A 72,089-nucleotide genomic window follows, 5' to 3' on the forward strand; every position below is an offset into this window, starting at 1 on the left:
CTTTTCCCCATGAAGCTTTAAGCTTTATTCCATCTAGACTCTTCCTGTCATTTTTCACCATTGACATGGGTTACTGCAGTCTTCTCTCACCTCACTTTCTAGCACTGGTGCAAAGGCTTTCAGCTATTGGAGTCCTGAGCCATGGGCGCCCATTCCCTCCACTGTGTCCCTCTAATTTTGGTAGAGTTTCCTCTGCCCTGATACCATACCATCTCCACTTTTTAAAAAATATCTTCTCCTGGCTGGCACCATGGTTCACTAGGCTAATCCACCTCCTTGTGGTGCCGGCACACCGGGTTTTAGTCCCGGTCAGGGCGCCGGATTCTGTCCCGGTTGTCCCTCTTCCAGCCCAGCTCTCTGCTGTGGCCCGGGAGTGCAGTGGAGGATGGCCCAAGTGTTGGGCCCTGCACCCCATGGGAGACCAGGAGAAGTACCTGGCTCCTGCCATCGGATCAGCGTGGCACACTGGCCACAGCATGCTGGCCCTGGCGGCCATTGGAGGGTGAACCAATGGCAAAAGGAAGACCTTTCTCTCTGTCTCTCTCTCTCACTGTCCACTCTGCCTGACAAAAAATAAAAAAAAGTCTTCTCCTGGACTAGAGCAGTAAGCTCCCTCCCTATTCAGCCATCTTGGAACCCAACATTCTTTTGAAATGTATCCTTGGACATTAAAATCCCTTTACCCCAGAGCTTATTCTTTAAAAACAGATTTATTTATTTATTTATTTTTAAAAGGTAGAGTTACATAGAGAAAGGGAGAGATAGAGACAGATACTTCATCTGCTGGTTCACTCCCCAAGTGGATCAATGCCCAGGGCTTAGCCAGTCCATAGCCGGGATCTAGGAGATTATTCTTTGTCTCACATGTGGGCACTGGGGTCCAATCATTTGGGCCATCTTTCACTGATTTTGCAGGTGTATTAGCAGGAAGCTGGATTGCATATGGAGCAGTTGGGACAGGAACAAGTGCCCATATGGGATGCTGGCATTGCAGATGGCAACTTAACCTGCTATGCCACAGCACCAGCCTTGAAACCCAGAGATTAAATTAAAAAATGCCTAATACTTTTGCATCAGAAAACTGGCCTTTGGAGGGGAATGTTAACTACAATACCATCTCTGTTGTGCATGATGATCCCAAATTTCAGTGAAAATAGAAAGGACTAATGATATCCTTCAATGACATCTGAGGAAGCTACCTCAGAAGAATCATCTTCCTCAGTAAATCTGCAGCTGATAGCAAAAATTCACATTAAAACTACTTCCTTCAGATTTAGGCCTAAGCTCTTTAAAGAAGTGATATGGTAAAACTTTTCTCGCTAATGGTCTAATACAGAGCAAATCATTAATTTTGTTAAATTTGTAGTCAAATTGGCTATGTTCCAATAAACTCTTTTGCAATTGCCTGAAAAACTGCTTAGAACTTTCGAAGGCTGAAATTCAATCCTGGAGACTTGGTGTTAATAAAAGTCCGCTTTAGCCACTTTTCTTCTCTCTCTGAATCCTGGAAGGTCCCTTTCATGATATCTATCCATTCCTTCTGCAGTAAATGTCCTAGGCCATGATGGCTGGACCCATAACACTAGAGTATAAGTCTGGATCTCTTGTCATTTATTTTTTCAGGCAGAGTGGACAGTGAGAGAGAGAGACAGAGAGAAAGGTCTTCCTTTTGCCGTTGGACCCATAACACTAGAGTATAAGTCTGGATCTCTTGTCATTTATTTTTTCAGGCAGAGTGGACAGTGAGAGAGAGAGACAGAGAGAAAGGTCTTCCTTTTGCCGTTGGTTCACCCTCCAATGGCCGCCAGGGCCAGCATGCTGTGGCCAGTGTGCCACGCTGATCCGATGGCAGGAGCCAGGTACTTATCCTGGTCTCCCATGGGGTGCAGGACCCAAGTACTTGGGCCATCCTCCACTGCACTTCCTGGCCACAGCAGAGAGCTGGGCTGGAAGAGGGGCAACCGGGACAGAATCTGGTGCCCCAACCAGGACTAGAACCGGCAGCACAGCAAGGCAGAGGATTAGCCTACTGAGCTGTGGCGCTGGCCAGAAAACCTTTTTTTAAAAACTTTTATTTAATAAATATAAATTTCCAAAGTACAACTTTTGGATTATAGTGGCTTTCCCCCCCATAACCTCCCTCCCACCTGTAACCTTCCCATCTACCACTTCCTCTCTCATCCCATTCTTCCTGCAGATTCATTTTCAATTATCTTTTTTTTTTTTTTTTTTTTACAGGCAGAGTGGACAGTGAGAGAGAGAGACAGAGAGAAAGGTCTTCCTTTGCCGTTGGTTCACCCTCCAATGGCCGCTGCGGCCAGCACGCTGCGGCCGGCGCACCGCGCCGATCCGATGGCAGGAGCCAGGAGCCAGGTGCTTTTCCTGGTCTCCCATGGGGTGCAGGGCCCAAGCACCTAGGCCATCCTCCACTGCACTCCCTGGCCACAGCAGAGGGCTGGCCTGGAAGAGGGACAACCGGGACAGAATCCGGCGCCCCGACCGGGACTAGAACCCGGTGTGCCGGCGCCGCTAGGTGGAGGATTAGCCTAGTGAGCCGCGGCGCCGGCAAAAGCTGTGTTTTCAAGGCTCATATCATGGTCACGAAAAAGAGTGTCAGTGTTCAAGATCCAGAGCTCCATGTCTCAGCAGAGATGGATCTTGGATCCGTCACTTACAGGCAGGAAGTGCTGGGAAGGCTGTCACTCTGAGCAGTAGGCTCAAAGTTACCAGGTGGATGGCCAGGCGAGAAGTTGAGAGGTCCACAGTGAGAGACCTGGTCCAGCTCTGTGGTCAACTCTGGCAGCAGGCTGATAAGGACTCCAGGCAATGCAGTGAGGCAGCATCTCAGCTGGTCAGGCACAGTGGCAGGGTGGCAATGCAGCAGCTCCACAGGCCTTTTGATCCTGTTGTCACCTTGTACTGTGTAGCAAAAGCTAGTGAGCTGGCTCTTCAGTTCCAAGTGCAAGGAGATCCAGAGGTTCACATGCACTGGGCCCATGCACACACACACTCACACACAGGCAGTGGAGTTACAGGTCAGGGACAGCTCTCCAGGTCAGCTTGTGCCGCTTCCTGCTCCATGCAGAGTAGCGGGCTGCCTCTTCAGCTCCAGATGTATGGAGATCCAGAGATTCACACACACTGGGCCATGATCCCCAAGAGGATGGAGAGTGGTGCAAGGACTCCCCTTTTTATCCTCATTTTCCAGCAGTCCTCTAGCTTGCCATCCTCCGACTTGTTGTCCAATCAATGCTCTTTCCTCCTTGCTTGCAGTTGAACGGTCCAGTCAATGCTGTTCCTGCCTTACTTATGTTTGAACTGTCCAGTCAGAGTGGGTAGGAGGGTATTGTCCATAGAACACTATTATATGACTGACCAGAGGGAAAAAAAAAAAAAAAAAAGCACCTGGCTCCTGGCTCCTGCCATCGGATCAGCACGGTGCGCCGGCTGCAGCGGCGGCCATTGGAGGGTGAACCAACGGCAAAAGGAAGACCTTTCTCTCTGTCTCTCTCTCTCACTGTCCACTCTGCCTGTCAAAAAAAAAAAAAAAAGAAAAAAGAAAACACAGCTTTTACAAATAATGTTAGTTATGTGTAATATAATATAACTATGCTTTGACCCTATGTGTTGACCCTATGCAAGGTATCTGCAAATAATGCTGGAGACCTCGGTGCACATATAATATTGTAATTGAATAGCCCTCAAAATTACTTTAACATTGTATACTGTGATCTGTGGATTAATGAATAAGTTCAAGTTGTATTATTGATATCGATATTAATGGTATTGATTCCAGTAGCCCTCTAGTCATTAAGGAAATAGTGTTACCCTGATAGTTAAGTATTATAGTAAGTAAGTTAAGTAGAAGATAAGTAGTTATGTAAGCTAAGTAGTTACATTAAGCTAAGTAGCTAAGTTAAGTGGTTAAGTCATGGTTAAGTAGTGGTGTCAAGTTTATTGATAAGTACATTAAATAGTATAGATGCATAAGTATATTAATACTGATAAGTATATTGACCTCCATGAGCATGCTGGTGAGTAGTGTGATTAAAAAAAAAACCCTGGTGTGTAAGCAATAAAATCTCTCATTGGAAAGACAGTCTTGTGTCCTGGTATTCCTTTCTTCCCCATGACTGACAAGTCATGCATCACACTTGCTACTGTTGAGCAGTGTGACAGTAGGTGCTCGTGACATGCACCACAAGGACACACAAAGTACAGAGTACTGTTTTGGTAGTAGTTTTACTGTTAATTTTTGTAGTACAACACATTAAGGAAAGAGGTCCTACATGGGGAGCAGGTGCACAGTGACTCCCGTTGTTGATTTAACAATTAACATTCTTATTTATGATGTCAGTAATCACCCAAAGTTCTTGTCGTGAGCTGCCAAGGCTATGGAAGCCTCTTGAGTTCACAAACTCCAAACTTGTTTGGACAAGGCCATATTCAAAGTGGAAGTTCTTTCCTTACCAGGAAACCTAAAGTTCTACTCTCAGAGGAATGCCCTTTGCCATCTTAGCTCTGCGCTTTTTGCTATCAGAAAGCTGCAAACAGTCATTCCCCATCCTTCTGAGGAGAGATTGTGAACAGTTAGATGGGTAGTTAAATAAGCAGTTAAATCAGCCCCCTGGTCAAACGAGAAAAGACACTAAGTCCCTTTACTAGTTGACCAAGCGCTTTCTTTTTCCCCCAAAGGCCACTTACATAAACAGTTTTATTTATTTTATTTTTTTTATTTTATTATTTTTTATTTTTTATTTTTTTTGACAGGCAGAGTGGACAGTGAGAGAGAGACAGAGAGAAAGGTCTTCCTTTTTGCCGTTGGTTCACCCTCCAATGGCCGCCGTGGCCGGCACGCTGCGGCCGGCGCACTGCGCTGATCCGATGGCAGGAGCCAGGATCCAGGTGCTTTTCCTGGTCTCCCATGGGGTGCAGGGCCCAAGCACCTGGGCCATCCTCCACTGCACTCCCTGGCCACAGCAGAGGGCTGGCCTGGAAGAGGGGCAACCGGGACAGAATCCGGCGCCCCGACCGGGACTAGAACCCGGCGTGCCGGCGCTGCTAGGCGGAGGATTAGCCTAGTGAGCCATGGCGCCGGCCCATAAACAGTTTTATTATGAGAACATGCTAGACTGGATTGCCAATTTCAGCTTTCTGATGGGTGATTACCTGCATCATGATTGGTTATAATTCTATCCCTCTGACTGTTGTTACCTGTTATTTTGATCCTTTACTGATTGTTAAATCCACGTTGCCAATTCTGCTATAAAGGAATAGAACACAAAGTAACTTCTTCCATGCAGCCCTGCTCCTAACTACTGGTGCAAGAAGTTTCTCAATTCAATAACACATTGCTCACTATCTCTGGCCACATAGAAATTCTTCTATGTGAGATGAGAACAGAGATTGCCTTCATCATCCCATAATAATTTTACAATTATCATGAGAGCCATTCTCCCATGCATGCATTTTCCATAAAATATTTTAACTGATATAATAATTTGATTCTGTTCTTTCCCAAAATAATGACATGGGTGAAACATTTTTCTAATTATACTGTCAATATTTGTTAGGAATATCCACTTCAATTGTAAGACAATGCAGCAATTTAATCTCATTTTCACTAACTAAAATAGCTATGTAAATGTATGCAGTAAAAAAAATACTATGAAAATATCAAATTCAATTTACTGAGTCATCCTTTAGGAAAAATTACATTTGGATAATTCAAAGTATATTTACATGATGATTAAAATATGCTACTTTTTGCCATGCCGGCTTTCTGGGGAGTGAACCAATTAAAGAAAGACCTTTCTCTCTGTCTCTCTCTCTCATTGTCCATAACTCTACCTGTCAAATAAAAGAGTAACTTAAATTTTTATTTGGAGGTAAAAGGAGATATGTTCCATGTTAGAAATATACATCAGTGAGATGGCTTTTGTCTTCTTTTTAAAAGAGTTACATATTTACATATTTTAAGTAATGAAAAAAATGGCCATTAAGTTTCAGATTTTGAAACACCATTCATTTCTAATGCTATTGAATCTTGATTTAATATAATTATCAGGATTATCACATAAAACCTGCTATTAAAACAAGAGTTAAAAGAATAATTAGATCAGAATATGTGTGATGGCATCAGCCAACTTCTTCTAGGCCAAAAAAAAGGAAACATAGAAGTGAAATCCTTACTTAAATCTGAATAAGAATTTACTTTTAAATAACTCATTTCTTGTCATAGCATTACCTAGTGGTAGCACATAAACAAAGGAGACACTCACTTAAAGAGAGAAACTGAATCTAGGAGATTCCAAGATAGTGGAATAAGGAGGAACCTTACTGCTATAGGCTAGGGGGTGACAGTAAGAAAGTATGTAGGAGTGCATTCTCAAGGAAGTTAGAAAACTGCAGTGGAAATTCTATGAAACAGAGAAGTTATGGAAATATATGAGATTTCAGACATGCAGCATGAGCATGGGCAAAACACAGGAACCCAACAGCCAAGAACATTATAGAGTGCCAATTTTGAAGAGTGAGGTGGGATCATAACGCAGCAGCCCATTACAATTGAGATATAGCCAGAGGGAGAGCCTGATGTGAGTCAAGCCTGGAGCCCTGTGAGGGACAGAGTACCTCCTAATCTAGAAAAAAAATGGAGGTATATTTTTCTCTCCACATACTCCACAATGATGTCCAGCAACCAGCTGACAGAGGGCAGGTGCCATTTTGGACATACATAGAAAGCTGTATCAGCTGTTGTGTGCACACCAAGGAACTGGCTGAGAAAAGATGCCATTTATCAGCAATCACTGTGGAAGCAGCCCAGGTGTGTGTACCTGGCAACCAGTTGGAAGAAAGCATCACTGTGAAGTGAGAAGGGTGGTGGCTGATGGCTCTTTGGCACACAATTGATCCAAGGATATTATCAGAGGGAAAAAAAATCCATGTTATCCATTGACTTTTATTCTGGCTGGGAGGGTTAATAGACTTCTGGGACCCACATCCAATTATGAAGTGATTCCAGTCTCTCAACATACCACAGACTCTGGGGCTGATCAAAAGGCAGTTCATAAAGCAGGGTGAATGAATACTGCACCCACTGTGGGCTAACACTCAGACATTGATCACCTGGAAAGAGAGGATGTTAGTATGCAATTATGCCAACAGAGCTGGATATAGCTTCCTTTCTGATAAAAAGAGATCTTCCATGCCAACTGGGTTGTCATGCTGGACCTTCACCTCACTTTGGAGCACTGATCAGAGCTCCCTGGCCACACTAAACACACATCTCTGTATATTCACTAAAACGGCAAGCATGACAATAAGATACAGAGGCATAGTGCAAAGATAAACACCATCAGAGGAAAAAGACCAACAAGTATCTCCGTAAGTGTCTAAAAATAAATGCAAAAATTCAAGAAACAAGACTATGGAAGACAGCATGACCCCACAAAGGAACACACCAACACTTCAATATTAGAATGTGAAAATGAAGAGATTGATGAAATGCCTGAAATGGAATTCAAAAGATTAACCAGAGGATTACTAAGAAGCTATAAGAGGCAAATTCATGAATTGAAGAAACCCAAAATGACATGGAAGAAAAATACTCTCATGAAATTGAGATTTTTTAAAAGAGAACTCCAAATGAAATATTATAATTGAAGAATTCAGAATATCAAACAAGAAATATAGTGAAAAGCATTACCAGCAGACTTGGTGAGACAGAAGAAAGAATATCCAAACTAGAAGACAAATCTTTGGATAATCAGAGGAAAATAAACAAGAAATCAGAAAAATTAAAACCATTGGAGAAATATGGGATACTAACAAATGACCCAAAATATAGGTATTAGGAATTCCTAAAGGTGTGGTAAGGGATAATTGATTAAAAAGCCTATTCAGTGATATAATTACAGAAAACTTCCCAAATTGGAGACAGAAAGGGACCTTCATGTACAGGAAACACTTATAACTCTTAATAGACATGGCCAGAAAAGATCTACATGATTACATATTGTAGTCAGACTTTCAACGGTAAAGCATAAAGAAAAGATTCTAAAATATGCATGAGAGAAATTTCTGATTACTTTCACATGATCTCCTATAAGACTTATACCTGAGTTCTCATCAGAAGCTATAAGAATAGAAAATAGAGGGGCCGGCCTGTGCTGCAGCTCACTTGGCTAATCCTCCACCTGTGGTGCTGGCACCCCGGGTTCTAGTCCTAGTTAGGGTGCTGGATTCTGTCCCGGTTGCTCCTCTTCCAGTCCAGCTCTCTGCTGTGGCCCAGGAGTGCAGTGGAGGATGGCCCAGGTGCTTGGGCTCTGCACCCGCATGGGAGACCAGGAGGAAGCACCTGATTCCTGTCTTCAGATCAGTGCAGCACACCAGCTGTAGCAGCCATTTAGGGGGGGTGAACCAATGGAAAGAAGACCTTTCTCTCTGTCTTTCTCTAACTCTACCTGTTAAAAAAAGAGAAAGAAAATAGAGGGGCTGAGCTGTGGTGAAGTGGGTTACCGCCCTGCCCTGAAGTGCCAGCATCCCATATGGGCACTGGTTCTAGTTCCAGCTTCTCTACTTCTGATCCAGCTCTCTGCTATGGCCTGGGGTAGCAATAGAAGATGGGCCAAGTCCTTGGGCCTCTGCACCTCCTTGGGAGATCTGGAAGAAGCTCCTGGCACCTGGCTTTGGATCAACACAAGTCCAGCCATTGCAGCCATCTGCAGAGTGAACCAGCCAATGGAAGACCTCTCTCCCTGTCTCTACCTCTCTCTGTAACTCTGTCTTTCAAATAAATAAAATAAATCTTCTTGAAAAAGGAATAGAAAATAGAGACATAGTGCAGATTTTAAGTAAAGAAAACTGTCAACCTAGAATACTGTGCCCTGCAAAGTTCTCACTGATGAATGGAAGTGAAATAAGGCCATTCCATACCAAAAAGAAACTGAAAGAATTGGTCATCAATACTGCCTTTCAAAAGATGCTTAAGGATAAGCTATACAAAAACACAGATACTCATCATAATGAAAGAATGTTAAGGCAGAAAATCTACAAGTAAAAGTACAAAGGAAACTCAAATTAAACAATAGGAATATTCAAGAAAATGACAGAGCTAAGTCATTACTTATCAATAGTAACCTGAAAGTGAATCACCTAACTCTCCAATTAAAAGATACAGGCTGACTGAATGGATTAAAAAACAAGACCCATCCATTAGCTGCAAGCCAGATATAAGTCTCACCAACAAAAGGCAGACTGAAAATGAAAGTATGAAAAATATTTTCCATACTAATGGAAGCAAGTAAGAGCAGGTATAGGCATCCTAACATAATAAAAATAGAATTTAACACAAAACTACTAAAAAAGACAAAGAAGGGTACTATGTAATGATTAACAGATGAATTCAATGGGGAAGATGTAACCAGAATAAATGCATGTGCACCAGCTACAAATATTCCTGGCTGTTTTAATCAAAATTGATTGATGTAAAGTGAGACATAGACCCCAAAACTACTACTAGGGGACTTCAACACCGTATTTGCAGCAATGGACTGAAAATAAACAAAGAAACACAGGGTAATCTACATTAGGGAACAAATCTCCACTAGGGACATAAATGACATCTACAAAATCTTTCATCCTACAGTTGCTGAATACACATTCTTTTCATCAGTATCTGGAACTTTTTCTAGGATAAACCATATGCTAGGCAAAAAATCAAGTCTCAGCAAATTCAAAAAAATTGAAATCATACTACACATTTTATGGACCACAATGGAATTAAGCTAGAAACAAACAATTCAAAGTCTTTACAAAATATGCAAACACATGAAGACTGAACAACATACTCCTGATTGAGCAATGAGTCATAAAAGAAATCAAACACTTTTGGAAATAAATAAGGATGACAATACAATACAATATATCAAAACAAATGGGGTGGCCAGTACCATGGCTCAATAGGCTGATCCTCCATCTTGTGGCACCGGCATACCAGGATCTAGTCCTGGTGGGGGTGCCGGATTCTGTCCCGGTTGCCCCTCTTCCAGGCCAGCTCTCTGCTGTGGTCCGGGAGTGCAGCAGAGGATGGCCCAAGTACTTGGACCCTGTGCCCCATGGGAGACCAGGAGAAGCACCTGGCTCCTGGCTTCAGATGGGCGTGGTGCGCCGGCCGCAGCATGCTGGCCACAGCAGCCATTGGAGGGTGAACTAATGGCAAAAGGAAAACCTTTCTCTCTGTCTCTCTCTCTCACTGTCCACTCTGCCTGTCAAAAAAAAAAAAATGGGATACAGCAGAAGCAGTAATAAGAGGGAAGTTAATAGCAATTGGTGGCCAGTGCCATGGCTCACTAGGCTAATCCTCCACCTACGGTGCTGGCACACCAGTTTCTAGTCCCAGTCAGGGCACCGGATTCTGTTCCAGTTGCTCTTCCTCTAGTCTAGCTCTCTGCTGTGGCCTGGGAAGGCAGTGGAGGATGGCCCAAGTGCTTGGGCCCTGCACCCACATGGGAGACCAGGAGGAAGAACCTGGCTCCAGGCTTCAGATCAGTGCAGCGTGCCAGCCATAGCAGCCATTTGGGGGGTGAACCAACAGAAGGAAGACCTTTCTCTCTGTGTCTCTCTCTCACTGTATAACTCCACTTGTCAAAAAAAAAAAATGGCAATTGGTGCCAGGGCTGGTGCTATGGCACAGTGAGTTAACACCCTGGCCTGAAGCACCAGCATCACATTTTGACACCAGTTCCAGACCTGGCTGCTCTACTTCCAATCCAGCTCTCTACTGTGGCCTGGGAAAGCAGTGGCACAAGTCCTTGGGCCCCTGCAACCATGTGAGAAACCCAGAGGAAGCTCCTGGCTCCTGGCTTCAGATCAGCACAGCTCCGGCTGTTGTGGCCAATTGGGGAGTGAACCAATGGATGGAAGACCTCTCTCTCTCTCTCTCTCTCTCTCTCTTTCTCTCTGCCTCTTCTCTCTCTGTGTAAGTCTGACTTTCAAATAAATAAATAAATCTTTTTAAAAATAGCAATTTATGCCTACATCAAGGGATTGGAAAGGCATCAAATAAATGGCAGGTTAAATAGCTATCATGCATCTCAATGACCTAGAAAAATAACAACAAACCCAGCCCAATTTTAGCCAGAGTAATGAAATAATTAAAATTAGAAAATAAACAAAATTGAGGCAAAAACAATACTAAAGATCAGGGAAACAAGTAGCTGGTTTTTTGAAAAAATAAAATATACAACATTGGAGAAAAAAAAACTGTGGGAGATTGTCAAATCAAAAGAATCAAGGGTAAAAAAGAAATATAACAACAGATATTAGAGAAATAAAAAATAATCATCAGGAGTTATACCAAGAGCCATATTCTAACAGTTGGAAAATCTAGAAGACATGTCTGGGCAATCTAGCAAATTTGAGCCATGCAGACACAGAAAACCTAAACAGACAAATAATAAAGACACTGGTTGAAAATTAGTAAAGATCATTCCAACAAAGAAAAGCCCAGGGCTGGAAGGTTTCACTGCCGAATTCTACAGACATTTAAAGAAGAAGTTATTCTAATCCTACTCAAGCTATTCAAAGCAGTTGAAAAAGAGAAAATCCTCCCAAACTCCTTCTATGAAGCCTTCATCACCTTAATTCCTAAACCAGAAAAGACCTATATCCCTTGTTGAGGTTGATTTGTTCTGAGAGGAGGAGTGTGGTGGAGGCAAGAGGTGCAGAGTCACCACACAGACCCCGGGAGTTGGGTGAAAGCAAGTTAGAGGCGAGAAGCCCTCAGACTCATTTATTTCAGTTGGTACATCAGCCTAAATAGCCAAGGCAGCCAATCCAGTCAAGGGGCAGTTTATGCCCTAAACAATCACAGCCTATTGCCAGGCAGTATCCAAAGCCATCCAATCACAGCCTGTTGCCAGGTGGTTTTCCAGGGAGTTTATGAAACCACTCCTGAGTAACTGACGCTTGCTTTCCAGTGGCCTTCTTGGCATGGCCTTCTCATTCCACCACATTTCTCATTCCACCACAATCCCTGATTAACATAGACACAAAAATCCTTTTAAAATAGTATCCAATTGAATCCAACAACACATCAGGAAGATCATTCACTCAGACCAAGTGGTACTTATACCTAGGATGTGTCAATGTTTGCCAATGAATAAATGTGATACATCACCTTAACAAGCTGAAGAACAAAAACCATATGATTATTTCAATAGATGAAAATAACACATTTAATAAAATGTAACATCCTTTTGATACTGGCTAGCTTTGTTAGTAATTTTTTTTATTTTTATTTTTATTTTTTATTTGTTTGACAGGCAGAGTGGACAGTGAGAGAGAGAGACAGAGAGAAAGGTCTTCCTTTGCCGTTGGTTCACCCTCCAATGGCCGCCGTGGCCAACGCGCTGCGGCCGGCAAACCGCGCTGATCCGATGGCAGGAGCCAGGAGCCAGGTGCTTTTCCTGGTCTCCCATGGGGTGCAGGGCCCAAGCACCTGGGCCATCCTCCACTGCACTCCCTGGCCACAGCAGAGAGCTGGGCTGGAAGAGGGGCAACCGGGACCAGAGGATGCAAAGGAGAGAGAGCACATGGTCAGGAGATCACATGGGCTGCATGAGTGAGCAAGAATCAGGGAGGCTCAAAAGACCTCCCACTCCAAGAGGCATGGGAATGAACAAGAGAGAGGTTCCAAGTACTCCACATATCTGCTTCCAAAAAAAGGAGTCATTATATACAGTTAAGTTCAAGTTGAAACATGAGGTCATATAGGGAGAATGGTGGAGGTTGTGGTCTACCAGCTCATGAGTCTAACTGATTTAATCCTATCTGCCTGCCTGTCACTTCTACAATGAAAACCTTAAGCAAATTGGGTATTGAAGAAACATTCCTCAACTCAATGAAGCAATTTATGACAAACCCACAGTCAATATCTTATGAATGGGAAAAGTTGGAAGCATTCCTCCTAAGATCCACAGACAAGATGCTCACTTTCTCATTGCTATTCAGGGTAGTGTTGAAAGTTTTAGCCAGAGCCCTTAGGCAAGAAAAAAACCAAAGGGGTACAAATTGGGAAAGAGAAAGTGAAACTATCCCTGTTTGAAGATGATAAGATTCTATATTTATAGAGGAACAAAAAGACCCCACTAAGAGATTACTGGAACTCATAAAAGAGTTTGGTAAAATGACAGGGCATAAAATTCATACACAAAAATCAATAGCCTTTGTACATACAGATATAATGGCATGGCATTCACAATAGTTACCCAAAAATAGCTTAGAATAAATTTAATGAATCATATCTTTTTATTTTATTTTTTATTTATTAGACAGGCAGAGTTAGACAATAAGAGAGAGAAAGAGAGAGAAAAAGGTCTTTCTTCCATTGGTCCACACCCAAATGGCTGCTATGACAGGCCCATTGCACTGATCTGAAGCCAGGAGCCAGGTGCTTCTTCCTGGTATTCCATGTGGGCGCAGAGACCCAAGCACTTGGGCCATCCTCCATTGCCTTCCTGGGCCACAGCAGAGAGCTGGATTGGAAGAGGAGCAACCTGGACAAAAACCTGGTGTCTATATGGGATGTTGGCACCACAGGCAGAGGATTAACCTAGTGAGCCATGGCGCTGGCCCCTAATAAATCATATCAAAGATCTGTATTATGAAAATCAGAAAAGATTTAATAAAGGTGACAGAAAACATGAAAAAATTGTCATGTTCTTGGATTGGAGGAATAAATACCATCAAAATTTCCATACTATTGAAATCAGTTTGTAAATTCAGTGTGATCCCAATAAAATAACAATAACATTCTTCCAGGTCTAGCAAAATAACATTAAAATTCCAGTGGAAACATAATAGATCTTGAGAAGCTAAAGCAATCTTATATGACAACAACTTATAAAACAATCTTATACAAGCTAGGGCATCACAATACCAAGTTTCAAGAAAAACTGCAAGGCTGTTATATTCAAAACAACCTGCTACTGACAAAAAATATACACTTATACCAATGGAACAGAGTATAAAGTTCAGAATCAATGCATCCACATACAACTTATTTGAAGAAATAAAATAAAATCAATCCCTGGATAAAGTGATTAGAGCCTACATCAAGACATTGGAAAGACACCAAATAAATAAGCCATCAATGCATCTCAAGGACATAGAAAAACAACAGCAAATCGAATCCAAAACTCATAGTAGAAAAAAATTAAAATCAGAGAATTTAGTAAACCAAAACAAAAAAATTACAAGTGATCAGTGAAACAAAGAGCTGGTTTTTTGAAGATATACACAAAATTGACACACTATTGGTACAACTACTTAAAAAAGAGGGTGAAGCCCCAAATTAATAAAGTTAGAAGTGAAAAAGGAAATGTAACAAGCACCATTAAAATTAAAAAATCATCAGAAATTACTACAAAGAGTTATATGCAAAAAAAAAAAAAGAAAAACCTAGAAATGGACAGGTTCTAGGACACATCAACATGCCTAAATTGAGCCTTGAAGACATAGAAAACCTAAACAGATATAAAACCAAGAGGGAAATTGAATTAGTAATAAATGCCATCCCAATAAAGAAAACTCCAGCACTAGATGGCTTCAAACTGAATTCTACCAGACTTTTAAAGAAGAACTAATCTCAGTTCTTTTCAAGCTATTCAATACATCAGAAATGGAGGGAATCCTCCCAAATTATTCCTATGAATCCAGCAACACCTTAATTCCTAAGCCAGAAAATAGAACTACAGACCAATTTCCCTGATGAATAGAGATGCAAAAATATTGAACAAAATACTAGCAAATCAAATCCAACATCACAAAAATTTTTCATTCGGGCAAAGTGGGATTTATCAATAATTCAAAGGGATGGATTGGCATTCCTAAATCAATCAATGTGATACATCCCATTAACAAATTCAAGAATAAAAATCATATGATTATCTCAGCAGATGCAGAGAAAGCCTTTGACAAATACAACACCCTTTTATGAAGAAAACTTATGCAAATTGGGTATTGAATGAACTCTCCTCAACACAATCAAGGCAATTTATGACAAACCCATGGCCAGCATCCAATTGAATGGGGAAAAGTTGGAAACATTCCCACTGAGATCTCAAACCAGACAAGGATGAACACTCTCACCATTGCTTTTCAATATTGTACTGGAAGTTTGAGCCAGAGCCATCAGTCAAGAAAAAGAAATCAAAGGGATACAAATTGGGAAGGAGGAAGTCCTCATTTGCCGATGACATGATTCTGTATATCAGGGATCCAAAAGACTCCACCAAGAGGCTATTGGAACTCATAGAATAGTTTGGAAAATATCAGGATATAAGTTCAATGCACAAAAACCAACAGCCTTTATATACACAGACAATGAAACAGCCCAGAAGAGCTACTAAGACCAATCCCATTCACAATAGCCACAAAAAAGCAAATACCTTGGAGTAAATTTAACCAAGGATGTCAAAGATCCCTATTACAAAACTTTAAAGAAAGAAGTAGAAGAATATATAAAAGAATGGAAAAGTCATCCATGTTCATGAATTGCAAGAATCAATATCAAAATGTCCACACTACCAAAAAAATCTGCATATTCAATGCAACACCACTCAAAATACCAAGGACATTCTTCTCAGATATTGATAAAAATAATACTGAAATTCATATGGAATCACATGAGACCCAAATAGATACAGCAATCTGATACAACAAAAACAAAGCTGGATGCATCACAATACCAGATTTACAGACATACTGCTGTACAGTTATAATCAATACAGCCTGGTGCAAAAATAGATGGGTAAACCAATAAAACAGAATAGAAATGCCAGGAATCAATCCAAGCATCTACAATCAACTTTCTTTGACAAAGGAACTAAAGTCAATCCCTGGAGCAAGGACAGTCTCTTAAACCGAATTTTCACATGCAGAAGGATGAAGCAAGAACCCTACATTACATCTTTCACTAAAATCCACTCAAAAATGACTAAAGACCTAAATCTAACTTAACACCATCAAATTATTAGTGAATATTGTGGAAATTCTAAAAGATATTGGCATAGACAAAGGGTTTTTGGAAAAGACCCCAGAGGCACAGGAAATCTAAAGCAAAATTGGCAAATGGGATTACATCAAATTGAGAAGTTCTGTACTGCAAAAGAAATAATAAGCAAAGTGAAGAGGCAACTAATTGAATGAGACAAAATATTTGCAAACAATACAATGCTTAAAGAATTAATAACCAGTATAGAGGGTTCCAAGATGGTGGAACAGGGAGTGAGCTCACTGATGGCCCAGGAAATATATAGTTTAAAAAAAGTAGAGAGAGTGTAGTCTCAGTGAGGAGTTAGGGAAAAAACAGCAGCAGAGGAAACTCTTCTGGAATTAGAGGGACATGGTGGATGTACATGGAGGGCTAGGTGCCCATGGCTCAGAAGTCCAGCTGCCGAGAGTTCAGCACCAGTGCCAGAAAGAGAGCTGAGGCAAAGACACAGTAGCCCAAGCCTTTGGCGGAAGGGCAGCAGGAAGAGCCTAAAGGCAACGAGGCTTGAAGCCCCATGGGGGAAAGTACACCAGCCTAACTAGAAGGGAGAAAAAATAAAAGTGGTGGTATGGACAAGATTCGCTCTCTCCACTCACCTTACAAAGCTGTGCAATAAATAGAGCAGGCATCATTTTGGACATACATAAGAGCTGTGCCAGCTTGGGGTTGCGCCTGCCCTCAACCAAGCAGAAAAACCTGACTCTGGTGGGGAATAATAACAGGAGACTAACACCTAGTCAATATGTGGAGCTTATGAACCAGGACTGTGAAAAAAAATTGAGGGTGTGTGGCTGAGATGTGAGTAGTCTCGGTGAGAGATGCCAAAGCTCATGTGGTCCTGGTTACCCAGTGGGAGACATTTCAGGGGAATCTGAGCTTACACTGAGGACTGCATAGATCCTTTGCATGGTCCTTGGGACAGAGAAGATGAATATTATACCCACTGGGGCTAGTGCTCAGGCACTGATCGCCATTGAGGAGAAGAGCTCTGCTTTGCAGATTTACTTCCCTTCTGAATAAAAGAGAGAGAGAGATTTACCACACCAAACTTGGGTGTCTCACCTTAGGCACACCCTTAACCCTGAAGAACTGAACAGAGCTCTCTGGCGACACCCACCTCAAGCCTCTAGAGATTCACCAAAAGAAGGAGGTCCACTTAATCTAGAATCATAGTATAACAGAGAAGCCACAACAATGAAAAAAAAAAAAAGAAGGCCGGCGCCACGGCTCACTTGGCTAATCCTCCGCCTAGCGGCGCCGGCACACCGGGTTCTAGTCCCGGTCGGGGCGCCAGATTCTGTCCCGGTTGCCCCTCTTCCAGCCCAGCTCTCTGCTGTGGTCAGGGAGTGCAGTGGAGGATGGCCCAGGTGCTTGGGCCCTGCACCCCATGGGAGACCAGGAAAAGCACCTGGCTCCTGGCTCCTGCCATCGGATCAGCGCGGTGTGCCGGCCGCAGCGCGCCGGCCGTGGCGGCCATTGGAGGGTGAACCAACGGCAAAGGAAGACCTTTCTCTCTGTCTCTCTCTCTCACTGTCCACTCTGCCTGTCAAAAATAAATAAATAAATAAATAAATAAGAAGAAACCAAAGAATATCTCCACAATGCCAAACAACAATTGCAAAAACCAAGGAAACAAAAACAGGGAAGACAACATCATGCTCCCAAAAGAACATGACAGTCTAATACAAGATTATGAAGGCAATCAGACAGATGATATGCAAGAAATGGAACTCAAAAATTTATGAATATTTAGAAGTAATCTTAAAGAAATGCATGAACTACTGAAATGCATGAAGGATATGACAGAAAATCTCTCATGAAAATGAAATCTTAAGGAGGAATCAAAGTGAAATGAGGAATGTAGTAAAACATGAAATTGAGATATTGAAGAGAAATCATAACGAAAAGAAGAATTCAGCTGGTGCCACGGCTCACTAGGCTAATCCTCCACCTTGCGGTGCCGGCACACCAGGTTCTAGTCCTGGTTGGGGTGCTGGATTCTGTCCTGGTTGTCCCTCTTCCAGGCCAGCTCTCTGCTGTGGCCCAGGAGTGTAGTGGAGGATGACCCAAGTGCTTGGGCCCTGCACCCCATGGGAGACCAGGAGAAGCACCTGGCTCCTGCCATTGGATCAGCGCGGTGCACCGGCCGCAGCACGCCAGCCGCAGCGACCATTAGAGGGTGAACCAATGGCAAAGGAAGACCTTTCTCTCTCTCTCTCTCACTGTCCACTCTGCCTGTCAAAAAAAAGAAAAAAAAAGAAAAGAAGAATTCATAGAACAAATAAAAAACACATATGAGGACCTTAACAACAGAATCAGTGAAGTAGAAGAGAGAATATTGAACTTAGAAGACAGAGCACAGGAAAGTATATAGTCAAACCAAAGAAAAGAAGAGAAAACTAGGAATCTAAAAAATATTGTTGGGAATCTACAGGATACTATTAAAAAACTGAACATTCAGTTTCTAGGAGTTCCTGAAGGCATGGAGAAAGGGAAAGGATTAGAAGGCCTTTTTAGTGAGCTACTATCAGAAAAGTTCCCGAGTTTGTAGAAAGAAGGAGACATTCAAGTGCAGGAAGCACACAGAACTCCCAATAAACATGACCAGAAGAGATCCTCACCACGACACATTGTCATTAACCTCACCACAGTGAAACAGAAATAGAATATTTAAAAATGTCTAAGAAGGGTGGAACTAAGATGGCAGAATAGTGAGTGTGCGTACCGATAGTCCGGGAAAAGATAGTTTAATAAAAGTTGAATTACTGTAGCCTCAGGAAAAAGCTCAGGAAAAAATTGCAGAGGAAACTCTTCTGGATCTAGTGGATGTGACACAGAAGACCTACAGGGAGAACAAGGTCGCCCACGGTGTGGAAGCTGAGCTGCAGACTCTGCGCACCAGCACTGGAAGGGGAGGTGAGACAAAAACCTCAGTAACCCGAGACATTGGCAGAGAAAGGCAGAAAGAGCCTAGAGGGAACGAGGCCTGAAGCCCCACTGGGGAAAGTTCACCAGGCTGACTGGAGGAGAGAAAAAAACGAATAAATAAGGGGAGTTGGCACAGACATTAGCCTCTCTCTCCACTCACCTTAGAAAGCCAAGCAAGACAAAGATCAGGTGCCATTTTATGTAAGTAAAGCCGCGCCCGCCATTAACCAGGCAGAAAAACCTGACTCTGGTAGGAAGAAATAACAGGAGGTTAGGACCTAGTGAAAGTGTGGAGCTAATGAACTGAGACTGTGAAAATATGAGGGGGGCGAGAGAACTCACCGAGTACACAAACTCAGTAATCTTGGCAACCCGGTGAGAGACTAGAGAAATTTGAGACCACATTGAGGGCTGCATAAACTCTTTGTGTGGTCCCAGGGGTAGAGCAGATGAATACCCACAAGGGCCAGATTTCATACATCAACTACCCTCAATTTCACTCAGCTGTGTGGAATTACTTCCCAACTGAGTCAAAAAAAAAAAAAAAAAAAAGAGAGAGAGAGCGAGCGAGCAAGAGAACAATCTGGGTGAGTCACCTTCGGCACACCAAACAGAGCTCTCTGGCCACAACCATCACAGCCTCTAAGGATCCATCAAAAGCAGATGATCCACTTAATCTAGAGTCATAGTATAATGAGAAAAAGCACCACAGTGAAGAAACCAAAAAATATCTCCACAATGCCAAACAAATGTAGAAACTGAGGTAACAAGATCAAAGAAGACACTATGATGCCCCCAAATGAAAAAGACACCCCAATTCAAGATTATGAAGATGATGAGATGGAAGAAATGCAAGAAGCAGATCTCAAAAAATTGATAAGAACACTAAGAAGTTCTCAAAAAAAGGCTTGAACTACAGAAATCCTTAATGGACAAGATAGAAAATCTCTCGCACGAAAATGAAATATTAAGGAGGAATCAAAATGAAATGAGGAATGTAGCAAAACATGAAATTGAGATATTGAAAAGAAATCATAATGAAATGAAGAATTCAATAGATAAAATGACAAACACATTAGAGAGCCTTAAAAACAGAATGGGTGAAGCAGAAGAGAGAATATCAGACTTAGAAGACAGAGAACAGGAAAGTATACAAACCAAAGAAAAGAAGAGGAAATTAGAAATCTAAAATATATTGTCAGGAATCTACAGGATACTATTAAAAAACCCAACATTCGGGTTCTAGGAGTTCCTGAAGGCATGGAGAGGGAGAAAGGATTAGAAGGCCTTTTTAGTGAGATATTAGCAGAAAATTTCCCAGGTTTGGAGAAGGACAGAGACATCCTAGTACAGGAAACTCATAGAACCCCTAATAAACATGACCAAAAGAGATCCTCACAATGACACGTTGTCATTAAACTCACCACAGTGAAACAGAAAGAAAAGATCCTAAAATGTGCAAGAGAGAAACGTCAGATTACTCACAGAGGATCTCCAATTAGACTCACAGCTGACTTCTCATCAGAAACCATACAAGCTAGGAGGGAATGGCGAGATATAGCGCAGGTACTAAGAGAGAAAAACTGCCAGCCCAGAATATTATATCCTCAAACCTCTCATTTGTGAATGAACGTGAAATAAAGACCTTTCACAGCAAACAGAAATTGAAAGAATTTGTCGCTACTCATCCAGCCATGCCAAAGATGCTTAAAGATTTGTTACACACAGAAACACAGAAACACAGTCATCAATATGAAAGAATGTAAAGGAAGAAAACCTCACAGTAAAAGATCACAGGAAGTTCAAAACATATATTAGAAAATATCTTTGGTAAATGGTAGGGCAAAGTTACTACTTATCAATAGTCACATTGAACATTAATGGCCTGAATTGTCCAGTTAAAAGACAGATTGGCTGATTGGGTTAATGAACAAAACCCATCTATTTGCTACTTACAAGAAACACATCTTTCCAACAAAGATACATACAGACTGAAAGTGAAAGGCTGGAAAAAGATATACCATGCCAACAGAAATTAAAAAAGAGCGGACATAGCCATCTTAATATTGGACAACATAAACTTTACCACAAAAACTGTTAAGAGAGACAAAGAGGGGCACTATATAATGATTAAGGGGTCAATTCAACAGGAAGATATAATGATTATCAATGTATATGCACCTAATTACAGGGCACCGGTTTATTTAAATGATTTGTTAAGGGACTTAAAGGGAGACTTAGACCCCAATACAATAGTACTGGGGGACTTCAATACTCTACTCTCAGAAGTAGACAGATCAACAGGACAGAAGATCAACAAGGAGACATTAGATTTAAATGACACTATAGTCCAAATGGATCTAACATATATCTACAGAACTTTTCACCCTACACAGAAAGCATTTACATTCTCCTCAGCAGTACATGGAACACACTCTAGGATTGACCACATACTAGGCCATAAAGCAAGTCTCAGCAAATTCAAAATAATTAGATTCATACCATGCAACTTCTCAGACCATAAAGGAATGAAGTTAGAAATTAGCAACTCAGGAATCCCTAGAGCACATGCAAACACATGGAGATTGAACAACATGCTCCTGAATTAATAATGGGTCATAGAAACAAATTAAAGGAGAAATCAAAAATTTTCTGGAAGTAAATGAGGATAACAGCACAATATACCAAAACATATGGGATATGGCAAAAGCCGTGCTGAGAGGAAAGTTTATAGTAATAGGTGCCTACATCAAGAAATTGGAAAGGCACCAAATAAATGTGCTTTCAATGGATCTCAAGGGTCTACACAAACTGCAGCACACCAGACCCACATGTAGTAGGAGAAGAGAAATAATTAAAATCAGAGAAGAAATCAACAGAGTTGAATCCAAAAAAACATAACAAAAAAAAACCAGTCAAATGAGGAGTTGGTTTTTTGAAAAAATAAACAAAATTGACACCCCATTGGCCCAACTAACAAAAAAAGAAAAGTCCCAAATAAATAAAATCAGAGATGAAAAAGGAAACATAACAACAGACACCACAGAAATAAAAAGAATCATCAGAAATTACTACAAGGACTTGTATGCCAGCAAACAGGGAAATCTATCAGAAATGGATAGATTCCTGGACCCATCAACCTATATAAATTGAACCAGGAAGACATAGAAAACCTAAACAGACCCATACCTGAGACAGAAATTGAAACAGTAATAAAGGCCCTCTCAACAAAGAAAAGCCCAGGACCAGATGGATTCACTGCTGAATTCTACCAGACATTTAAAGAACTAACTCCAATTCTTTTCAAACTATTCAGAACAATCAAAAAAGAGGGAATCCTCCCAAATTCTTTCTATGAAGCCAGCATCACCTTAATTCCTAAGCCAGAAAAAGATGCAGCATTGAAAGAGAATTACAGACCAATATCCCTGATGAACATAGATGCAAAAATCCTCAATAAAATTCTCGCCAATAGAATGCAACAACACATCAGAAAGATCATCCACCCAGACCAAGTGGGATTTATTCCTGGTATGCAGGGATGGTTCAATATTCACAAATCAATCAATGTGATAACCACATTAACAGACTGCAGAAAAGAAACCATATGATGGCCAGCGCCATGGCTCAATAGGCTAATCCTCCGCCTGCGGTGCCGGCACACCAGGTTCTAGTCCCGGTCGGGGCGCCGGATTCTGTCCCGGTTGCCCCTCTTCCAGCCCAGCTCTCTGCTGTGGCCTGGGAGTGCAGTGGAGGATGGCCCAAATGCTTGGGCCCTGCACCCCATGGGAGACCAGGAGAAGTACCTGGCTCCTGCCATTGGATCAGCGCAGTGAGCCGGCCACAGCGCGCCGGCTGAGGCGGCCATTGGGGGGTGAACCAACGGCAAAGGAAGACCTTTCTCTCTGTCTCTCTCACTGTCCACTCTGCCTGTCAAAAATAAATAAATAAAAAAATAAAAAAACCATATGATTATCTCAATAGATGCTGAGAAAGCATTTGATAAAATACAACATCCTTTCATGATGAAAACTCTAAGCAAATTGGGTTTGGAAGGAACATTCCTCGATATAATCAAAGAAAAATTTATGAAAAACCCACGGCCAGCATCCTATTGAATGGGGAAAAGTTGGAAGCATTTCCACTGAGATCTGGCACCAGACAGGGATGCCCACTCTCACCACTGCTATTCAATATAGTTCTGGAAGTTCCATCCAGAGCTATTAGGCAAGAAAAAGAAATTAAAGGGATACATATTGGGAAGGAAGAAGTCAAACTATCCCTCTTTGCAGGTGATATGATTCTTTATTTAGGGGATCCAAAGAACTCTACTAAGAGACTATTGGAACTCACAGAAGATTTTGGCAAAGTAGCAGGGTATAAAATCAATGCACAAAAATCAACAGCCTTTGTATACACAGGCAATGCCATGGCTGAGAAAGAACTGCTAAGATCAATCCCATTCACAATAGCTACAAAAACAAATACCTTGGAATAAACTTAACCAATGATGTTAAAGATCTTTGATGAAAATTACAAAACCTTAAATAAATAAATAGAAGAGGATACCAAAACATGGAAAAATCTTCCATGTTCATGGATTGGAAGAATCAATATCATCAAAATGTCCATTCTCCCAAATGCAATTTATATTCAATGTGATACCAATCAAAATACCAAAGACATTCATCTCAGATCTGGAAAAAGTGATGCTGAAATTCATATGCAGGCTGTGGACAACTTGAATAACTAAAACAATTTTGTACAAAAAAAAAGCTGGAAGCATCAAAATATCAGATTTCTGGACACACTATAAGGCTGTTATAATCAAAACAACATGGTACTGGTACAGAAACAGATGGATAGACTAATAGAACAGAACTGAAACATCAGAAATCAATTCAAACATCTACATCCAACTTATATTTGTTCAAGGATCTAAAACAAACTCCTGTAGCAAGGACAGTCTATTCAAAAAATGATGCTGGGAAAACTGGATTTCCACATGCAGAAGCATGAAGCAAGAGACCTAGCTTAACCTTATACAAAAATCCACTCAACATGGATTAAAGAGCTAAATCTATGACCCAACATCTTCAAAGTATTAGAGAACATCGGAGAAACCCTGCAAGATATAGGCACTGGCAAAGACTTCTTGGAAAAACCCTGGAGGAATAGGAATTTGAAGCCGAAATTAACATTTGGGATTGAATCAAATTGAGAAGTTTCTATACTGCAAAAGAAACAGTCAGGAAAGTGAAGAGGCAACCGACAGAATGGGAAAAATATGTGCAAGCTATGAAACTGATAAAGGATTAATAACCAGAATCTACAAAGAAATCAAGAAACTCCACAACATCAAAATAAACAACCCACTTAAGAGATGGGCCAAGGACCTCAATAGACATTTTTCAAAAGAGGAAATCCAAATGGCCAACAGACACATGAAAAAATGTTTAGGATCACTAGCAATCAGGAAAATGTAAATCAAAACCACAATGAGGTTTCACCTCACCCTGGTTAGAATGGCTCACAGCTGGCCCTGCGGCTCAACAGGCTAATCCTCCACCTAGCCGTGGCGGCCATTGGAGGGTGAACCAACCGCAAAAGGAAGACTTTTCTCTCTGTCTCTCTCTCTCTCTCACTGTCCACTCTGCCTGTCAAAAAAAAAAAAAAAAAGATTGGCTCACATACAGAAATCTACCAACAACAGATGGTGGCGAGGATGTAGGGAAAAAGGGATACTAACCCATTGTTGGTGGGAATGCAAACTGGTCAAGCCACTATGGAAGTCAGTCTGGAGATTCCTCAGAAACTTGAATATAACCCTACCATACAACCCAGCCATCCCACTCCTTGGAATTTACCCAAAGGAAATTAAACTGCCAAATAAAATAGCTGTTTGCACCTTTTTTTAAATTAAATTAAAATTTTTTTGACAGGCAGAGTGGACAGTGAGAGAGACAGAGAGAAAGGTCTTCCTTTGCCGTTGGTTCACCCCCCAATGGCTGCCACGGCCGGCGCACCGCAGCTGGCGTACCGCGCTGATCCGATGGCAGGAGGCAGGTACTTATCTTGGTCTCCCATGGGGTGCAGGGCCCAAGTACTTGGGCCATCCTCCACTTCACTCCCTGGCCACAGCAGAGAGCTGGCCTGGAAGTGGGGCAACTGGGACAGAATCCGGTGCCCCGACCGAGACTATAACCCGGTGTGCCGGCGCTGGCCAGCTGTCTGCACCTGAATGTTTATTGTAGCTCAATTCATAATAGCTAAGACCTGGAATCAACCTAAATGCCCATCAACAGAAGAGTGGATAAAGAAATTATGGGATATGTAAATGAAATCCAGTCATTTGTAACAAGATGGAGGAATCTGGAAAACATCATGCTGAGTGAAATAAGCCAGTCCCAAAGGGACAAATATATGTTCACCCTGATCATTGACATGTAACTGAGCACCTAAAAGGAAACCTGTAGTAGTGAAAAGGACACTATGAGAAACAATGACTTGATTAGCTCTTGTCCTGACTGTCAAGAAACAACTATTTTATTCCTTTTAGTATTTTTTGTTCTACTTAGTACTATTGGTTGAGCTCTTTAATTAACACACAATTATTCTTAGGTGTTTAAATTTTAACTGAAAAGTGATCTCCATTAAATATAAGAGTGGGAATAAAGAGGGAGATGTACATTTCAGCACATGCTCACTTGGACTTACCCCTAATGGTAGAACTAGAAACATGCCAGGGTATTCAAGGTGGCATGTACCAATGCCATCTCACTAGTCAAAGTGATCAGTTTTGGCTCATAATTGATTAAAAACATAGGATTAAGAGTCAAAGGGATCACATAAACAAGACACGTCTCTGTTAATACCGACTGAAAGAATTAAAAAGGAGAGAACGATCCAACATGGGAAGTGGGATACACAGCAGACTCATAGAATGGCAGATGTCCTAAACAGCACTATGGCCTCAGAATCAGCCCTTAAGGCATTTGGATCTGGCTAAAAGAGCCCATTAAAAGTATTTCAGGCATGGAAAGCCTAGACAATGTGGCAAAAAGGACCTAAATGAAAGATCTTTTTGAGTGAGATCCCCATGGAAAGAATGGGCCATCAAAGAAGGAGGTACCTTTCTCTGAAGGGAGGAGAGAACTTCCACTTTGACTATGGCCTTGTCTAAATAAGATCAGAGTCAGTGAACTCAAGAGGCTTCCATAGCCTTGGCAGCTCATGACAAGAGCCTTGGGTGATTACTGATGCCATAAATAAGAGTGTCAATTGTTAAATCAACAATAGGAGTCATTGTGCACTTACTCCCCATGTTGGATCTCTATCCTTAATGTGCTGCACATTGTGATTTAATGGTAAAATTAGTACTCAAACAGTACTTTATACTTTGTGTTTCTGTGTGGGTGCAAACTGTTGAAATCTTTACTTAGTACAGAGTTGATTATCTGCATATAAATATAATTGAAAATTAATCTTGATGTTAATGTAAAGCGAGAGGGAGTGGGAGATGTGATGGTTGTGTGTGGGATGGAGGTTATGGGGGGAAATTCCACTATAATCCAAAAGTTGTACTTTGGAAATTATATTTATTAATAAAAGTTAAAAATAAAATAATATCTTAAAAAAATGAAAAATGATTAGCATCACTAGTCAACAGGAAAATGCACATTCCAACTTTATGAGGATTCTCTCCGTATCTGAAAGAATAGTTATTCTCAAAAATAGATCAGTATTGGCAAGGACAAAAGGTAAGATTTCAGATGGATGTAGCAGTAAAGGAAACTTGTACACTGTTGGTGCAGATGTAAATTAGCATGTTAACTCATTCCAAAATGATTATTTCTAATGATAAATTTCAGTGTTTTATGATGTATCACTGTGGTGTTGCTTTTGGTAGTCAAAATTAAATGCAAAGGAGAATTAATGATCCTTTTCATAATACTTCTCTGTAAGGTTTTTTATTATAAGTACATGATGAAATCTATAGTGTTCAAAAATTCAATGCTTTGTGGGGCAGATGGACAGACAGAGAATTCCCATTCACTGGTATTCCATAAATGCTTCCATGGACCTGGGCTAGAATGAGACCACATTAGAAGCAAGGAATTCAATTAATATTTCCAACATCGTTGAGAGAACCAAATTTCTTGTACTATAAACACTAATTCCAAGTGTTTGTATTAGCAGGGAATACTTAGGAGCCCTTGGCAGATATTGAACCCAAGCACTCTGCTGGGAAATTTGCAAGTTTTATTCAGAATGTTATTTCTAGACCAACTGCCACCACCAATGCTCATTTTGAAGTTTGATTACAGCTAGATTACAAATATGTGGGGCCAAATTAAAGACACAGGATTTAAAGTTATCTCAAGGGGAAATGGACTAGGCTATGATTATAGGTCCTGCAAAATTTTTGGCGAGAAATGGATTTTTAAAAGCAATTTCTGTAAAATGAATCTTGATGTGAATGGTAGGGGAGAGGGAGTGGGAAAGGGGAGGGTTGCGGGTGGGAGGGAAGTTATGGGGGGGGGAAGCCATTGTAATCCATAAGCTGTACTTTGGAAATTTATATTCATTAAATTAAAGTTAAAAAAAACAATTTCTGTAGAGCAACTGAAAATATAAAAACTAGAAGTTATTCATCTGGAAGCAGTGACAGAATTCAAAGTCCTGTTCATTTACAAGAGAAAAAGCAATTTTATTAGCAACTATTTGCAACATTTTGCTGTATACTAAAAATATAGTAAGATATTTTCTTACTAATCTGAATGTCTTAATAAAATTCTGTTCAGCTCTTTGCTCGTGGCTCTGTGGAAGTCTTTCTTCTTTTACTGGATTGTGAATTGCCTTTACTTTCTTGAACAAAAAATACCCACTCCTTTTCCAAGGGAGATAAATTCTCAGCTTTCTAAAAATTATTTTAGATTATTTTAATCTAGATGCTTACATAAAATCACATTGCTTCAGGCTGATTTTCAGAATGCTGTGGTAATGCTTTGTCTGATAACCCTGGGTGCAAATACTGATAGAAGAGGAGCATAAAACCAATGGATAGCAGGTAAGTTAAGATGAGTTGCACAGCAATTAATGAGTCACAACAATTCAATAAAGTTTTTCTTCCAAAATACCTGAATACTAATACCATTATCACATTTTCTAGGAACCGAAAGATGTAATGTAGGGTTCTATGAATCCGTTTCTGTCTTTTGTCAATTATTTCCTCCTGTGATAACTGCAGTTTCACTGCTGCCCAGCAGGAGAAGTCAATTGCTGCATATAGTAGAGTGATCACGATAAGTGTACATATTGGATAGAATCTCTTTTTTCTGTTGCTGGGAAGATGAGATCCACTTCTCCAAAACTCCATCCATGGTGCCAAAAATGATATGAAATATATGATTAATAAAAATGGCACACTTTTTAGTTTTAGAGATGTGGTAAAAAGTACCAAAGTCACTACTCGTGAGGTAATCTCCAAACTACGCCATAACATGATGCACATGAAATGTACTGGGTGTAACTGAAAATTAGTATTGTCGTACTTGATCTGGATGGTCAGTATATTGCAGAGAATGGCCCCATGAGTAACTGATATCAGAGAAAATGTCATCAACAGTGCTATTAAAAATAAAAACAAAAATGTTAGAGACAGGTTTTGTTAAGTTATAATGATATTCTATTTTAAAGCAGTTATTTTAAGAACTCTCCATATCTACCTCTCATTTATAGATCAGACAATCATTCACTTTGATATATGTTATTAATATTCTAAAATCAGAGGCATAGTAAATATCATGTAAAACAAATTTTACCTGAAAAAACATACTGTAAAGAGATGGTACATGTATATCTACACATAAACACACAAACACATTAACCTCCAAGTGAAAAATGCCACAAATGAAGTTGATTAAATTCAAATATGATAGTATACAAATAATACAATATTAGAAATATTAAAATTTAAAATAATAAAATCATGTGCATTTTGCCTTAAACTATGTTCTTTTTGGATCATTTACTAGAAGGAGAGAGCATCCAACAGAAGGGTAATATAACATAAAAGTTTAATGTTTTAGCAGGAAATAAAAATTAGTTCTGGAGTTAAATTCTAGAAATAGTTGACAAGCGTTACTGATGGAAATACTGGAGGAGAAGAGGAATAAAACTTTCCACAAATTAAAATACATAATTTTCAAGAGTATTTTGATAAATAAAATTTTCCATAAATAACATTTTATTTCAACTTCATTCTTATCCAAATTAGGCAAAAAACACACAGGGTAAAAAGACTTAAATAAGTTGAGTAAATAACTACACTAAGTTCATTTGTAAGAAATAGTAACAATTCTTTCAAATACAAAATTGTCATATTAAAATACCATATTTAAGGGGGCCGGTGCTGTGGCCTACCAGGTAAAGCTACTTTTTGCAGTGCTGGCATCCCATATGGGCACTGGTTCAAATCCCAGCTGCTCCACTTCTGATCCAGCTCTCTGCTATGGCCGGGAGAGCAATGGAAGATGGCCCAAGTCCTTAGGCCCCTGAACCTGTGTGAGAGATCTGAATAAAGGTCCAGACTCCTGGGTTTGGATTGCCACAGCTACAGCCATTGCAGCTGAGGAGTGAATCAGCAGATGAATGCTCTCTCTCTCTCTGCATCTCCTTCTCTCACTGTGTAACTCTTACTTTCAAATAAATATAAATTTTTAAAACAAATAACCATATGTTATTCTTGAATATAAAGTTAAACTGAAAAAAGAGAGACCAAATAGTCTTTCCTCATATAAATTAAAATGAAAAAATAAAATAATTTCTCATTTATACTTTGAGAAAAAGAGAAACTCCAAAACTGGCCGGTGCCATGGCTCATTTGGCTAATCCTCTGCCTGCGGCACCAACACCCCGGGTTCTAGTCCTGGTTGGGGCACTGGGTACTAGTCATGGTTACTTGTCTTCCAGTCCAGCTCTCTGCTGTGGCCTGGGAGGGCAGTGGAGGATGGTCCAAGTACTTGGGTCCCTGCACCCCGATGGGAGACCAGGAGGAAGCACCTGGCTCCTGGCTTTGGATCAGTGCAGCGCCGGCCATAGTGGCCATTAAGGGAGTGAACCAACAGAAGGAAGACCTTTCTCTCTCTCTCTCTCACTGTCTGTAACTCTACCTGTCAAGAAAAAGAAAAAGAACCATGGCCAAACATGGTTAACTTTAAAAATAAAAAAGAAACTCCAAAACTATTAGCATTCTTCAGTATATTTATGAACAGTGATTAAAATAAATGACCTATATTGCATTTAGGAAAGTAAAATTAAACAACAAATTAAGGTTTCTGAAGTTCAAACAAAAAATGAATAAAGAAATTAAAGCAGATCTTTAAAAATTCTAAACTAATTGTGTATATAAATTTGAAAACTATAATAAAGAGGGTATACATTCCTAATATAAAGTTTAAAAAAAATAAGTCAACTAAAGATTACAATGTAGATGGCCAAATAATGTGTAAACACACTAACTTCAGCTACTATGGAATTTGAAAAGCACATATGAAGAATCACATTACCAAAGGTCTGAATGAGAGAAATTTTTGGTGAAAAACCAAAGGAACAATGAAGACTCCTTGAGGAAAATTCTTGAGTAGCCAAGAGTAGAGGAAAAAAAGACACCACTGCAGCCAGTTGTGTGGCAAAGCCAACTGCCAACTGTGAATTGCCATCATAGTACAACAAAGTAAGAATAAATAATGGAATGCCCCACCACTTACAGTTTTAGCTGAGAGGGAATTCCACATTCAATCAACTTTGACTTCAGATGGGGTCTGAGCAACTGAAAGGCTTACAGCAAGAAATGGCCTTGCTTCTTTCCCTCCTCCACTCCTGTAGAGCACCATATTTGTCAGCAAAAGTATAGCACTCTGCTGTTCTGCTTCTACCAGTATTAGAATCAACATGAGGACAAGGCATGATCTTTTTAAGATATGAGAGCAGACTGCAGTAGCCCATGTCATTGGCGATATTGCCTGGAAGAGAACCTTGTAACAACATGGACTGAATCCAGCCTGGAGTGTTAGCAGGGAGTAGGGTGTCCACCTTAACCTGTGAAATAAGAGCACACTGCCTACTACAAGGGCTACCAGAGAACATCAGAAAAGAAGCAGCATCTTTTCTTTCTTCTACTTCTTTTTCTTTTTCTTTTTTTGACAGGCAGTGTGGACAGTGAGAGAGAGAGACAGAGAGAAAGGTCTTCCTTTTCCATTGGTTCATCCCACAGTGGCCACTGCACCTGGTGCGCTGTGGCCGGAGCACCATGCTGATCCAAAGCCAGGAGTCAGGTGCTTCTCCTGGTCTCCCATGGGGTGCAGGGCCCAAGCACTTGGGCCATCCTCCACTGCACTCCCTGGCCACAGCAGAGAGCTGGACAGGAAGAGGAGTGACCAGGACAGAATCTGGCGCCCTGAATGAAACTAGAACCCAGTGTGCCGGTGCCACAAGCAGAGGATTAGCCTAGTGAGTGCAGCACCGGCCAGAAGCAGCATCTTAAAAGGTGAATAAATCCTGCCATGCCTGTATATGTGTGACTAGGGGATTGTGTATGAGGGATAAATACACAGTCCCATTGACTTTGAGTCTGGCCTGGAGGGTTATCAAGTTGCTCCCCATCTCTCCCCTCTATATACCTGGTGCTTGTTACTTAAAGTGCCAAGGCAGAATACTGACAGGCAGTTGGCTCTAGTAACATTTGGTTCTCTCCATGGATGGAATAGCCTATCAGGTCTGAGAGTGGATTTGCTCTTCTCTTGTGACTGTGAAGCCTCATGTGATATAACTGTGGGAATGCTATGGCCATATGAAAGGGCCTGGAGTCTAGCTGGGGCTCTTGAGCAATCACTGTTTCTGGCTTCAGAGACTTTGAGTCCCCAGAGTCCTTGGGGTAGGTCATTGTAGAAGGTCCTGTGCTCACATAGGGGTACTGCCCAGGTCCTTTTTGTGGTTCCTGTGAATGCATGGGTGGGATATGTAACCACTGTGGGCTCAGCCTGGATACTGATAACCTTGGCAGAGAGGAGATGAGATAATAATCATCACTAGCCAATATGATAATACCCTCCCCCAGCTGATAATAAAGATCTGCCATGACCAACAAGGGTACCACCCTGGACTCTAACACCATACCAAAGCACTGACTACAGATCCAAGGTCCCACCCAGCACACACCTCTGAATATTTATTGAATGAGCAAATATTTTATTAAGCCACATAAGCATATTTCAAAGATAAAGCCATCACAGGACAACAAAAACCTGTACTTCAACAAATGCCTAAAATTAAATGTAGAAATATGAGAAACATCAACAAGGAAGATAATGAAACTCTACAAAAGAACACAACACTTCAATGATAAACTGTGATGATAAAAAGAATAATAAAATGCTTTAAAAGAAACTCAAAATAATGATCATAAGATTATTCAAAAGCATTAAGAAGCAAATTGATGAGTTAAAGAAAATTATAAATGACATGGATGAGAATTTCCTATGAGGCAGCATTACTGAAGAGAAATCAAACAAAAAATATTAAAAAGAATAATTCAATGTGTCAAACAAAAAATAGTGGAGATTTTCCACACCAGATTTTATGAGACAGAAGGAAAAACGTCTGAAATAGAAGATAAATCTTCAGAAATATCTCAAGCCAAAAAGCAAAAAAAAAAAAAAAAAAAAAAAGCTTTCAAGTCTAATGGGATATTATCAAATGACCCAGCATACAGGTTGTAGGAGTTCCTAAAGGTGTGAATGGAGAGAATGACTAAAAGGCCTATTCAGTGAAATAGTAACAGAAAAGTACCCCAATTTGGAGAAAGAAAGGGATATCCATGTATAAGAAAAACAGAACTAATAGAGATGACCAGAAAAGATTCTCTGCATGAAACATTATATTCAAAGTTTCAACAGTAAAATATATGGAAAATATTCTAAATAGTGCATGAGAAACATGCCAAAATGCATTAAGAGGATCTGAAATGGACTTACATATGATTTCTCATCAGAAATATTACAGATGGGATGGACTTAATAGACATAGTCCAAGTGTCAAAAGACAAGAAATTCAATCCAGAATGCTGTACCCTGCAAAGCTCTCATTTACTAATGAAGGTAAAATAAATACCTTTTGTAACAAAAAATTGAATTTGTCACCACTATACATCCTTACAAATGATAAGAATAGAACACACAGAAAATCATAATTATGAAAAATGTGAAGGCAGAAAATCTAGTAAAAGTGTAAGGAAATAAAAATCAATCATAATATTTATGGAAAGTGGCAGGGCCATGTCATTAATAACCAACAGTAACCTTGAATGTAAAAGGGCTAAATTCTCCAATTACAAGAAACAGATTGACTGAATGGGTAAAAAAAATAAGATTCTTCAATTTATTGCTTACAAGAAACACAGCTCACCACTAAAGATACACACAAATTGTGGGAATGGAAAAATATATTACATGCTAATAGAAAGAAAAAATGAGCAGATGTAGCCATCCTAATGTCAGAGAAACTATACTTTAACACAAAAACTGTTAAAAGACAAAGACATTATTGTTGTGATTAATGGATCAATTAAATAAGAAGTTACTTATAAATGTATATGCACACAATGTCTGGCTATGTAAAATAAATGTTAATGAATTTAAAGGGAGACATTGACTCTAATGCAATAGTAATGCAGGAATTCAATACCTGGCTTTCATCAATGGACAGATCAACTAAAGAAAAACTTACCAAAAAAAAAAAAAAAATAGAGCTAATCTATAGATCGAATGGGCTTATTAATCAGTGCACAGAACTTCCTCTAGGATAGACCAAATCTTTGTTCATAAAACAAGTTTTAACAAGTTCCACAAAATTGAAATTATAACAAATATCTTTTCTGAACACAATGAACTGACGGTGGAAATTAACAACTTAAGGAACTCTGGAAAGTATGCAAACAAATGAAGAATGAATAACATGCCATTGAATGAATAGTGGATAAAAGAAGAGATCAAAGGTAAAATGAAAAGTTCTGGAAACAAATAAGATGGCATCACAACATACTAAGCAGTATAAATATGAAAGTTTATAACAACTGGTGGCTACTGTAAGAAATTGGAAAGGCATCAAGTGAATGATGCCTACAATGCATCTCAAGGACTCAGAAAAACAAGAACAAACCCAGTAAGTTTAGTAGGAAAAAAGAAATACTTAATAACTGAGAGAGATAAATGAAATTGAGACCAAATGTTTGATACAAAAAGTCAGTGAAATGAAAGATTTTTTTCTTGCCATGGGACTCCAAATCCCATTAAGTTGGCAGGTACCAATGCCATCTTACTAGTCAAAGTAATCAGTGTAAGTTCTTAACTAATCAAAAAGATAGGATTGTCAAAGTAATCACATAAATAAGACCAAATGTCTGCTAATAATAATTTACAGAATTAAAAAGGATAGAATGGTCCAACATGAGAAGCAGGATACATAACAGACTCTTAGAATTGACAAATGCCCTAAACATCACTCTGGCCTCAGGGTGAGCCCTTAAGGCATTCAGATCTGGCTAAAAGAGCCCATTAAAAGTATTTCAGGCATGGAAAACCTAGACATTCAGGGAAAAAAAATTAAAATGACCTAAATGAAAGATCTCTGTGAGTGAGATCCCAGTGGAAAGAACGGGTCATCAAAGAAGGAGATACCTTTCTCTGAAGGGAGGAGAGAACTTCCACTTTGACTATGGCCTTGTCTAAATAAGATCAGAGTCAGTGAACTCAAGAGGCTTCCATAGCCTTGGCAGCTCATGACAAGAGCCTAGGGTGATTACTGACACCATAAATAAGAGTGTCAATTGTTAAATCAACAACAGGAGTCACTGTACACTTACTCCCCATGTAGGATCTCTGTCCTTAATGTGTTGTACTATGAGAATTAATGGCAAAAATAGTACTCAAACAGTACTTTATACTTTGTGTTTCTGTGTGGGTTCAAACTGTTGAAATCTTTACGTACAGAGTTGATCATGTGTATGTAAAGATAGTTAAAATGAATCTTAATGAAGAATTGGATGGGAAAAGGATTAGGAGATGGGATGGCTTGCTGGTGGGAGTTTGGTTAAGGGGGGAGGAACCACTGTAATCCAAAAGTTGTACTTTGGAAATTTATATTCATTAAATAAAAGTTTTCTGTGATGAAAAGAAAAGCTGTTTTTTGAAAAAAATAGAAACACCATCATTGATCCATCTCTCCAAAAAGGGGAAAGATCCAAATAATTAAAATCAGAGATGAAAAGGAAATGTTACAATAGATACCACTGAAATAAAGAATTACCAGGAATTATTACAATGAACTATATGCAAACAAATTGAAAAATCTAGTAGAAATGGACAGATTCCTGAACACATACAATCACCAAAATTGAGCTATGAAGACTGAGAAAACCTAAAAATACCAATAAAAAAGACATAGATTGAATCAGTATTAAACATCCTCCTGACATAGAAAAGTAGACCAAATGGCTTCAATGTTGAACTTGTATAAACTTTAAAACAAGAACTAATTCTAATTCTTAACATACAGGTTAAAACAAATTTGAGAGAATCTTTCTAAACTACTTTTCTGAGATCAGTGTCTTCTTAATTCCAAAAACAGAAAAAGATATAACATAGAAGAGAACTATAGGTCAGTATCTATAATGGATATAGATATAAAAATTCTCAACAAAATACTAGCTAGTTGAATCCAACAACATGTCAGAAATACCATTTACCTGGAATTCGTCCATGGTATGTAGGAAGGTTTCAAACATGCAAAACCACTGAGAAAGAAAATTGGTAGAAACTCAACAACAATGAAATGAACAACTCAGTTCAGTTAAGAAGTGGGCCAAAGACCAAAACAGACATTTTTCTTTTTTTCTTTAAAGATTTAATTATTTACTTGAAATTTCAAGTTCCACAGAGAGAGGAGAGGCAAAGAGGGGTTGTGAGGGATCTTTCATTTGCTGATTCACTCTCTAATTGGCCACAATGGCTGGAACTGAACTGATCCAAAGCCAGGAGCTTCTTCCATGTCTCCCACATGAGTATAAGAGGCCCAAGGACTTGGGCCATCTTCTACTGTTTTCCCAGGCCTAAGCAAGAGCTGCATCAGAAGTGGAGCAGCTGGGACTCAAACTAGCACCCATATGGGATGCCAACACTACAGGAAGTAGTTTTACCCACTATGACACAGCACCAGTCCCTAAACAGATATTTTTCAAAAGAGGAAATCCAAATGGCCAACAGACACATGAAAAAATACTCAGGATTACTAGGTATCTGGGAAATGCAAACCAAAACCACAATATGGTTTCACCTCAACCCCGTTAGAATGGCGTACATACAGAAATCAACAAACAACAAATGAACAAATGCTGGTGAAGATGTGGGAGAAAAGGTACTATAATTCGCTGTTGGTAGGAATGTAAACTTGTAAAGCCATTATGGTAGAGAATATGGAGATTCCTCAGAAATCTTAATATAGACCTACCATGTTTCCCAGCCATTACACTCCTTGGAATTTATCTCAAGAAAAAAAAATCAGATTATGAAAGAGTGATCTGCACTTCCATGTTTATTGTGGCTCAATTCACAATAGCTAAGACATGGAATCAACCTAAATGCCTGTCAACTGAACACTGGATAGAAATTACAGGATATTTATATCATGGGATACTACACAGTGATAAAAAATGGAATCTGGCAATCTACAACAAGTTGGATTAATCTGGAAAACATTATACTTAGTGAAATAAGACAGTCCCAAAGGGGCAAACACAATATGTTCTCTCTCATTAATGATAACTAACAGTGCACCTAAAATGTAATCTATAGAAGTGAAATTGACACATTGAGAAGCAATGACCTTGAACACTCCTTGTACTGACTGTTGAGGAGGAGTTATTTTTTATTTTATATATGGGAACTCTTTACTTAACACAGAATCAATCACAGGTGTACAAAATTAATTGAAAATAGATCTTAGCAAAAAGTAAGAGTGAGAATAAGATAGGGAGGAGATAAGAGGTGGAAGTGTGGATGGGAGGGTGGGCACAGTTAGAAGAATCACCATGTTCCTAAAGTAGTAATTATTAAATGTAGGAAACTTATAACTGTAAAGATGTATAGTTCTGCATACATTCCTATGGACTTACTTCTAAGGTTTCAATTAAAAACTTGACACGAGATGCCAAATACCTGTAAATAGGGGCAGAGAAGCAATGAGAATAAAGGGGAAAAAATAAAAGAAAAAAGTGAAAGATGAGTATATAGCAGTGGGATGCTCTGAGTCATGCAGGGAAAAATGGATAATCAAAGAGTAGAGAGGATACAACCAGGGGGTGGAATCATGAATAGATCATGTGGAGTGGCCCTGGAGTCTGCCATAGATTGCTCAGGTCCACATTGCATGAAGTAGAGAGGAGCCTGAAGTGCTGAGAAGGAATGGTGCAGACCCAGAAAGCAGATAGTCACTGCTCTCTCAGCAAATGAAGTAAGAGGTTGCTAGCCAACAAAGATGCAGACACTGATGAGTGGTGAAGTCTGGTGAACAGTGCTCAGAGCTCTAAGTGGGAAGGAGAAATTCTGGAGGATGGGCAGAAAGGACAAACATGCCACCATCCTCTCCATATTGATTATTTACATTTTTGAGTGTAGGCAGTGGGCTGCCACTTTTGCCTCCCAAGTAAAAATTCGTCATGTGGGGGCCACCTCACAACACATGGCACTAGGGAACAAGAACCACAACAATTCAGAGTGACCTCCCCTCACCATGCAGGTTGTACAACAACAAATAAAACTAAATACTATAAGTCCAAGCTCATTTTAGGAACAAAGGAGCAGGAAGCCCAGCCCCAGAAGCCAAACTTAGTACACCAAATCCCTGGCACCTGCCTCCATAAGGACCCAGATATAACAAAGCTCCAGGAGATGGAGCTGCATGCTTACACTGGCAACTGGCACAGGTATATAGCAGTTCATAGCAGAGGGAAATCAACTCAAAATAAAACCAATCAGAAACCAAAGAGAAATGCTAAAGAACAAAAGAAAAATCCAGAACAAGAATAAGGAAAAACCTTTCAACTTGCCAATGGATCAATCTAAATCTTCAATAATGGAAACTGAAGAAGAAATTGAGACTATACCAGAAAAGGAATTCAGAAAATTAATAATCAGATTACCTAGAAGTAATCAGAAACAAATTCAAGATCTGAATGAAAAGCACTCCCAAGAAATTGAGATTCTAAAGAGAAGCCAAAATGAAATACTGGAAATGAAAACTTCAATTGACTAGATAAAAATGCCATGTATCCTCTCAGAAATAGAATAGATGAAATAGAAGAGCACATATCAGAACTAGAAGACAAACTCCCAGAAATAATACAGTCAGCACAAACACAAGAAGAAATTAGTAAACTAATAATCACAGTCGGAGGTTTAAAGATTCTATGAAGGAATCCAACATATGGATCCTAGCAGTTCCAGAAGGTGTGGAAAGAGAAAACAGATTAGGACTTCTTAAAGTAATTATATCAGAAAACTTTCTCAATAGGCAGATTGAAAGAGACATATAAGTACAAGAAATACAGAGAACTCCTAACATACATGACCAGAAAATAAATTTACCATGACACATTGTGACAACACTCAGCTCAGTGAAACACAAAGAACAGATCTTACAATGTGCCAGAGAGAAATGACAAATCACATTCAGAGGTAATCCAATTGACTCATCCTGGACTTCTCATCACGAACCCCATAGGCAAGGAGACAATGGCAAGATATATTCCAAATCCTAACAGAAAAAATGGTAAACCCAGATTAATGAACCCTGAAAAACTATCATTTATGAATGAAGGAGAACTAAGGATTTTACACAACAAACAAAAATTGAGGCTGGCGCCGTGGCTCAATAGGCTAATCCTCCGCCTTGCGGTGCCGGCACACCGAGTTCTGGTCCTGGTTGGGGTGCCGGATTCTGTCCCGGTTGCCCCTCTTCCAGGCCAGCTCTCTGCTGTGGCCCAGGAGTACAGTGGAGGATGGCCCAAGTACGTGGGCCCTGCACCCCATGGAAGACCAGGAGAAGCACCTGGCTCCTGCCATTGGATCAGCGCGGTGTGCCGGCCGCAGCGCACTGGCCACGGCAGCCATTGGAGGGTGAACCAACGGCAAAGGAAGACCTTTCTCTCTCTCTCTCTCTCTCTCACTGTCCACTCTGCCTGTCAAAAAAAAATTGAAAGAATTTGTATCTTCATATCCAACTCTAAAACACTGGCTCAAGGATATACTACACACAGAAACAGAAACTTCACTGCAAAAGAAATGAACAGAGAAAATGATCAAATATGAGTATAAATGAAATAAAAAGTAACATAAAATAATACTTAAGGAAACATGGCAGGGAAAACACAGTATTTAACAATAGTCACACTGAATGTAAATCATTTCTACTCCCTAGTTAAAAGACACAGATTATCTGAATAAATTAAAAAAAATCTATCTGCTGACTGCAAGAAACACACATATCAACAAAGATGCATGCAGACTGAAAGTGAAAGCATGGAAAAAGATATTCCATGACAACAGAAACCAAAAAATAGCTGGTATGGCCATCCTAATATCAGAAAAAATATAATTTAACACAAAAACTATTGAAAGAGATAAAGAAGGGCACTATATAATAATTAAAAGTTCAATTATACATGAAGATTTCACCATATATATATGTATATGCATCTAATTATTGGGCAGCTGGCTATTTGAAAAGGAATAGTAAGGGATTTAAAGGTAAATATAGACTCAAATGCAATAGTAACAGGGGACTTCAATACCCCATTTTCAGCAATGGACAGATAAACCAGACAGAAAATCAACAAAGAAACAATAGTACTAATTGACACCACAGACCAAATAGACCCAGCAGATATCTATAGAACATTCCACCCTACAGCAACAGCTTACACATGTTTCTCCCAGTGCATGGAACTTTCTCTAGGATTGATCATATACTAGGCAATAAAGGGAGTCAGAAATTCAAAAAATCAAAATCATACCATACATCTTCTCAGACTACAATACAATGAAAGTGGAAATCAACAACTCAGGAATCTGCATATGTACACACATGGAAAATGAGCAATATGTTTCTGAATGAGCAGTGGGTCATAGAATAAATCAAAAGAGAAATAAAAAAAATTCTGGAAACAAATGAAAACAACCATACAACATACCAAAATTTGGAGAATACTACAAAAGAAGTGTTAAGAGAAAGTATAAAGCAACTGCTGTCTACATCAAGAAACTGGAAAGGTTCCAAATAAATGACTATATTTGCACCTCAAGGATCTAAATAAACAGCAGCAAAACAAACCCAAAACAGAAGAAGAAAACAAATAATTAAAAGTAGGGAAGAAATCAACAATTTAAAACAAACAAAAAAACAAAAAATAAAACAGATCAGCAAAACAAAAAGCTGGTATTTTGAAAATAAAAATTGACACAACATTTACAAAATAACTAAGAAAAAGAGAGAAGATCATATCAAATCATAAAAATATAGAAAACCTAAACAGACCCAAAACCAAGTCAGAAATTGAATCAGTAATAAAGTTCTTCCAACAAAGAAGATCCCAGGAGCATATGGATTCACTGCTAAATTCTACCAGACATTTAAAGAAGAATTAACTCCATTCTTCTCAAACCATTCAGAACAATTGATATAGAGGGAATCCTCCCAAATTCTTCCTAGGAAGCCAGAATCACTTAATTCCTAAACCTGAAAAAGATGCAGCATTGAAAGAGAATTACAGACCAATGTCCCTGATGAACATAGACGCAAAAATCCTCAATAAAATTCTCGCCAATAGAATGCAACAACACATCAGAAAGATCATCCACCCAGACCAAGTGGGATTTATTCCTGGTATGCAGGGATGGTTCAATGTTCGCAAATCAATCAATGTGATAACCACATTAACAGACTGCAGAAGAAAAACCATATGATTATCTCAATAGATGCAGAGAAAGCATTTGACAAAATCAACACCCTTTCATGATGAAAACTCTAAGCAAACTGGGTATTGAGGAACATTCCTCAATACAATCAAGACAATTTTTTGCAAAGCCATTCCTGCATCATATGGAATGGGGAAAATTTGGAGGCATTTCCACTGAAATCCAGTACCAGACTGGGGTATCTGTTCTCACCAATAGTATTAAATATGGTCCTGGAAGTTTTAGCCAGAGCCATCAGGCAAGAAAAAGAAATCAAAGAGATATAAATTGCGAAGGAATAAGTCAAACTATCACTATTTGCGGATGACATGATTCTATATATAGGGGATGCAAAAGACACTAAGAAACTACTGGAACTCATAGAAGAGTTAGGGCTGGCAAGTGGCATGGTGAATAAAGTAGCCAGTAGCAGTGCTGGCATCTTATATGGGTGCCAATTCAAGTCCCAGATGCTCCACTTCCTGTCCAGCTCTCTATTATGACCTGGAGAAGCAGTACAAAATGGCCAAGATCTTGGGCCCCTGCACACAAATTTGATGTCTAGAGGAAGCTTCTGGCTTCTGGCTTTGGATTGTTGCAGTTCCAGCCATTGATGCCATCTGGGGAGTGAACCAGAGGATGGAATACCTCTCTCTCTCTCTGCCTCTCCTCTATGTGTGTAACTCTGAATTTAAAATAAATAATTATTTAAGAAAAAGAGTTTGGAAATATTAGGGTACAATACAAATAAATTAACAGCCTTTGTTTACATAGACAATGCCATGGCTGAGAAAGAATTTCTAAGATCAATGCATTCACAACAATCACAAATAATATCAAGCACCTTGGATTAAAGTTTACATAGGCTGTAAGATCTCTATGATGAGAATTGCGAACATCAAGGAAAGAAATAAGATACAAGAAAATGGAAAATCTGCCATTTCATGGATTGGAAGAATCAGTATCATCAAAATGTCCATACATTGAAAAGCATTTACGGATTCAATGCTATACCAATCACAATTCTAAAGGCATTTTTCTCAGATCTGGAAAAAATGATGATGAAATTCATATTTAGGGCCAGTGCCACAGCTCACTAGGCTAATCCTCCACCTGCAGTGCTGGCACCCTGGGTTCTAGTCCTGGTTGGGGCACTGGATTCTGTCCCAGTTGCCCCTCTTCCAGTCCAGCTCTCAGCTGTGGCCCGGGAGTGCAGTGGAGGATGGCCCAAGTGCTTGGGCCCTGCACTCGCATGGGAGACTAGGAGGAAGCACCTGGCTCCTGGCTTCAGATTGGCACAGCATGCCATAGAGGCCATCTGGGGGGTGAACCAATGGAAAAGGATGACCATTCTCTCTTTCTCTTTCTCTCTCTCTCTCTCTCTCTCTCTCTCTCTCTACCCCTAACTCAGCCTTCCAAAAAAATTCTTATTTAGGAACAAGAGACCTCGAATAGCTAAAGCAATCTTATACAACAAAAACAAAGCTTGAGGTATCACAATACCAGAATTCAAGACATACTACTGAGCAGTTATAATCTATTTATTTTTTTTTATTTTTATTTTTTTAATTTTTTGACAGGCAGAGTGGACAGTGAGAGAGAGAGACAGAGAGAAAGGTCTTCCTTTGCCGTTGGTTCACCCTCCAATGGCCGCCGTGGCCGGCGCACTGCGGCCGGCGCACCGCGCTGATCCAATGGCAGGAGCCAGGAGCCAGGTGCTTTTCCTGGTCTCCCATGGGGTGCAGGGCCCAAGCACCTGGGCCATCCTCCACTGCACTCCCTGGCCACAGCAGAGAGCTGGGCTGGAAGAGGGGCAACCGGGACAGAATCCGGCGCCACAACCGGGACTAGAACCTGGTGTGCCGGCACCGCTAGGCGGAGGATTAGCCTAGTGAGCTGCGGCGCCGGCCAAGTAGTTATAATCTAAACACCCTGGTTTTGGTACATAAACAGATGGAGAGACCAATGGAACAGAATAGAAACATCAGAAATCAATCCAAACATCTACAGCCAACTTATATATATATATATATATATATTTTTTTTTTGACAGGCAGAGTGGACAGTGAGAGAGAGAGAGACAGAGAGAAAGGTCTTCCTTTGCCGTTGGTTCACCCTCCAATGGCCGCCGCGGCCGGCGCGCTGCGGCCGGCGCACCGCGCTGATCCGATGGCAGGAGCCAGGAGCCAGGTGCTTTTCCTGGTCTCCCATGGGGTGCAGGGCCCAAGCACCTGGGCCATCCTCCACTGCACTCCCTGGCCACAGCAGAGGGCTGGCCTGGAAGAGGGGCAACCGGGACAGAATCCGGCGCCCCGACCGGGACTAGAACCCGGTGTGCCGGCGCCGCTAGGCGGAGGATTAGCCTAGTGAGCCGCGGCGCCGGCTAGCCAACTTATATTTGACCAAGGAGCTAAAACCAAGCCCTGGAACAGGGAAAGCCTCTTCAACAAATGGTGCTGTGAAAAAGATTTCCACATGTAGAAGTATGAAGCAAGACCCCTCCCTACCTTACACCTTACACCAAAATTGCAAGAAGACAAATGTCATATGTCCTACCTGATTTGTGAGAACAGCATGCCTAAAATGAAAGTTATAGAAGTGAAATTGACACTTTTAGAATCAATATCTTGAATAAGCCTTGTCCTGACCATCAAGGGACACTTTATTATTGTTACTTTTTATTTTGTATATCCTTTTCTTTCTTTTATTTTTTCTTCTTCATACTATATGTTGAACTTTTTACATAACATAGAGTTAATCATATGTAAACTAACTAAATGGGAAAAATATCCAAGTAAAAAATAAGAGGGATAATAAGAGAGAAAGTCTATAACTGTAAAGCTGTATAGTTCTACATACAGTCCTACAGACTTATATCTAAGGGTATAGCCTAAAAACTTGTCATGGGACTCCAAACCCATTAAAGTAGGTATTATAAAAGCCATCTTAACTGTTAAAATGATCATATTAAATGTTAAATTCAACATATAAATAGGTGTTAGTGTAAAAAATGATCATATAAATGACATCAAGTGCCTGCTAACAATAATAGAGAGAATTAAAAAGGAGGGAATGTCCATATGGGAAGAAGTCCACACAGCAGATTCCCAGAATTAAATTTCCTATAAATAATGCTCTGACCTCAGAATCAACCCTTAAGGCTTCCTGGTCTGGCTGAAAGGGCTGTGAGAGCATTTCAGGCATGGAAAGCGAAGACTCTGACAAAAAATATCCTATAAGAAGGATCTCTGCGAGCCCTCAGGGGAAAAAGGGGGCCATAAGTGAAGGATGTATTTTTCTCTGAATGGAGGAGAGACTTCCACTTTGTTTAAGTTGTATCCAAATACTTACAGAGTCTATGGTTTCAAAAGGCTTTTTAACCTTGGCAGCCATGGGTGATCACTGGTGTCATAAATAAGAGTCTTCATTATTAAAAGAACAATGCAAGTCCTTATTCCCCATGTAAAAACTCCATCCTTAATGAACTGTGCTATGAGAATCAACTGCAAATTTTGTTCTCAAATTGTACTCAATATGCTCTGTGTGTGTGGGGTGGGTGGGTGCAAACTGTTGAAATCTGTACTTAACATGGAGTTTGTCCTCTCTATATATAATCAAACTAAAAATGAACCATAATGAAAAAGTAGACGAGAAAGAGAAATGGAGGTCAGATGGGAATAGGGGTGGGAGGGTGGGTATGGGGGGAAAGAACCACTATATTTCTAAAGTTCTACCTATGAAAAATGCATTCATTAAATAAAAATTTAAAAAAAGCTTTTCAAATGTTAAGTGATCATATTGATACAATTAAGTGTTAAAGTGACCATATAGATAGTATTAAGTGTTAAAGAGATCATACAAATATGATTAAGTGTTTGGTAATCATAATAGGATTCAAAAGGCATGAATACTCCAACATGGGAAGCAGTCCTCACAGTTAGCTCTTAGAGAAACAATGCTTAACGTAGCACTCTGATCTCAGAATCAGCCCTAAATAATGCATTTTGTTATGGCTGAAAAGCCCACCAAGAGCACTGCAAGCATAGAAAGCCAAGACATTGGAGGAGAAATGTCTTTCATGAAGGATTTGTGGGATAGACTCTTATGGAAAAAAGTAGTCATTATAGAAGGATATACTTTTCTCTGAAGGTAGGAGAGAACTTCCACTTTACTTATGGCCTACTCTAAATACTGAAGGAGATTGTAGATACAGAAGTCTTCCATAGCCTAGACAGTTCATGTCAAGAACCTAAGTGATCACTGATGTCATACATAAGAGTGTTAATTGTTAAATAAACAACAGGAGTCACTGTGCACTAATTTTCCATGCAGGACCTCTTTCCTCAAAGAATTGTATTATGAGAGCTAATAGTGAAACTTTGTCTTAAAGACTTACTTTATTTCTGTATTTAGTAGATGATATTCTTATATCTCATAAGTTTTAGATAGCCTAAGTGTCCAATGCCATTGCTTGTTTCCTAAGTTGTTTCTACAATTAATGATAAACTTGTTCTCAAGGGAAAGAAGTATATTGTCACAAAAATTCAAAAGAAAAACAAGAGAAGCTGGGGAGGAAAAGTGAGAATGATGGAGTAAGAGAGGATGGGGTGGGAAGGGTATTATATTCTTAAAACTATATGGGAACTGACACTGTGATACAGTAGGTTAATCCTCCACATGTGGCACTAGCACCACATATGGGTGCTGGTTCTAGTCTTCCACTTCTGATCCAGCTCTCTGCTATGGCCTGGGAAAGTGGTAGAGGATGGCCCAAGTGTTTGGGCCCCTGTACCCACAAGATAGACCTGAAGGAAGCCCCTATCTCCTGTATTTGAATTGGCTCAGCTCCAGCCATTGTAGCCAATTGGGGAGTGAACCAGAGGAAGGAAGACCTTTCTCTCTCCATGTCTCCCTCTCACTGTCTATAACTCTACTTTCAAATAAATAAATAAATAAATAATCTTATTTAAAAAGCTGTATTTTAGATATGTGAAATTTGATCCACTTATATAAATTTTAAAATTTAATTAAAATTATGCAGATCCCTAAATGTGATACATCACATTGTAAATTTGAATAAAAATACCACATAATTATCTCAATAGATGCAGAGAAATTATTTGATAAAATAAACATCATTTCATGATAAAAACTTTAAATAAATTGGGTACAAAGGAGCATTCCTTATAACAACCAAGGCAATACACAGGAAACCCAAAGCCAGCACCTTATTGAATGATAAAAAGCTGGATGTATTTCTACTGACATCTGGAACCAGAAAAGAATGCCAATTTCAACAATTCCTATTCATTAAGTCCTGGAAGTTTTAGCCAGAACCATTAGGTAAGAAAAATAAATCAAAATTATACAAATCAGAAAGGTAAAGTCAAATTATCCCTGTTTACAGATGACAAGATCCTATCTATAAGGTAACAAAATGATTCCACTAAAATACCATGGGAACTCATAAAAAAGTTCAATAAAGTTGCACGATATAAAATTAGCTAAGAAAACTCAATAGCCTTTGTATATACAGACAATGTGTTGCCTGAGAAAGAACTTGTGAGATCAATACCATTCACAGACTCTACAAAAAATTTAAGTATTAATGTATGCTAAACTGATCTTCTGTATATAAAGAGAATTGAAAATGAATCCGCATGTGAATGGAAGGGGAGAGGGAACAGGAAAGGGGAGGGTTGCAGGTGGGAGGGACGTTATGGGGGGGAAGCCAATGTAACCCATAAGCCGTACTTTGGAAATTTATATTCATTAAATAAAAGTTAAAAAAAAAGAATAAAAAAAATTTAAATACTTGGAATAAATTTGATCAAGTAGGTGAATATCTACAGTGAAAACTATATAAAATTAAAGAAAAATAAGACACAAAAATGAAAAAACCTTTCATCTTTATGGAATTTAAGAATTAAAATAATCAAAATGTCCATACTACTCAAAGTAATTTATAGATTCAGTGATTCCAATAAAAATACCAACAATGTTATTCTCAGAGTTAGAAGAAGTGATGCTAAAATTCACAAGGAAACACAAAACACAAGAGATCTTGAATATCTAAATCAATTTTAAATAACAAAATAAAATAGAGGCAACACAACTCCAGATATCATGATATACAACTTGGCAAAAAAAAAAAAAAAAGCCTGACACTGGCACAAAAATAGATGTTTAGAAAAATGGACTAGAATAGAAATCCCAGAAATCAATCCACACATCTACAACCAATTATTTTTTGACAAAGGAGTTAAAATCAATTCCTAGAGAAAGTACAGTCTCTTCAATAGATGTTCCTGAAAAAATTGAATCTCTGAATGCAAAAGTATGAAACAAGACTCCTACCGTATAGGTTACACAAAAATCTACTCAAAATGGATCAAAGACCCAAATCAAATCAAATCATATCAAATCAAATCAAATACCTAATAACATCAAATTACTAAAGAATATTGGAGAAACTCTTCAAGAATTTGGCATAGGAAAAGACTTCTTGGAAACACCTCAGAAGCATAGTCAGTCAAAGCAAAAATAAGCAAATGGGATTATATCAAATTAAGAAGCTTCTATACTCCAAGTAAACAAAGTGAAGGGACAACCAACATAATGGGAGAAATATTTACAAAACCCTGCAACTTATAAAGGATGAATATCTAGGATCTATAGAGTTAAGAAACTGAACAACAACAAAATAAGCAATCCAGTTAAGAAATGGGCAAAGGAGTTGTTGAATAGGCAGTTTTCAGGAAAGAAAATTTAATTGGCCAACAGACACACACACATACACACACACAAAATGTTCAGGATCACTAGCCATCAGGAAACTGCAAATAAAAACCACAATGAGGTTTCTACCTCATCCCGGTCTAAATGGGGTGAAATAAATAAAAAACAGTAAATGTGATGAAGCTGTGAGAGAAGGGTACTCTAATCCACTTTTGTAATGTAGACTGACACAGTTATGTGAAACTATGAAGATTCTCCAAAAATCCGAAAATAGAGCCACCATGTGACTCAGCCATTCCAATCCTAGGAATTAACCCAAATGAAATTATATTGGCAGGTAAGTTATCTCTATGCAGGTTTGTTGCAGCTCAATTTATAATAACTAAAATATAGAATCAACATTGATGTCCATTACCCATTGACTGGGTGAAGGAAATGTGATATATACATAATATGGAATAGCACTCAGTCATGAAAAATGAATGAAGTACTATCTTTTGCACCAAAATATATGCACCTGGAAACCAATATTATTAGTAGAGTTAGCCAATCCTCAAATACAAAGCATTTGTTTTCCTTGATCTATGGTAACTAATAGTGTACAAATAATGTAATGTATTTGAACTAAATTCAATATTGAGATTTGATTACTGTTACGGTCTTTGTCTCTGCTGTTGAGGAATAGTATCTTTTCTTCTTTTTCATACCAGTTGTTGAATTCTTTACTTAGTAGAGAGTTAAGCTTTATGATTGTAAAATAAACTAAAAGTACATAATTGTAAAAATTAGACTGAAAAAATAAGAAAAACAAGGGAGTGTGGGACTAATTACTCTTGGAAGAATGGCTTTCAGCCGGCACCATGGCTCAATAGGCTAATCCTCCACCTTGCGGTGCCGGCACATTGGGTTTTAGTCCTGGTCGGGTTGCCGGATTCTGTCCTGGTTGCTCCTCTTCCAGGCCAGCTCTCTGCTGTGGCCCAGGAGTGCAGTGCAGGATGGCCCAGGTGTTTGGGCCCTGCACCGCATGGAAGACCAGGAGAAGCACCTTGTTCCTGGCTTCGGATCAGCGTGGTGCGCCGGCCGCAGTGGCCACTGGGGAGTGAACCAATGGAAAAAGGAAGACCTTCCTCTCTGTCTCTCTCACTGTCCACTCTGCCTATAAAAAAAAAAAAAAGAAAAGAAAAAAAAAAAGAATGGCTTTCAACATTAAATAACTCAACTTACCTCTACCAAGAGGCCATTCTCTTATAGTGAAGGTGATATATAACTGGGCAATTAATTGTGGAACAGAACCAAAAAAGGCCTGGATCACTGCCATGCATTTGAAAGCTTTGCACTGCATAAAGATACTGTACATTGAGAGAACTGTCTCTTTTTCCAGCATTATATTTCTTCCATTATTAAACTGAGTCTCTTTCTTCTCTTGGTTTATTTTCTTTGCCAATTTATAATAACTTACAATGATCTGTAAACACCTGTTAGAATAAAGAAACACATAATTTTAACATTTCTTTTAAAAATTTGATGGGAAGTCTCTATATGACAAAAATACGCATTGATTTTAAATTTCTTTGAACCAAAACAAACTTACCTTTTAATTTCATTTTTTCTTGAGGCTATTTAAGTAGAAGATAAGTTTATTTTTGTGCAAAATTCTTAAAATTTACATGTTTTTTCCGCTATTTGCATTTTATATAAACTTTTTCAGACATTTATTTTCACTACTCACAGATTATGTTTTCTAAAATTGTCAGTGACTTTGCTTAGTTGTTCCTTAGTTGTCTTTTTTCTTGTTATTTATCTGTAAGTCCTTTCCTTCACATAGGATAAATAGTGAATCAAACCTAAATTATCTCAGGTGATAACCGAAAAATCCCTTTTCACTGAATTTGATTTTTTCCATTAATGATACTTAAATTGGCCTTATATTGCAGTATTCATTTTTCTGTAATTATCAATATATCCTTGAAATCAAAATTTAGAATTAATTCAAATTAACTCTTTTTAGATTAATAGTCTATAAAAACAGCTTACTCTTGAAGGAAGACCCCTACCTTACACCTTACACAAAAATCCACTCAACATGGATTAAAGACCTAAATTTATGATGTGACAACATCAAATTATTACAGAACATTGGAGAAACCCTAAAAGATATTGGCACAGGCAAAGACTTCTTGGAAAAACCCTGGAGGAATAGGCAGTCAAAGCAAAAATTAACAACTGGGATTGCATCAAATTGGGAAGTTTCTGTATTGCAAAAGAAGCAGCCAGGAATGTGAAGAGGCAACTGACAGAATGGGAAAAAATATGTGCAAACTATGCAACTGATAAAGGATTAATAACCAGAATCTACAAAGATATTGAGAAACTCCACAACAACAAAACAAACAGCCCATGTAAGAGATGGGCCAGGGACCTCAAGAGACATTTTTCAAAAGAGGAAATCCAAATGGCCAAAAGGCACATGAAAAAATGTTCAAGATCACTAGCAATCAGGGAAATGCAAATCAAAACCACAATGAGGTTTCACCTCACCCCGGTTAGATGGCTCACATTTAGAAATCTACCAACAATAGATGCTGGTGAGGATGTGGGGAAAAAGGGACACTAACCCACTGTTGGTGGGAATGCAAACTGGTCAAGCCTCTATGGAAGTCAGTCTGGAGATTCCTCAGAAACCTGAATATAACCCTACCATTCGACCCAGCCATCCCACTCCTTAGAATTTACCCTGGGGAAATTAAATTGGCAAACAAACAAGCGGTCTGCGCCTTAAAGTTTACTGCAGCTCAATTCACAATAGCTAAGACCTGGAACCAACCCAAATGCCCATCAACAGTAGACTGGATAAAGAAATTATGGGTAAGCCAGTCCCAAAGGGACAAATACCATATGTTCTCCCTGATCGGTGACAACTGACTCAACACCAAAAAGGAAACCTCCTGAAGTGAAATGGACACTATGAGAAATGGTGACTTGATCAGCATAGCCCTGACTGCTAATGGACAACTTAATACATTATCCCTCATAGTATTTTTTTTGTCTGTTCTACTTAATATGACTGCTTTAATTCTGTAATTATCACACAGTTATTCTTAAGTGTTGAAAATTAACTGAAATGTGATCCCTGTTAAACATAAGAGTGGGAATAAGAGAGGGAAGAGATGTATAATTTGGGGCATGCTCGGGCTGACTTGCCCCAATTGGTAGAGTTGGAAACATACCAGGGGATTCCAATTCAATCCCATCAAGGTGGCATGTGCCAATGCCATCTCACTATTCCAAGTGATCAATTTGAGTTCACAATTGATCATAATGAAAGGACTAAGAGTCAAAGGGAGCACATAAACAAGTCTAGTATCTGCTAACACTAACCGATAGAATAAATAAAGGGGAGAGTGATCCAACATGGGAAGTGAGATACTCAGCAGACTCATAGAATGGCGGAGTCCTAAATAGCACTCTGGCCTCAGAATCAGCCCTAAAGGCACTCGGATCTGACTGAAAAGCCCATGAGAGTATTTCACGCATGGAAAGCCAAGACACTCTGGCAAAAAGATCTCTGTGAGTGAGATCCCAGTGGAAAGAACAGGTCTTCAAAGAGGGAGGTGCCTTTCTCTGAAGGGAGGAGAGAACCTCCACTTTGACTATGACCGTGTCTAAACAAGATAAGAGTCGGAGAACTCAAGGGGCTTCCATAGCCTTGGAAACTCATGACTGGTGCATAGGGAGATTACTGATGCCATAAACAGGAGTGTCAATTTGTAAAGTCAACAACAGGAGTCACTGTGCACTTACTCCTCATGTAGGATCTCTGTCCTTAATGTGCTGTACACTGAGGCTTAATGCTATAACGAGTACTCAAACAGTATATTTCACTTTGTGTTTCTATGGGGGTGCAAACGATTGAAATCTTTACTTAATGTACACTAAACTGATCTTCTGTAAAAAAAAAAAAAGAAATTATCAATTCCCAACTTGACTCTCACTGGGATTAAACATGACAATAGGTCTGATCTGATTTCATCATCATTTAAAAAAATCATCTATTATTTTTCACTTTATGTTTCTGTGTGGGAGCAAACTGTTGAAATCCTTACTTAAGGTATACTAAGCTGATCTTCTGTATATTAAGATAATCGAAAATGAATCTTGATGTGAATGGAAGGGGAGAGGGAGTGGGAAAGGGGAGGGTTGTGGGTGGGAGGGACGGTATGGGGGGGGGAAGCCATTGTAACCCATGAGTCGTACTTTGGAAATTTATATTCATTAAATAAAAGATAAAAAAAAGAAATTATGGGACATGTACTCTATAGAATACTATACAGCAGTAAAAAAAAAAAAACAATGGAATCTGGTCATTTGCAACAAAATGGAGGAATCTGGAAAACATCATGCTGAATTAAGGCAGTCCCAAAGGGACAAATATCATATGTTCTCCCTGATCAGTGACAACTAACCAAGCACAAAAAAGGAAACCTGTTGAAGTGAAAGGGACACTATGAGAAACAGTGACTTGATCAGCACTTGTCCTGACTGTTGGTGTACAATTTAATACTTTATCCCTTTTAGTATTTTTTGTTCTACTTAATACCACTGCTTGAACTCTTTAATTAACACGCAATTATTCTTAGGTGTTTATATTTAACTGAAAAGTGATCCCTGTTAAATCTGAGTGAGAATAAGAGAGGGAGGAGATGTACAGTTCGGCACATCTTACGTGCCAGGGGATTCCAATTCAATCTCATCAAGGGGGCATGTACCAATGCCATCTCACTAGTTCAAGTGATCAATTTCAGTTCATAATTGATCATAATGAAAGGACTAAGAGTCAAAGGGATCACATAAACAAGACTAGTGTTTGTTAATACTAACTGATAGAATAAAAAAGGGAGAGGATGATCCAACATGGGAAGTGGGATACACAGCAGACTCATAGAATGGCAGATGTCCTAAATATCACTCTGGCCTCAAAATCAGCCCTAAAGATATTCAGATTTGGCTGAAGAGCCCATGAGAATATTGCAGGCATGGAAAGCCAAGACACTCTGGCAAAAGAAAAAAATCAAAAACAAAAACAAAACCTAAATGAAAGATCTCTCTGAATGAGATCCCAGTGGAAAGAACGGGTCATCAAAGAAGGAGGTACGTTTCTCTGAAGGGAGGAAAGAACTTCCACTGTGACTATGGCCTTGTCTAAATAAGATCAGAGTTGGCAAACTCGAGGCTTCCATAGTCTTGGCAACTCATGACAAGAGCCTAGGGTGATTACTGACGCCATAAATAAGAGTGTCAATTGTTAAATCAACAACAGGAGTCACTGTACACTTACTCCCCATGTAGGATCTCTGTCCTTAATTTGTAGTAGTATGTGAATTAATGCTATAACTAGTACTCAAACAGTACTTTATACTATGTGTTTCTGTGTGGGTGCAAACTGTTGAAATCTTTAGTTAGTATATTCTAAATTGATCTTTGGTATATAAAGATAATTGAAAATGAATCTTGATGTGATTGGAATGTGAGAGGGAGTGGGATATGGGATGGTTGCAGGTGGGAGGGAAGTTATGGCGGGGGGAGAAGCCACTGCAATCCAAAAGTTGTACTATGGAAATTTATATTTATTAAATAAAAGTTTTTAAAAAACAGCTTATTAACAGATGAAATAAAGTGATTTTTTAAACTTCATATTAGTACTCCAAGTTTCAGCTACTATTTCAAGGATGTAACTCTGCCTTTCAATTGAATAAATTAATATATCTTTTTTAAAAATGTATAAAGAGGATAAACAATTAAATAATTGTTCTTATTGTACTTTTATAACCTACCATTATCTTATTACCAAAGACAATCATACTGAAGCTTTGGAAGTATGTAAATAACAAAACTAAAAGGGAAACATTTAATTAGAGAAACAAAAATTGTTTACATGTTAATCTCATTAATCTTCTATTTATGTTTATCTCTTATAAACAGCAAAGGAAATCATTTCTTAGTGTCACTTACCTCACAATAGGTCCTAAAAGAAGAATGTGCAAAAAAAGGAACACAGCCTTACTTCTGGTTGAGTCTTTGTTGAAAAACATCAAGGCAATTTGATCCAAAATTGCTCCCACAATAATTATGCCAATGGTAAATGACATCCAGAATTTGTCATTATTCTTTCGATACATTTCAAACATATACAAAGCAGAGGCAGCTTCACCACAATAGACAGCAATTGAGAATAAAATGCTAAATGGAAAGTTTATATGGGGTTTATACCCTTGGGTTATTACTTTTTCTAAAGATGGAACACCACTTGTAATTTCTCCATCAGGCTCTTCAAACTCTGTTCGCATTCTTGAGGTCCTGTTATCTCAAATTCTTCTTATGAATTAATCCAATGAAGTTTGGTATTTATTCCAAATAGCAAGAAACAAGACTGTACAATTCAATATTCATGGAAAATGTTAACAGGTAAATATCCATCACTGGTGACAATTTAATTCTACATTTGGTTAAATATATATTGAAACATATCTAATTGGATATGATGATGATCTAGATGATCATTTTATTTTTTTCATATTAATGAGATACTCATTTGTCATAACATTTTCTCTTTTTGTGCCTTTCAGCTAATGTTTGCTACTGACATTTTCCAAACAATTTAGAATACTTTCTGTTACAAGACTACTGATATTGATACTTACAAAATTATACATTAGATATTCAGGATCACAAAAATGGATATAAAATAGTGAGATTTTTATGTTCCATTTTTTGTTAAATTTTTGTTATTTTGCACTTGAAATGCCTCTCTTTGATTTAATACTGTGGAATATTATTAGTAGAAATAAAATCCAAAGTAATACTAGTAGATCTAAATGTAGTTTCTAAAAAATATTTTATTTAGCTTCAATCTACAGAAATGCAGAAGAAATAATACTGACATTCTATGAAAAGTCACTAAGCTTGAGATATGATACTAAACAAAATGATATTGGAAAATTAAATTCCACAATATCAACTGAATATCAGGAGAAAAATTTTAGAAGCGTTTCTTCTAACTCAAAGTGCTGATTGTGAAGTAAAAACCTATCAAGTGACTACAAATGAAAATCCAAATTAAATCCCTAAAACAAAAAGATACATTTCCACTTCCAATCCAGCTCTCTGCTATGGCCTGGGAAAACAGTAGAAGATGGCCCAAGTCCTTGGGCCCCTGCACCTGTGTGGGAGACCCTGAGAAAGCTCCTGGCTCCTGGCTTCAGAACGGCACAGCTCTGGCTGTTGCAGCCAGTTGGGGAGTGAATCAAGGATGGAGGACCTCTGTCTCTGTCTCTGTCTCTGTCTCTGTCTCTGTCTCTGTCTCTGTCTCTCTCTTCCTCTTCATCTCCCTCTCCCTCTGCCTCTTCTCTCTATGTAACTTTGACTTTCAAATAAATAAATAAATCTTTTAAAGATACATTTCCCTCCAAGTGATATATTGTTAAAAGAGGTTCATTTGAAAAGTAAAATTATTAGTAATGAAAAATGGGTAAAGGGGAATACATTATTTTTCTTACTTTATAAGATTTTTTTGTTATATATTAAAAGAAAATCATAGGACTTGAAAAAAAGAGTAAATGAAGATAAGTCATTAAACTCTCATTTTCTCCCATTTGGTCTCTCATTAAAGCATAGACATTTTGTATCAATGTATAACTTATACTCATTTTTTTTTTGACAGGCAGAGTGGACAGTGAGAGAGAGAGACAGAGAGAAAGGTCTTCCTTTGCCGTTGGTTCACCCTCCAATGGCCGCCGTGGCTGGCGCTCTGCGGCCGGCGCACCGCGCTGATCCAATGGCAGGAGCCAGGAGCCAGGTGCTTTTCCTGGTCTCCCATGGGGTGCAGGGCCCAAGCACCTAGGCCATCCTCCACTGCACTCCCTGGCCACAGCAGAGAGCTGGCCTGGAAGAGGGGCAACCGGGACAGAATCCGGCGCCCCGACCGGGACTAGAACCCGGTGTGCTGGCGCCGCTAGGCGGAGAATTAGCCTAGTGAGCCGCGGCGCCGGCTATACTCATGTTTAATAGGGAACATTAAGTCAAAATAAACTGAATTCTCATTTTTTCCACATTTTTTTCTTTTTACACGATAGTGATTACTTCTTGTCTAAGGTCTTAAAGTAGGAAGTCATACTTGATGATGTTTTAATTTAATTTAGTTTTTTCAATTTATTCTCCAATTCCACATGCTCTACTTTTAAAATATATCTGCAATTTAATTATTTTTCATTAACTCTCCTATTATCACCAGAACTGAGTATACCTACACTTTTCATTTGATTATTTTAGCCTCTTCAGTGATTTTTTTTCCCACTCTCACAATGCAAATGGCAGGTTCTTAGAATGTATCAAAAAGATACAAACTTCTCATTAACTTTCATTCCCTTTCTTGCTCAGAGTCCCAATATATAAAGTCTCAGGATGTTTTGAATGAATTGAGAAAGAAAAAAGAATGAAAACAATTTCTCTGAAGAATGCTGTTTGCACTCTGGTGTCAGAATCAGCCCCTAAAGCATTCAATATGGCTAAAAAGACCATGAGAGTTTCTCAAGCATGGAAAGCCAAGACACTCTGGCCAAAAAAAAAAAAAAAAAAAAAAAAAAAGAAGACCTCAGTGAAAGATTTCTGTGAGTGAGATCCCAACAGAAAGAATGGGTCATCAAAGAAGGAGGTACGTTTCTCTGAAGGGAGGAGAGAACTTTTACTTTGATTGTGACCTTGTGCAAAGAAGATCAGAGTTGGTGAACTCAAGAGGCTTCTGTAGCCTTGACAGGTCATGACAAGAGCCTCAGGTGATTACTGACACCATAAACAAGAGTGTCAATTGTTAAATCAACAACAGGAGTCACTGTGCACTTACTCCCCATGTAGGATCTCTGTCCTTAATGTGCTGTACATTGTGATTTAATGGTAAAATTAGTACTCAAACAGTACTTTATACTTTGTGTTTCTGTGTGGGTGCAAACTGATGAAATCTTTACTTAATATATACTAAGTTGATCTCCTTTATATAAAGATAATTGAAAATGAATCTTGATGGAATGGGATGGGAGAGGGAGGGGGAGATAGGACAATTGCTGGTGGGAGGGAGGTTATGGGGGTGGGGGGAAGTCACTATAATCAAAACATTGTACTTTGGAAATTTATATTTATTAAATAAAGTTTTTAAAAAAGAAAATAAATAAATACCTAGATTATTTCCATTAAAAAATAATACTGTTTGCTTACCCTATTTTCCAACAGATAATCTTGAAAAATTCTCTTCTGCTTTCTAGACTATTTTTATGCTTATTATAAAATGCCAGCATACACAAATATATTTAACATTGTACTAATGTTATTTTGTCCTATTATTGAAATTACTGAAGCAAGAAAAGATTAAAAGGTGTGCAAATTCTTTATGTTAGAATGCATAATTATTAGTTTATTTTCATTTATGAAATAAACCAAAATAAATTCTTTTCGTGGAAGCTATACAAATAAACTTAGTGTTACCAACTTCTTTCTAGATTCTGACAATTATATAGATAGAATATTTTGGAGGCATATTGGACACATTTTTTATAAATGGGAAATATTACAATCTTCTGAATTTTTGTTATTTAAGCTGAAAATCATTCCTTTTTACTTAGTGTCAGTGTTGAATTTAACTCATATTCTTTACCAATTTTTCAGTTCCCTACCACTTTATTGCCAATATTTTTCTCTGTAGGTTTAACATGTATGCACAGTCCTTTAGCTCATAGTTCTTCAAGCTGTGACTATAATCTTGTCACATATATAACAAAAAATTTTAACACTTTAAAGTATACATTAGTTGAATTTTTAGAATTTTAACAACAGTATCAACCATCAGTATTATCTAAGTATAGAATATATTCACCTTAAAAGGATACCTTGAATTTGTTAGCACTGAATCTCATTTCAGTCTTTTACAGACATTGATAATTGCTAATACATTTTCTATTCATATATTTTGTCTATTTAATATACAGGAAATTATATGTGTTTCTTTGTGACTCATAGCCTTTTGTTTTCCACTGTCTTCAAGAAGTTATATAGAATGAACAGACCTGAAAGATAAGGGTAATGTCTTCCTTAAAGGTAGAAGTTAAATAGATTTACCATTAACAATCTTTAAGGACTAATGATTTCTAAGCTCAGGAGTTCTCAACCTCAATGCAAATCCACTGCATATACATCATCTATCTAGGCCTGCCTCAGACTGGGAATTGATGGATATTTGTTCTGTTTACTCATTTTGCTTATTATAAATACTATTACTGTGAACGTATTTGTGCACAATCTGTATAGATTTCCATTTCTAGGAATAGAAATTTGAGACTATACAATAAGTATGTAATCTTTTATAATTTACCAGGTTATTTTTTAAATAAAGGTATCTTTACATTCTTACTTCCAACACCTGAGGTGTCCAATTATTGCACAACTTTACCAACACTTCTTATCTTTGTTTTTGATGACTGCTATTCACTCTGAGTAAATACCTTACTGTGGTTTGATTTCCATTTCTCTCACAGCTAATAATGTTCAGCATGTATTTATAGGTTTATTTCTGGTCTTGCCAATATTTTATATATTAATTATTTTAGTATTAAATTAAGAGTATATTTTAGATACAACTTCCTCATTAGATATGTAATATACAAGTATTTTTTCTGCCGATTGGAAATAGTTTTCTTTCTTGATGATTTCTTTGAAGCATGAAAGCTTAATTTCTCTGGAGTCCAATTTAATGCTTTTTCTATTGCCTATACTTTTAATGATATATCTAAGAAACCATTACATAACTCAAGGTTATAAATATGTATACTTACATTTCCTGGTAAGAATGTTATCATTTTACTAATTAGATTTGTTTATTTGATACATTTGTCATAATTTTTGAATATGATATGAATAAAGATCCTACTTTATTATTTCATCAAATTGTTCAAACAACATTTCTTGAAAGACTATTGTTTTCCCAATAAATGTCTAAGCCATTTTGTTAAAATTCAGGTGACCAAAAATCAGATGACTAATTTCTGAACCCTCAGAAAAAATATGCCACTTTCCAGTGGCGTATTTCTATGCTAGTACTAAACTACCTTGATTCCTTTGCAATTGGGAAGCATGAATCCTCCTGTTTTTATTTTTTGAGATTAATAGAGCCATGTAAATATGCACAAACTTATATGTCATGTAGTTTTAAAATCAGCTTACTAGGGGATATATAGCTTTTCAAGAATTGGTACTACAGCAAGTAGAGACAGGTAAGGAATTTAAAAGAAAGCTTCACCCCTAACCTTGCATCAAATAAAAATTAAGAATTTAGCTTTGTGGAACTCTTTTGAAAAGAATCAAAGACAGTTTTCAGTCTGGGAGAAGATATTTAAAAACCATGTGCCAAGCCAATAATTCACACCTAGAGTAATAAAGAACTCTTAATACCCAACAAGAAAGAGATAAAAATACAAATTTCAAATGGAGAAGAGTTACAGTGATGCTTACAAAAGAAAACATAAATAGGGAGATAAACATAAAGAAACATGTTGAGCATTGTTGTCTCACCATCACTGCACACTGGAAGTTAAAAATCAATAACACCAAATGCTGGTCAAGATGTAAAAATAATGGATCACCCATACAGCATTGGTTGTCATGTAAAATTTAGGACTGCTCTGTAAATTATATATAGCTAAACATTCAATATCCATACAATCCTACAATTGTACCTTTGAAAATTTATTCTAGAGAAGTGAAAATTCATGTTAAATCAACTTTCACTAATAACTGTGAATGGTCAAATAAGCCGTGGTTTACCCATTTGATGGATTACTACTTAAACATAAAGTAGAAAAGCACTATTAACCCATGCCACAACTAATCTTTAGGGAATAAAACTGAGTGGCAAAAGCTTATTTCAAAGGTGTCATATTATTTGATTATTACTTATTTATGTACTCAAATGACACAATTATAGAAATGGAGAACAGATAAATGGCTAATATGAGCTATGGAATGGGGAATGAAAAGGAATGCATGTGGCTATAATAGGGCAGAGGAGTGAATGTGACTATGAAAGTGCAGTAAAACCATGAAGGACAACTGATGTCTCCTAGTACCCACATTATCAGGAAGGTGGAATCAGGAAGTCAGTGTAGAAATCCAGGTATTTTTATATGAGAAAGGGCATATTAACTTGCATTGTTGTTAGTCAAGTTTCTGTTATAGTTACTCTTCTTACATTAAGTAAAATACCTAAGAGGTATTTCTTGAGAAGAAAAAAAAATTATTTTAGTTTGCAGTGTGCGAATTCACAAACCAAGCTAGAGTAATCCCATCAGTGTGATTTGTTGTGAATGCTGGCAATAGTGAGTTGGAGGAATGATTCTATGGTGAGGTGCATAGCAGAGACCTGGAGAACAAGCTCTTCTTCTATTTGAAGTCATTTGATCAGAGTTCCTCTTTATCAATTTAATCTATTATAATCACTTCCTGGAGGCCCCAACTGTCAGATGCCATATTTGACCAAGCCTACATCCTGATGCATGAACAACTGACATTAATTGATTGATTATTAACAAGAAACTTAAGGGTTCAAGTATGTTTGTGCATTCCATAACATGTATCTTAATTTACCGGTCAATTATCAACATCTTATTTTGCATGATAAAAATTTAATCAATTTTACTGAATTAGTAACACCAATGAAGTTTTAACTGGCTCAAAGCAGAGCAAATAGATTTTTAAAAATATTTTGTCCCTTATTTTAACATAAATTAAAAGCTTATTTAGATTAAAGCTATGGTACCAACAAGAGAACTTGTTGCCAATTGACTACAAGAAACTATTCAAATGTAAACAAATTCACTCAACAGTGAAATAAATACTGTTGTGGCAAATGGCATGTGTTAATAGTGCTTTTCTACTTTATGTTTAAGTAGTAATAATATGGTGAATCTGAGAGCTTCTCAGGTGTTTTGGGAAAAGAGCAACAAGGCAGGCATTTGGCAGAGTAGTCCACAGTAATAAAGATGCCACCTGGTATCCCTGCATCCCATGTCAAAAGTACAGTGTTCAGTCCTTATCTAATAATCTCCATTCATCTTCCTCTAAATGATTGCCCTGGAAGTTAGTGGGTAATGAATGGTTCAAGAACCTAGATCCCTGCCACCATGTGACAGACCTGGAATGAATTACTATGTCTTGACTTCAGTCTGACCCGGTACTAGTTGTTGTAGGCATTAGAGGAGTGAAGCAGTAGATGGAAGATCTTGCTGTATCTGTCTTCCCCTTTGCCTTTCAGATTAAAACACAAAAATAAAATTAAATAAAAAATCCAAGAGTCCATTGTTAAACATTTCTGGTAATAGATATTAACTAAGAATACAGAGTTGGCATCAGAATTTATAACTAAAATATGCAAAACAACATTAAAATACAGATGTTTTTAATGAATATAAATCTTTCCTAACTATGGAATATAGTGCTTTAGAAGTGTTTTTTAATAACAGTGAGGAAAATAACTCTTGAATAGATTAATTTACTCTCTTTTAGCTAGTAAAATTTCTGCTGAGAAGTCACTGACAACTTACGCAAGCTTCCTGTTTGAAGCAAATCATTTCTTCTCCCTGATGTCAAGGTTCTATGACATCTCGTAGTTAAAAGTATGTGTATTGATCTCTTTGGGTTTTCCTGCCTGGATTTCAGTGTGCTTCTTTAATATGTATGTTCATTTCTTTATTTAAATTTAGCAAAATTTCAGCTATCATTTTTTCCAAAATGTACTTAATGTTTCTACTCATCTCCAAGTTCCATAGTATTGATGCACTCGAAAGTGTCTCATCAAGGGCCAGTGCTGTGGCTCACTTGGCTAATCTTCCACTTGTGGCACCAGCATCCCAGGTTCTAGTCCTGGTTAGGGTGCTGGGTTCTGTCCCTGGTTGCTCCTCTTCCAGGCCAGCTCTCTGCTGTGGCTCAGGAAGGTAGTGGAGGATGGCCCAAGTGCTTGGGCACTGCACTGCATGGGAGACCAGGAGGAAGCACCTGGCTCCTGGCTTCGGAATGGTGTAGCTCCAGCCATAGCGGCCATTTTGGGAACTACCATTGTAGCCATCTAGAGGAATGAATCAATCAGTGGAAGGAATTTCTGTCTCTCCCTCTCTTTGTAAAACTCTGAGCTTCAAATAAATAAATCTTTGGAAAACAAATTTACCCTGATGTATTACAGATATATATTACAAAATAAAGAGAACAAATTCTAAAAGTAAGATTTCTGTTTCACAATCTATTATATTATACAATATTCATGGATATTTACCTCTTGTTAACAACATCTTTTTTTTATTTTAACAATAAAACATCATTATTATTTTTATAAAATAATTATTACAAGTAAAACAAAAATATGAAAGTAGAATAAAAAGTAAAATAATGCATAATTTTAGAGTTTGTGAGTAATATTGATAAATGATATTACCGTGATTTAAGATTACTAATAATCATAGATTAGTCTTCTATTAAATTAGGAGATAAAGTTTAGTTCTGTGTAGTATGTTAACATAAGTTAAGAAATGAATAACCCTATTAAACCTTCTATACACCCCATTTATACTAATATAAAATTACAGGAATATATCAAAAGAAAGAATATTTAACATTTCTAAGAAATCATTTAAAGAATATTATAGTAGATAATGAAACATCTTAAAAATATCTAAATTAGAAAGATTATAGTTATTGAGTAAAGGAGTAATATTTTTAATTTGTTGAACATTCATAAAATCAAGACTTGATAGAAAATAAACACAATAGCAGTTTTACCCTATTTTCCTCTCATCATAGTTGCTACTACAAGACAGAGGTTAGACACGTCATTCAGAATTTAGAATTTCAAAAGTTCTGGTAATGACAATAATAACTGAGAGAATTACATTCTAACTTAGTACATGAAGGATATCTAGGAAAACTAGAGATTCTTTTTCCATAAAATGATAATAGAAATAATAATAAATTGGTTGGCCTTCAAGGTGAATATGTTTTGTTTAAACAAAATGTAGTATTACAAATACTATTAAAATGTACTGTTACTTGCAGCCATATATTACATTTTACTTTTTATTTAAGGAAAACACATTTCATATAGTCATATGTATAGATTTAGGAACATAGTAATATTTCCCACTCTTCTCTCCCTCAAGCCACTGATCCCACACTTCTGCTTAATTCCTGTTTTGTTTGCTCTCTTAATTTTTACAATGATCTACTTTCCATTTACTTCATACTCAAAAGATAAACCCTATATTAAGCAAAGAGTTCCACAAAGAGAAGAAAAAAAAACTTTTCTTCAACAGTACAACACAAGAGCTATAAATAATCAGTGAATCTAAAAATGCCAATTTCCCTCCACATTACTTTTGGTGCTTTATTAATTATGACAGAGTAACGGAAACATATGGCATTTATCTTTGTGGAACCTGCTTATTTCATTAAGTATAATGGTTTTCAATTGCAACAATTTTGTTGCCAAAGAAAATATTCTATTCATTTTTTATAGTTGAGTAATATTCCATATTTATTTGGGCAATGGTTGATGAACATCTGGGTTGATGCCCTATCTCAGCTTCTGTGAATTTAAGTGCAATAAATGTGGGGTGCACAAAGCTCTCAAAGGTTGATTTCATTTCACTTGGTTAAATTGCAGTAGTGAGCTGCGGGTCATATGATAGATCTGTTTTCAGCTTTCTGAGACATCGCCATTCCACAATGCCTGTACTAGTTTAGATTCCCACCAACAGTGGATTAGGGTACCTATTTTCCCCAAATCCTCACCTATGTTTACTGTGTGTTAGTTGAGAGCCATTCTATCTGAGGTGAAGGGAAACCTCCTTGTGGTTTTGATTTGCATTTCCCTGATAGCTAGTGATCCTGAACATTTTTCATCTGTCTATTTGCCTTTTGATCTTCTTGTTTTGCAACTGCTCATTCAAGTCCTTTGTCCATTTATTACCTGGATTGCTGATTTTCTTGATAATGAAAATTCTTGAGCTCTTTATAGATTTTAGGTATCAATGCTTTATCTGTTGCATAGTTTGTAAATATTTTCTCTTATTCTGTTTGTTGCCACTTCACTTTGTTGACTATTTCCTTTGCAGTGGCAGAGGTTTTTTAGCTTGATGTAATTCCATTTGTCTATTTTTTCTTTGGTTGTCCATGCTTCTGGGATCTTAAACAAGAAGCCTTTAATTTTTACCAATGTCTTGCCAAGTTTCCCTGAAGTTTACCACTCCTAATTTGAAAGAATCAGTGCTTAATTTTAGATCCTTGTCCCATTTTGAGTTGACTTTCTGTAAGGAGTATGGCAGGGGTCTTGTTTCACTCTTCTACATATGGAAAACCAAAATTCCCTGCACCATTATTGAATGGACTATAATTTCTCCAGAAATTGATTTTAGATATTTGTCAAAAATTGGTCTTGAAGTACAGATTCACTACTAGTGTTTCTATTCTGTCCTGTCAGTCTACATGTCTATTTTTGTGCCAGTACTAAGCTGTTTTTATTATAACTGCACTGTAGTATGTTTTAAAATCTGGTACTGTGATGCCTATGGCTTTGATTTTGTTGTATACGATTTTATTATCTATGTGGGGTATGCTGTATTTCTGCCTGAATTTTACCATCATTTTGTGTAAATCTGAGAAGACTATCATTAGTGTCTTGATTGGGATCACCTTGAATCTGAAAATTGCTTCTAGTAGTATGGATGCTTTAATGATATTAATTCTTCAATTCACAAACATGGAAGATGTCCACTTTTTGTGTCTTTTCTTTCTTTTCTAATGTTTCATAATTTGACCACTTTGGTTAAATTTATTAAAAGCTTTTAATAGTTTTGTAGCTATTGTGAATGGATTGAATTTAGAACTTCTTTCTCAACCATACCATAATCAATAAAAGGCGATGGATTTTTTGTTGATTTTATATCCTGCCACTTTACCAAACTTTCTTTTAAGTTCCAATAGTCTCTTAATGGAGTCTTTTGGTTCTACAATATATAGAATCATGTCATATGCACAGAGAGGTAATTTGACTTCCTCCTTTCCAATTTGTATCCCTTTATACTTTTTCTTGTCATTCTAATGGTTCTAGGTAAAAGTTTCAGGACTATATTGAGTAGCCATTGTAAAATTGGGGATCCTAGTCTGGTTCCGGACCTTACTAGAAATTATTTCAACAATATCCAGATTCAATAAAGTGCTGGAAATGGGTTTATTATAGATTGCTTTGACTGTGTTGAGGAATGCTCTGTCTTTATCCAGTTTGATTACATTTTTATAAGTAAAGGATATTTATTTTTTGTTTATGTATTTGACAAGTAGAGTAAAAGACAGTGAAGAGAGACAAAAGATCTTCCTTCCCTTGCTTCACTCCCCAAATGGCTACAATAGCCGGGGCTGTGGTGATCCAAAGCCAGGTGCCAGGTGCTTCCTCCTGGTGTCCCATGCTGGTGCAGGGGCCTAAGCACTTGGGCCATCCTCCACCACTATCCCAGGCCACAGCAGAGAGCTGGACTGGAAGAGGAGCAACCAAGACCAGAACTGGTGCCCACATGGGATGCCAGCACCACAGGCAGAGGATTAACCTAGTGAGCACAGCATCTGCCCCTCTTTAATTTGTTCATGTCATGTATCACATATATTGATTTGTAAATGTTGAATCATCTATGCAAGCCAGGATTTAATCTCTCTTGTTCTGAGTGAATAATCTTTCTCATGTGTTGTTGGATTTGATTAGCTGATTTTCTGTGAGTTTTACATCTAGGGTCAGCAAGGATATTGGTCTAAAGATTGATTTTTCTGTTGTATCTTTTTCTGGTTAGGAACTCAGGTGATAATGGCCTGATATAAGGAATTTGAGAGGGTTATCCTCCTTACAACTGTTTTTGAGTAGCTTGAGAGAGTTGGAAATAGTTCTTCTTCAAATGGCTGGTTGAAGCCATCTGGTCCCAGGTTTTTATTTGTTGAAAGGGTGTTTGCCTGGTAAAGCCACTAAGGAAGAGAGTTTGGAGATTCCTCAGAAACCTGAATATAGCCTTACCACAGACCCAGCCATCCCAATCCTTGGAATTTACCTGGGGAAATTAAATTGGCAAACAAAAAAGTGGTCTGCACTTCACTGTTTATTGCAACACAATTCACAATAGCTAAGACCTGGAATCAACCCAAATGCCCATCAACAGTAGACTGGATAAAGAAATTATGGGATATGTACTTTATAGAATACTATACAGCAGTCAAAAACAGTGAAATCCGGTCATTTGCAACAAAATGGAGGAATCTGGAAAACATCATGCTGAGTGAATTAAGGCAGTCCCAAAGGGACAAATATCATATGTTCTCCCTGATCAGTGACAACTAACTGAGCACCAAAAAGGAAACCTCCTGAAGTGAAATGGACACTGTGAGAAACAGTGACTTGATCAGCTCTTGTCCTGGCTATTGAGGAACAACTTACTACTTTATTCCCTGTAGTATTTTTTTGTTCTACTTAATACCACTGCTTGAACTCTTTAATTAACACACAATTATTCTTAGGTGTTTATATTTAACTGAAAAGTGATCCCTGTTAAATCTGAGTGAGAATAAGAGAGGGAGGAGATGTACAGTTCAGCACATGCTCAATCGGACTTATCCCTAATGGTAGAGTTAGAAACGTGCCAGGGGATTCCAATCCAATCCCATCAAGGTGGCATGTACCAATGCCATCCATCTCACTAGTCAAAGTGATCAGTTTCATTTCAAAATTGATCATAATGGGCCGGCGCCGCGGCTCACTAGGCTAATCCTCCGCCTAGCGGCGCCGGCACACCGGGTTCTAGTCCCGGTCGGGGCACCGGATTCTGTCCCGGTTGCCCCTCTTCCAGGCCAGCTCTCTGCTGTGGCCAGGGAGTGCAGTGGAGGATGGCCCAGGTGCTTGGGCCCTGCACCCCATGGGAGACCAGGAAAAGCACCTGGCTCCTGGCTCCTGCCATCGGATCAGCGCGGTGCGCCGGCCGCAGCGCGCCGGCCGCGGCGGCCATTGGAGGGTGAACCAACGGCAAAGGAAGACCTTTCTCTTGTCTCTCTCTCTCACTGTCCACTCTGCCTGTCAAAAAAAAAAAAAATTGATCATAATGATAGGATTAAGTGACAAAGGGATCACATAAACAAGACTAGTGTCTGCTAACATTAACTGATAGAATAAAAAAGGGAGAGAATGATCCAACATGGGAAGCAGGATATACAGCAGACTCATAGAATGGCAGATGTCCTAAACAGCATTCTGGCCTCAGAATCAGCCCTTAAGACATTCAGATCTGGCTGAACAGCCCATGAGAATATTTCAGGCATGAAAAGCCAAGACACTCTGGCAAAACAAGACACAACAAAACCTAAATGAAATCTCTCTGCTAGTGAGATCCCAGTGGAAAGAACAGGTCATCAAAGAAGGAGGTACCTTTCTCTGAAGGGAGGAGAGAACTTCCACTTTGACTATGGCCTTATCTAAGTACGATCGGAGTTGGTGAACTTGAGGCTTCCATAGCTTTGACAACTCAAGTAATTACTGACGTCATAAACAACAGTGTCAATTTGTTAAGTCAACAACAGGAATCACTGTGCACTTACTCCTCATGTAGGATCTTTGTCTTTAATGTGCTGTACTATGCGAATAATGGTGTAACTAGTATTCATACAGTACTTTGCACTTTGTGTGTCTGTGTGGGAGCAAACTGTTGAAATCTTTACTTAGTATATACTAAGTTGATCTCCTATATATAAAGATAATTGAAAATCAATCTGGAGGAAGAATGGGATGGGAGAGGGAGTGAGAGACGGGATGCTTGTGGGTAGGAGGGAGGTTATGGGGGCAAAAGCTGCTATAACCCAAAAGTTGTACTTTGGAAATTCATATTTATTAAATAAAAGTTGGAAATAAAGAAAGGGTGTTTGCCACTGTTCCAATCTCCATTTTGGTTATTGTTTGTTTAGGTTTCTATGTCTTCATTTTGAATTTTGGTAGAATGTATGTGTCTGTAAATACATAGGAATCCACATAGAATTTTAGCCATTTCTTCTAGATTTTTCAACTTTTTGGGATATAGCTCTTTTTTTAATTTCTGATGATTCCTTTCATATGTTAACATCTATTTTTCATCTCAAATTTTATTAATTTGATCTTTTTTAGGTAAGTTGTGCCAATGGTGTATCAATTTTTTTTTTTATTTTTTCAAAAATACAGCTCTTTATTTCACTGATTTATTTTACTCTTTGGTTAAATTGTGTCTATGTCTTCTCTGATTTTAGATTTTCCTTCTATGAAATTTGGGTCTGGTTTGTTCCTGTTTTTCTAAGTTCTTGAGATGCATTGATAGCTTAATTATTTGATTCCTTTTCAAATTCTTGATTTTGGCACCAATTGCTATAAATTTCGCTCTTAACACTGTTTTTGGTATGTTCCGTAAGTTTTTATATGTTGTACTATCATCTTCATTTGTTTCATGGAATTTTTTATTTCTCTTTGAATTATTCTATGACCTATTGTACATTTTATTTTTGGACAGGCAGAGTGGACAGTGAGAGAGAGAGAGAGAGACAGAGAGAAAGGTCTTCCTTTGCCGTTGGTTCACCCTCCCTCCAATGGCTGCTGCGGCCGGCGCACCGCGCTGATCCGATGGCAGGATCCAGGTGCATTTCCTGGTCTCCCATGGGGTGCAGGGCCCAAGCACTTGGGCCGTCCTCCACTGCACTCCCTGGCCACAGCAGAGAGCTGGCCTGGAAGAGGGGCAACTGGGACAGAATCCAGTGCCCTGACCGGGACTAGAACCTGGTGTGCCGGCACCGCAAGGTGGAGGATTAGCCTAGTAAGCTGCTGCGCTGGCCCTATTGTACATTTAGGAACCTGTTGTTCAGTCTCCATTTTTTTGCATATTTGCTAAAGATTCTCAGTTACTAATTTCCAGCTTAATTCCACTGTGGTCAGAAAGTTTGCTTGATAAGAATTCAATATTTTTTTTGACAGGCAGAGTGGACAGTGAGAGGGAGAGACAGAGAGAAAGGCCTTCCTTTGCCATTGGTACACCCTCCAATGGCTGCTGTGGCCGGCACGCTGCGGCTGGCGCACTGCGCTGATCCAAAGCCAGGAGCAAGGTGCTTCCTCCTGGTCTTCCATGGGGTGCAGGGCCCTAGGACTTCAGCCATCCTCCACTGCCGTCCCGGGCCACAGCAGAGAGCTGGACTGGAAGAGGAGAAACCAGGACAGAATCCGGAGCCCCAACCAGGACTAGAACCCGGTGTGCCAGCTCCACAGGCAGAGGATTAGCCTATTGATCTGTGACACTGGCCTCAATATTTTTTTAATTCACTGAAATATCTTTTATGGATTAGCATATGGTCCATCCTAGAGAAAATTCCATGCGCTGATGGAAAGAATATGTATTCTTCTACCGTAGTATGATAAATTTGGCAGCTATCAGTTAGGTTCATTTGGTCAATAGTGGAAATTAACTCTCTTTTTCTTTGTTGATTTTCCGTCTAGTTGATGTATCCACTTATGAATATTGGCTGTTTAAAAGCCCACTATTGTAGCTTTTTTATCTGGAAATATCTATTAAAAATACAAACTTCCTGCATTTCATATATACAAATTTAGCAACATATGATTCTTCCCTCCATACCCTCCATTTCACCTGCACTCCCACCCTTCCTCCTCCTCCTCCCTCCTGTATCGATTCTTATATTTTACAAATATCTACTTTAGGTATTGGAATTGTGATTAAAAATGAGAAGTAGGATTAAATCTGATCTTTGCAGTTATTTTCCGGACCAAAATGGAATTCTTTTTTAAAAATTTTATTTAAGTTATTCTAATTTCATGTATTTAATATATACATATTCAATAATACAGTGATATTCCCCATCCTATCCTGTCTCCTGCCCATGTTTCAAGCCTTCTTCCCACTCCGTGTCCCATTCCCACTCTTAATTTTTACAAAAATCTATTTTTGGTTTACTTAATGATTATAAAGTTAACACTACACTAAGTAAAATAGTTCAACAAATAAGAACCAAACACTGGAAGAGACAAGGGTGTTTAACAATCATTGAATCTCAAATGGCCCATTTCACAAAATTAATTTTTTAAAGTTTTGTTTATTTATTTGAAAGAGTTACAGAGGGACAGAGGCAGAAAGAGGTCTTCCATCTGCTGCTCACTCCCAAAATGGCCACAATGGCTGGAGCTGTGCTGAGGAAGCCGGCAACCAGGAGCTTGCTGCTAGTCTCCCACCAGGGTGCAGGAGCCCAAGCAGGAGGACTGTCTTCTATTGCTTTCCCAGGCCATAATAAAGAGCTGGTTTGGAAGTGGAGCAGCCGGGACTATAACTGGTGCTCATATGGGATGCTGGCACTGCAGGCAGTGGCATTAGCTGCTACACCACAGCCCTGGCCCTGAAAGTTAAATTCTTACCAGTGATCTTTCAGATATTCTTACATTAGAGCACCAATGCATTTGATCCTAATCTACAAGGACTTACTGTATTTCACAATTTCTCCATGATAAACAAGTATTTTACATTAGAAAACCTAAGTAGGAACAAATATAACAATGAATAATTTTATAAAGGTTGAAGCCCACAGTTTCACATAAGAATGTGTATGTTCATGCTTCAGCTTAAACTAGGACATAATTTCAGGGTGTCCAGCTGCCTTAGAAACACAGGTAGGAGTCTTGATGAGACTGATAATAAAACTAAAGCACAGAGTAGGACTTGCTAACAAGTTCTCCTACAGGGTTGGCATTTTAGCATTTGATGACAACATCTCATATCCCCCTCCTCCTCCACACCCCCCTCAAGCCCCAGCTGCTCCACTTTTGCTTGAGCTCCCTGCTAATGGCTAGGGAAAAGCAAGGGCAGATAGCCCAAGCATTTGGCAGGAAGACTTGGATCAAGCTCTTAACTTCTGCTTCCTGGTTTCAACCTAAGTCAACCCTGACCATTGCACTCATCTGGGGAGTGAAGAAGTGATGGATGATCTGTATTAACATTGCCTTTCAAATAAACAAATTTAAAAAATTACGCTTACCAGCTCGGACTTTGTCAAATTAATCTTCTAGTACTAAATATTTCATCTGTAATGAAATAGTCATCTGTAAATGAAAACATACATCAATGGATAGTTATGGTGATAAAGTAAAATCAGAGTTTATTATGTACAGAGAATAGGATCACAGACATAATTGTCATTTATTTATGCTTGCATTTTAATGTTTGCAGTGGAAAGCATGTGAAGTACTAAGAATGCTTGGAGAAAATAAAAATTACTGACGTTAGCCATTCAGAGATGCTATCATATTTCCTTTCTCTAATTTTAATTCTATCATAAATGTAAACAGTGATTCCCATCTATTGATTTGCTAATGAATTGCCTACTAACAGCAGGGATGGGGTAAGCCTCAACCACCAGCTGAAACTCCAGTCGGGTCTTACAGTGGTGATAGAGTCCCAAGTCCTGGAGTAGTCTGGTACCTTCTATGTGTGCATTAGCAAGAAGCTAGATTGGAAGTCGGGTGGCCCTAAACCAGGGAGTCCCACTTTGGGTGCTACCTTCACAAGCGGTAGTTTTAGTTTCTCCACTAAGTGGAATCTCCACTTGTGATGTTATGATTGGTCACACTTTTTTTTTTTCTTATCAAAATGCCGGTTTGTCCGTAAAGAAGTGGGTTTCCTTGAGTCCGCTTTTCAAAAACCTAAGTAGCTTCTCCCCTCTATAGGATGCATTCTAAGAGAGTCTACTGTAGGTCGCCAAGAACACGTTTGTGACGCTTAAAAAGCTGTGCCTTAGTGAGTCCTTCAATAAATAAATAAATTGCACACACACACACAAAGATTTAGTGAGTCCTAAACCGCTGTAGAGCATACAGAACGCAGCCTATCGGCTGACTGCGGTTCCGCTGTGTGCCCCTATTCCGTCCACGGAGCCGCGAGACGCTCTAGTTTTAGTCACTTACATAAATAGGATTTTAGAAGTAGGGGTGGGAGGCAGAAATGGTAGGGAACTTATTTCTGTTCCCAGGACAGTCGGCTCAGGCGAGGGGAGGAGAGGAGAGGGGAGGGGAAAGAGAGAGGGGAGAGAAGAGAGGAAAGAAAAAAGCAAAAAGAAAAGAAAGGAAAGGAAAAGAAAAGAAAAGAAAAGAAAGGAAAAGAAAAGAAAAGAAAAGA

The 72,089-nt window shown here is 38.6% G+C and overlaps 1 protein-coding gene across 1 annotated transcript; it reads right to left on the reverse strand.

The window, feature by feature from the left end:
• Positions 1–27,810: 27,810 nt before the first annotated feature.
• Positions 27,811–54,134, reverse strand: XKR3 (XK related 3). The gene is made up of 3 exons (XM_089325142.1): positions 53,800–54,134; positions 49,015–49,265; positions 27,811–28,615 (listed from the first exon to the last, which is right to left on the reverse strand). The coding sequence occupies exons 1-3, from the start codon at positions 54,132–54,134 to the stop codon at positions 27,951–27,953; spliced, it is 1,251 nt and encodes a 416-aa protein (XP_089181268.1). The 3' UTR covers positions 27,811–27,950.
• Positions 54,135–72,089: the final 17,955 nt, after the last annotated feature.

Source organism: Oryctolagus cuniculus, chromosome Y (genome assembly GCF_051225735.1).
Source record: "Oryctolagus cuniculus isolate XC-2025 breed Fujian yellow rabbit chromosome Y, ASM5122573v1, whole genome shotgun sequence".
Classification (NCBI taxonomy): Eukaryota; Metazoa; Chordata; class Mammalia; order Lagomorpha; family Leporidae; genus Oryctolagus; species Oryctolagus cuniculus.

Coding starts and splice junctions, on each gene's coding strand:
- XKR3 (XM_089325142.1), bottom strand. CDS start 54,134: ATGCGAACAGAGTTTGAAGAGCCTGATGGAGAAATTACAAGTGGTGTT. Junction 49,266..53,799: donor CTTTTAGGACCTATTGTGAG/GTAAGTGACACT, acceptor TTATTCTAACAG/GTGTTTACAGATCATTGTAA. Junction 28,616..49,014: donor AGAATGGCCTCTTGGTAGAG/GTAAGTTGAGTT, acceptor TATTTTTAATAG/CACTGTTGATGACATTTTCT.